Raw genomic sequence first — 72,089 nt, 5'->3', positions numbered from 1 at the left:
GCGAATTCTTCAAAAGGAATTTTAGTGAGTAGGTTGTTAGCCCGCTGCACCGAGCCGTCCCTAATTTAGTAATGTAAGACTAGAGGGAAGGTAGCTAGTCATCACCACCCACCGACAACTCTTGGGCTACTCTTTTACCAACGGATAGTGGGATTAACCGTCACATTATAACGCCCCCACGGCTGGGAGGGCGAGCATGTTTGGCGCGACGCGGGCGCGAACCCGCGAATTACGTGTCGCACGCCTTACGCGCTTGACCATGCCGCGCCATTTTATATATACATCCTTGTTTGTTTGTTTGTTTGGGAATTCAAACTAAAGTTGAAATTTAAAGCTACTTGTTTTTGGAGGGCTACTCGAGGGCTATCTGTGCTAGCCGTCCCTAATTTAGCAGTGGAAGACTAGAGGGAAGGCAGCTAGTCATCACCACCCACCGCCAACTCTTGGGCTACTCTTTTACCAACGAATAGTGGGATTGACCGTCACATTATACACCCCACGGCTGGGAGGGCGAGCATGTTTAGCGCGACGCGGGCGTGAACCCGCGACCCTCGGATTACGAGTCGCACGCCTTACGCGCTAGGCCATGCCGGGCCGTATATATACATCCTATAATAACTTATTTATAAGTTATTATTATTATATGTACCATCACATTGAGTCGTATTTTTATAGGTTAACCTACATGACTGTGTGTTTCTCATTATTGAAATATCAAACTAAAGTTGAAATTTAAAATTTTAATAAGATTTACTTAAAAATTAAAAACTACTATTGTTACTTGTATTGTTTGATTAGTCATTTAACTTTTTGCTTTTTGAAGAGCATTGTTGGATGGTGACTCAGTTATTTGTTTTTTCCATTTGAAGACAACCTCATTAAACTTTGTAACTCACATCTCACAACGCGTGTCAGGGGATATTAATGTTAAAACATTTTTATGTCATATGAAAAAAAAAAGAATATGAACTCCTCGGAAAAGAAAACCCTGCTTAACAAAGAAACTGATGTTCATGCCATTTTATTAACTAAATAATATTAATTTATTTAAAATCATATGAATGTACAAGTTTTGTCCCACACGTTCATAAATATACCACGTTATAATTATTTTTCTCTGTGTTTGGTATATGCTCAATAGAATGTTCCTTCCATGAACTGCGTAACGCTTCTCAGCTGCTCAATCATTCTTCAGATAGAATATAAATGTTTGGAAACAAAATACCAAACGCGGTATTACAAGTATCATTATTATAACAAAATATTTATCATCCGTACTTGTTACGCCATCTGTTGATAGGTACACAATTTTATCAAATATTAAGAAAAAAAGATGTTGACACGTTATTGAAAAAGTTTCTTATTGGAAACTTTTCCTCCGCCAGGTTGAACATTTTTCTCTAAAATAACTTAGAAGTTGTTAAGGTTTTGAGTAAATCAACATAATCAGTTATCTGCACTCTGTCCAGTGCAGGAAACAGACTCTGGAATTTAGGGACTTAAAGAAATTATTTTGCTTAAATGATAAATGTCCCCTAAGCAATAGTACTTTTGGCAATTTTTTTTAAATGAAAATAAAGTAAAATATAAGAAATCTGTATTCAAACATAAAAGTTATCGCAGTCTTTACATCATGCTACATTTATTGTTTAATGATATACAGCAAATCTTATTGTAACTTATTACAATTTATAATAATTTAAGAAAGAAAGTTTTTTCGTCACAGCATCCTCTCTCTCTTAGGATGTTTAAATCGACTTAATAACTGGATATTAAAATTATTATGTTTGTATATTTCAAATAAATTACGATACACCATTAATTAAGTAATTTTTAATTTGGGGGTAATTAAATTGAAACATGATTTTTTTCGAGCGTTTGTAATTTTTTTTACAGCCTATAGATGGCAGTCAAGTAACAAGTGGCGAAAATCATAATAAAATACAAAGGTAATTGTTTTATGTTAGTTTATATTTTTGCTAAACTGACAATAGTTAATAAATAAACACTTTTAAACAATGTATTGATAACAATAACGAAAGTACTAAACCATCCTTTTACAAAGAAAAACGCTTGAAAAAATAATATTCATTTGTATTGCTTTCTCCGGCGGCTCAGCGGGAAGTTTAAAGGCTTAATGTTGTAGTATAATATGCATATCCCTGGAAAGGAAAATAGCACAACAACAATAGAAAGACTACAAACCTCTATTAAAATAACATTCAAAGAGGGAAGAAGAGTTTCAACCAACAGCTGACCTGTACAACACCTGAACTGTACAACATTTGACCTGTGCAACACCTGACCTGTACAACATCTTAATTCCGATGACGATCTGAGCTTGGTAAAAATCTTGACTGTGAACTATCTGGACTCTGTCCACTAATAAAAGGGAACAAATTTTAGACTAATAAATCTGCAAATATTCAGTTGACCCATCATGGAGCTTGAGAACTTGTAACGCTGAATGTGAGAGCTAGATATTTTTAAAACAACAAAAGCTTGAAAAATCACAATCTCGTGAGCAAAGTTATTTGGTTTGTTTTTTGAATTTCGCGCAAAGCTACACGAGGGCTCTCTGCGCTAGCCATCCATAATTTAGCAGTATAAGATTAAAGGGAAAGCAGCTAATCATCACCACCCACAGCAAACTTGTGAGCTACTCCTTTAACCAACGAATAATGGAATTGACCGTCAGATTATAACACTCCCACAGCTGAAAGGTCAACCATATTTGGCGTGACAGGGATTCAAACCAGTGACCACCTGGCCATGGTGGCCCGAGCGAGGTTATACTTATGAACTTTAAGTTACATTTGAACTGTTTATCAAAGCCTACTGATACTCAAAAGCTAAAATGTTTTACGTAAGGAAAACAGCATAACTTTCTAAGTATCCTGTACACAAACTAGATATACTGCTCAAAATAATTAAAGGAAAAGTATAAATTTCAGTATATTTTTGTCATAACTAAATGTATGTATGAAAAACATATCCTTTCCTTTACAAGTGTATTGTTTAAGCTTGCGAGTGAAGTTTGAAGCAACTCAAACGAAACCCACCTCACTCAAGGAGAATACAACTGAACGTACCCTATATAAAGCTGTTACGTGAAACTATGCATTCCTCATTAATTAAACACCAACATGGATCTTTTGCGGCTCGTTTTGTCAGTGTGTACCTTCATCTTGTGGACCCAAGCAGTCAGGCGTCATCTGACAGAGAACGAGGAGGCCAGGGCGGTCCAGATGCTGGAGGATGGCCAGACCCAAAGGAGGGTGGCACAGTGCGTCGGTGTGTCACCAAGCGTCATCAATCGGCTTTGGCGACGCTACCAGGAGACGAATTCTTATGACAGGAGATCAGGTCAAGGCCGTCATCGCTGCACAACAGCCAGAGAGTACCGTTACATCGTGACTACCGTTTTGCGGGACAGGTTAGCTACGGCTCGGTCTCTGCGAAATGACTTTCAGCATTCCACTGGAACCAGTGTGTCGACCACAACAGTTCGCAATCGTCTGCACGAAGGACGCCTTAGGGTCAGACGGCCTACAAGATGAGTTATTCTGACAGCGCGGCACCGTGCAGCCAGGTTGGAGTTTGTTCGTCAGCACCTGGACTGGAAACTTCGCCAATGGGCTACCGTGCTGTAGACCAACGACAACAGGCTCTTTGTGTTTCATGATGATGGACGTGTGAGAGTGTGGAGACGCCGATAAGAGCGATTTTCCGCCTGTAACATTGTGCAAGTCGATGCTTATGGAGGAGGTTCTGTAATGGTCTGAGTAGGCATATGCTTTGGTAGCCGCATAGACATACTTATACTTGACAGGGGTGCTCTGAACGCATGACGATACAAAGACGAAGTTCTGGAACCCATTGTGAGGTTTTGCTGTTGCTGTCGGCGATGGGTTATTCTTATGCAGGTTAATGCTCAAGCCCACGTCGCCAGACTGTGTATGGGCTTCTTTGACGAGGAAGAAATAAAGACTTTTGAGTGGCCCGCCAGATCTCCAGATTTAAATCTGATTGAACATCGTTGGGATATGTTGTCGATGCGTGATGGTGAACGCCAGCACCCTCCTCAGAATGTGCAGGAACTTAGACAAGCCCTGGTAGACGATTGGGCTGCCTGCCATACCCCAAGATAACATCGATAGATCGATTCAAAGTGTGTCAAATCGGTGTTAGGAGTGTGTCACAGCCCGTGGAGGTCACACTATATATTGAATGTTTCAAACATTTCTTGAATAAACGCATGTAAACTGTTTAAAGTATTGTTTCATACGGGATATCAGTTTTGGTGATATTGGTCATTTTTAAAAAATTTATTTTTCCATGGTTTACCGTTTATCACACATTAAAAAAAGGTACAGATGGAACTGAAATGAGGCAAATTACCTAAAAATAAAAACACTATCACATTTGGAATACTGAGATAAATAATATAGGAAAATGTACTTGTTCCTTTAATTTTTTAGCAGCATATTATCCAGGAATACGAGGACGCGGGTTGGTCCTGTAATACAGATTCCTGAGCCTAACGAGTTGAGTTCGAATTCGTTCGATACTAGATCTTATATCACGCTCTTTACACTGTGGATGAGTGATAAGAGTGACAGTTAATCTGAGCGTATACGGTATACGGTTCGAAATAGAGTGTTGCTAAAACAGTCAGTCCACGGATTTACAAAGCTAAAATCAGGGGTTCTATTCCCCTCTCTGGACTCTGCAGATATCCTCTTGTGGCTTAGCTGTAAGAAAACAAACACACACGTACACTGACTGGCTTCCTATATTTTCGTCAGCAGAACAGAAATAAACATATATATAATAATTAATTACGGGCTCGGCATGGCTAAGTGTGTTAAGGCGTTCAACTCGTAAGGCGAGGGTCGCGGGTTTGAATCCCGGTCGCACCAAAACATACTCGCCCTTTCAGCCGTGGGGGCGTTATAATGTGACGGTCAATCCCACTCTTCATTGGTGAAAGAGTAGCCCAAGAGTTGGCGGGTGGGTGGTGATGACTATCTACCTCCCCTCTAGTCTTATCCTGCTAAATTAGGGACGGCTAGCTCAGACAGCCCTCAAGTAGCTTTGCGCGAAATTCAAAAAACAAAACTAATAAATTACGACATTAAGTTCTCATTGTAGTATCCTCTGAAGGTGCTTATTTTTACTATAGCAGGATGCTATAGTATCATTTTGTAGCAACATTTACGCATACGCTGCATAAAAGAGTTATATAGTAATTTAAATATATAAATATTTAACTAAGACAAGGCAATAAAAAACACTCCTGCAAAATAATTCACGAATCACAGATAAACCACAAATAATACATTTAATTGTTTTATTAAACTGAACATTATCGGGGTAATTTAAAGTAGGACAGTCACAATAGGCTGTTGTGAACTGATTGTTAGTTTTTCAAATGATGTTGTCACATTGTGAAGCCTAATCAAACCTGTTGTCACAATCGTTCGGATAGCAAGAGAAGTCAAACAATCATTCACAACAGGAGCAGAAGACTGTTATCTGAAAGCTATGACGACTAGTGCGAGACTGGCTCAAATGTTTGCAGATGCAAATGGATCTCACTTCACAACAGAAAAATAGAAGGTAAGCCAAATGTGCTTTCTCTACTCGTAGCAAAATGCAAAACATTCCGCTTGTGTACCAGAATGGAGAAGTGCTTTTTCTACACATGAATTTTGTTTCACCATACAGCTAGATACCAGATGTATGCTCCTTTCAAAAAAAAAAAAGCAATATGGTAATTAGGGCTGTGGTGGAAGCATGGTATGAGTAGGAATATATATATATATATATAACAACCTTTACATCTAGCCCAGCTGTGTATAGAATACACTTTTATTAAATAGGTCTGTATAGAATACACTTTTATTTTTCCAATAATAAAATATTAATAGCAACACGATTTGCCTTATAACAAAAATATCGAAGTTTAAATAGTAAATAGTAACATGATGAATCCTAATCCCTTGGTATAGATACAAGGTTAAGTTGACAATGACTCAGCGGTATGTCTGCGGAGTTACAACGCTAAACTCCAGGTTTCGATACCCGTGGTGGGCAGAGCACCGATAGTCCATTGCGTAGCTTTGTGCTTGATTCAAAACAACAACGACAAAGAGTAGCAATATCTTTACATAATAGGGATATTGGTAAGATATTTAATATTAACAAAATAATTATAACTAATTATAAGAAATAGAGGTATATAAAGTTTGATTCTATTTGAAATATAGAACCAAAAAATGGAGATATAGAAAAGTATTGTATTTTCCATGACTTTTTGACACAGTTTATGGAAACAAGTTTCTTATTTTTTCAATCAGTTAGATAAATTTGCCTTCACTGCAAGTAAAAAATTATGCAGTTGAAATTCCTTACAAAGACGCCTTTGTTTTAACTATTATACCGCACATCAAAGAAGAATACCTCAATTTTTACCAAACATCTAGTTCCGTAATCTGCATCTTTTTCACTGCCACGTGCACAAAAATAAAACCGCACTCTACACTAACTTCTCAGTGAGTACCTTTTAACAGTGAAAGTCAAATGAAGATTAGCGGTAGGTAATATTAACTGGCTGCTTTCCCTCTAGTCTGGGATCGGCATGGCCAGGTGGTTAAGGCACTCGACTCGTAATCCGAGGGAAGGTCGCGGGTTCGAATCCCCGTCACACCAAACATGCTCACTCTTTCAGCCGTGGGAGCGTTATAATGTGATGGTCAATCCAACTATTCGTTGATAAAAGAGTAACCCAAGTGTGGGCGATAGGTGGTGATGACTAGCTGCCTTCCTTCTAGTCTTACACTGCTAAATTAGGGACGGCTAGCGCAGATAGTCCTTGTGTAGCTTTGCGCGAAATTTAAAACAAAAACCAAGCCCTCTAGTCTACTACTTGGAAATAAGATCGGTTAGCATAGTTACCCTCGAGTAAGTAAGTAGTCTTGCGTGATTTTATGTCTAATGTTTTTTACAACAATATTGTGTAACCAAGAAACGGAATGCTTTTCAACTGAGATGACGAAAATATTGTTTCATTTTTCAACCTCTCCTCTGCAATATTTTGTTTTACACCTGTCTTACTTTTTAACTTTCTTCGATACACGTACACAATCTACAACAATGTTGATTAGTAAAGCTGCAGCTACAGATGTGGTCACAAACAAGCTCCGCCCACCAAGTCATGATGAATTTCTAGCAGCTGCAGGATGGAGATTTTTAAATTGGTTATAGGCCCAGCATTGACGTGTGGTTAAGACAGTCGACTCGTAATCCGAAGTTCGCGGGTTCGAATCCCAGTCACACCAAACATGCTCGCCCTTTCAGCCGTGGGAGCGTTACAATGTGATAATAAATCCCACTATTCGTTGGTAAAAGAGTAGCCCAAGAATTGACGGTGATAACTAGCTGCCTTCCTATAGTCTTACACTGCTAAATTATGGATGGCTAGCGCAGATAGGCCTCGTGTAGTCTCGCGCGAAATTCAAAACAAGCAAAACCAAACTGATTATAAAATCAGCTTTGTTTCAAAACATTTTCAGTGATACGTAAATAATAAAGCAAAAGTACACATAATTTGTTTCTAATTTCACGCAAAGCTACACAAGGGCTATCTGTGTTAGCCGTCCCTAATTTAGCAGTGTAAGACTAGAGGGAAGGCAGCTAGTCATCACCACCCACCGCCAACTCTTGGGCTACTCTTTTACCAACGAATAATCGGATTGATCGTCACATTATAACATTTCCATGGCTGAAAGGGGCGAGTATGTTTGGTGCGACGGGGATTCGAATCTGCGACCCTCAGATTACGAATCGAACGCTTTAACCCACCTGGCCAGGCCGGGTCATACACATTCTCATAACTATATTCTAATCGTTTTTATGAATCGCCTTAATGTCACACATTATGGAAATCACGTTTTACAACTATGAATGATCCGTTGATGCCACACATTATATATATGGAGTTATAAATATTCATGTTGTTACACACTTAGGTATCTGGCCTAAATCTGCGTTAGACCAAATAGTGATAATTCCTTCCATTCTGTATTACACTATTAGAAAAATTCTTTGAATAAAATAGGAAATTTATCAAATTCATTGGATTACATTATCATCAAGCTTCACTTCTACTGAGCACCTCGGCGAGACTACAGATAACCCTGGAAACATATCTTTTAGAGAAATGGTTAAAGAAGAATCACAGCCTTGTCAACACTATGATTTGAAACGTGCAACATCCGACATCAGACAGCCTTGCTGTGTTTGGTGAAGTATAGCACAGGTAAAGTGTAAACTTTTCAAAAAAATGAAATAAGTGCAGTGATGATGCAAACACCATCCCTGTTATTTATTATCAAGTTCTACATATAATGATGTTCCAAGCGTAATATTTATTGTTTGTCTATTATTAGCTGGTTTAACGCTGTACTTTAGTTAAAGAAACACCAGACTTCTGTAGAAAAGCGAACTTCAAGGGGTAATGATAACATCGTTTACACTGGAATTGTGATTTATTTGTTTTTAGAATTACTACTAGTGTAATGGATTTACTGGTACATATTCATTTTAATATTAATGTTTGTTGCAGTTTAATATATATTTATAAATGTATGTAACTTATATTATTAAATATGTATTGAGATAGTACCGCTCATCTCTAAATTTGTTGAATATTCTCGAGTATAAGAATCAACATGTTTTACGAAAACGCTAACGTATCTTCGAATATTGTTGCCAACTTAACTTTCGAGAACCTCACCCTAAATGTTTATAAACCGACGCGCCAAGATACAGATTAATACGGTTAGTATACTATAAACTTAGGAATCTTTAGCTGTAAGAAACATTTATCAATCGGAAAACTACAGATACCTGCTTAGGAATGTTTATAATTTCAAACATTAAAAACCGTTTAACTTTCATAAATTAACTTCTGATGTTAATGTTTCTACGAGGGCATTAGATATTTTCATAGGAAAAAAAATTCAAGTATGGAGAAGCTAGCTGTCTTCCGATTAACATAAAATTAATTTGGTCATTGTCAACCGTCGATAAAATTTTCAGTTCCATAGCAGCGAGAAGACTATGTATTGGTTGTAAGTTTGTTAAACTTTTGTATATAAATGATTATTTATCATAACTGTTTTTTTTTTTTATAAATTGTATTGTTGTTTGCATATTAAAACATATTTGTGTTAAGAAAGAAAATCGTGTATCAATCTTCTCGGCAAATATTATATATATGATACATATCGATATTCAATTAATTTCTGAATTAAAATTAAAATTTCAGGCTATTTCAAATAGTAATGTGCAACATAATAAATCGAATACTCATGCAGAATAAATTATACTATCTGACAATTATAAACTGGGAGCTCGTGTCCAAGATCTGAATCAAAGACAAAATTCGTTCTAAAATAAAATTTAAATATTAATTTAATTTATATTTATCAGTGCCAACAAAATATGATCGTGTCTGACTATCAAGATTGTTTTAAATCACCCTCCTGCGAACAACTAGAAAGGAATTATTCGAAATTGTCAAAATTCTAGAATTAGAATATTATTAAACCAGTGAGAAAAAAAAAACTAAAAACGTGTGTTATTGAAATATTAGTCGATGATTATTTGTTGTCTGAGGAAGCGTAAGGGGAATATTCTAGTGTCTCCACTAGCCACTCAGAATTGAGTGATAAAGATAAGTTAAAAATCCAGTCAAAACTCAAATAAATCAATTTTGAACAAGCCTGTATCGAAGCAGAAAGAGAAAATAAACATCTCGAGGCGGAACAAGCTCGTATCAAAGCCGAAAGAGAACGACATGATATAAAACCCGAGAAAAGAAAGTAAACATTAATAGGCGAAACAAATTTGTATCGAAACTGAAAGAGAAAGTGAAGGGACGAGCTCTTATTGACCAATGCAAAATGACAACTTTGAACTCAATCAATATATTAATGCTTGTGTTCGAATTTCGTTCCAAGCTGCATGAGGACTATCTGCGCTAGCCATCCCTGATATAGGATTGTAAGTTGTGTTTCCTCATGTGTTGCGACTCGGGCTCAACCTTGACAATAAGCCAAAAGCAAATGGTGTACACTTATTCAGAGGATGAAATAATAGATTTATCCTACTGGCAATTCCCTGGTAAGTGACAATGATGGGCGTGATGGATCTGGCGCACCTGGTAAAGTTCCATTTTCGAAAAGTAAACTGATTGCTGAGCAAGAAAAATATCTGCAGATCACTTCATTATTTGAATATGCACTCCCAAAACATGAACTGAAGAAAGTTCCAAATGATTAGTTTTTCAAAACCTGTGTGCTCGTGAAAAAATTGGAACCACCAGATGTATCAGCTTTAGAGGACTGGGCTGTAGTTATCAATTCGTTGTTCAAAAAGAATATTGTTCTGAAATATTGAAAGTTACCCATGAATTCCTTGTAGGAAGTCACTCAGGTGTCAACAAGACATGTGACAAAATTATGAGACATTTCTTTTGGCCAAAATTAGGTACTATGTTTTTTAGTTTTGCGAAACTTTTCATACATGTAAATTAATTGGAAATTTAACCAGAAAATTCCTGTTTGTAGCTTTCAAAAAACCTCTCATTCGTCTCATTATTGGTTGTGTTGAGCCAAAAAGATAACCTTTGTGATTAAGCACTTTCAAGTGCTATGTAATTTTATAATTATAAGGTTACTTGTATTGACTGCGTTATAATACTGTCATGATTATCGAAGTTGTATAATTCTTTGACAGTATGTTATGTTTAGTGATTATTCGTAATGTATATGTAATGTTTTAGTGAAATATTTTTAAAACCAATTTTTAATCCTCCAAGCAAGGGGTTGTAATGTATTTACTAATGTATATTTATTTTAATAACGGTGCTTGTTTCAGTTTACTATATATTTAGAAATACATGTGACTTGTATTGTTTGATGTGTATTGTGAAAGCCTCTCCTATTCTCTAAATCTGTTAACGATTCTCTAGTGTAAGAATCAACAACATATTTTATGAAAGCATTAGCATATTTTCAAATATTATTGCCAACTGAACTTTCGAGAATCTCACCCTGAATGCTTATAAATCGACGCGCAAAGATACAGTTTAATACAGTTGGTATACTATAAACTTAGGAAACTATAACTGCGATAAGTGTTTAATAATCGGAAAACTACAGGTATGGACCAGGAACGTTTACAGATTTCGAACATTAAAAACTGTTTAACTTCTGTAAATTAACTTCGGATGTTAGTGTTTCTACGAGGACATTAGATATTTACATTGGAAAAAAAACACACGCATGAAGAAACTACCTGGCTTCTCGTAAAATAATGTGTACCAGTGTGTCAAGATAGAATGATTTCGCGCATTGTGAACCGTCGATAAAATTTTCAGTTCCAGACCAGAAAGAAGACTCAGTATTGATTGTAAGTTGGTAAGACTTTTGTGTATATATCATTATTTGTAATAATCGTTATTATAAACTGTATTGTTATTTGTATATTAAAATATATTTGTGTTAAGTGTTTGCGTTTTCTTAAAGCAAAGCCACATCGAGCTATCTGCTGTTTCCAACGCGGCGAAACGAACCCCTAATTTCAGCGTTGTAAATCCGTAGACTTACCGCCGTCTCAGCGGGGGTCATTTGTGTTAAGAAAGAAAATTATGTGTATCAGTGTTGTTGACAAATATCGTAAAGTTAATAAATATCGTTGTTGTTGTTTTGAATTAAGCACAAAGCTACACAATGGGCTATTTGTTCTCTGCCCACTAGGGGTATCGAAACCAGGTTTTTAGCTTTGTTAATACATATCGACATAACTTCTAAATTAAAATTTCAGGCTATTTCCAATTGTAATACGTGACGTAGTAAATCGACGAATTGTTATTTTGAATTAAGCACGAAGCTACACAAAGGGCTGTCTCTGATCAGCCCATCATGGTATCGAGACCTGGGGGGTGGGGCAAATTAGAGAATAGTCTGATATAACTTGTTAATAATAATACTTATTATATCGGATTCTCCGTTTCAAACTGTATCACTTCAACGAAACTGGTTGACACCATTGTTTTGGTTTTTGAGTTATGTAATAAAACTAACCAGAAGAAAAAACAACAACAAAATAAACAAACTTTTTGTTATGATTTACAGACATTACTGGAACTTGTGAGTCAATCATTACATAGATATTGTTATAAAAGAAACACTGTACAGTGTTGTAAAGTTCTAATGACCTAATAAGGAGATATTTAAAGTTTCATTTCGATGAGAAATCTGAACCATTTCTAAATATTTAGAGCTACTATCTGTCTGATAATGAAGTCAAATATAAGCCTCTTTTGCTGAAGTTTCATATACAGGCATAGGGTGAATAATTAATCATTACCAATCGCAGTGAACGGCTGATAAGAGAAAAAAAAGTTCTCTGAAGGAATAAATGACATTACTTTGAAATGGTGATTTTGTTTTGCTTTGGGTGATTTATACGTATATAAATAATATAAGAAATTGGAAGGTAATAAAGTAAGAAATTATACTTTTGGAAATAAAGCATGTGAAAAATCGTTAGTTTTGTTTTTCATTTTATTGGTGACGTTCCAAACTAATGCATGACGTTCTGGAGTGTCCGGCATGGCCAGGTGGGTTAAGGCGTTCGACTTGTAATCTGAAGGTCGCGGATTCGAATCCCTGTCACACCAAACATGCTCGCCCTTTCAGTCGTGGGGGCGTTATAATGTGACGATCAAACCCACTATTCGTTGGTAAAAGAGTAGCCCAAGAGTTGGCGGTGGGTGGTGGTGACTAGCTGCCTTACATCTAGTGTCAAACTGCTAAGTTAAGGACGACTAGCGCAGATAGCCCTCGAGTAGCTTTGCGCGATTTAAAAAAAAACAACAACAAACAAACAAGACGTTCTGGAAGTGATACTGTACACGTGACAACTATGTTACACAAGACAGAAATAATGCACGTTAACAATATAATACTGACAATATATCAAAGCTCAACCAAAGCTATTGGTTATATCAGAGAAAGTAAAAAATTAGTTACTATAAGATATATAAAACACAAAATCAAAGTTATTATGAATAACTTATAAAACGTTAAAAGAAATGACAGAATATTTAGAAAGATTAGAATAAATGAAGAAGAAATGTTTTTTTTTAAACTTATAAATAAATCGAACTGTTAGTTAATACTAAAACATCACAACCCCACTGTGCACGTTTGATAGCTAGCGGACTCCGCTCGCAAACTTTCAGACCTTTATAATGTAATGGTCAATCCCACTTTTTGTTTGTAGAATAGTAGTTGAAGAGTTAGTAACGGTGTTGTTCACTAGCTGTCTTCTCTCTAGTCTATCATTTCAAAACTACAGACAGTTATTGCAGTCTTGAGTAGCTTTGCTCCAAATTCCACACACACACACACACAAAATAGAAAATTCTCAATACCCGTGATTCTTGGAATTCTTTTTGGCAGGATTAGAGCAACTTAATATATAAACCCTTGAGCGTGATCAGACATATCAATCAAAACAATTTGACCTTCTGTGTACAAAACTGGAGTTAGGACTAAAACCGATCAAGAGTTAGGAGTTAAAAGTTTGTACTTGAATAAAAAATAAAACCAAACCCAGAAGTACACTACGAAACTCTGTGCCACAGCTAAAAAAAATGTACTACTAAAGTAACTAATTTATTTCATTTTCAACTCTGATTCATATATTGCTATTTGAACAGTATGCCATAATGCATATTACTTTCAAATACTTAACTGAAATGCTACGAAAGTATTAAACGAGCACACTGGTGAAAATTTGGTGGCAATTGTTACGAAGTATATTGTAAAGTAAATAGTGGTTTGCGAGGGTGGAATAGCTGTTAACAGAATAGACTGAGTTAGGGCCCTCAACAGATGTTCTGTTATCAATATCTGTTCGTTCCAATTTTAGCATCACATGATAACTGTAGTTTATTGGGAAGTTGACTATGAAAAGTTAATTTTTAATGTTAATGTCTCGTTTATAAAACAAAAAAGTTAAAGGTTCATTAGAGTTGATCGTATTGTTCTTTATGATTATGAGAAAGTTGTCAAGAATTATACGAGTGTTTGGCATGTTGAACAGATTGCACGTGAGTGTAAAGGGCATGCACGTGTGTTCAGTAGCAGTAGAAGCGTGCCGACTGAAATGAGGTTACTCACGTGTCGTTTAAATTTTACTATGGTGAAAGAAGTGTACTGCGCAGTCACATTTTGAGAAAATATTGAAGCATCTTAATAGATTCATTATTATTATCTTGATCGTTACTGCAAAGTCTATGTAATCTAGTATGTTGTCATATGAAGATACTTCTATCAACGTATGGAGGATGGCCTTAGTAGAAATGTAAGTAATTGTCTCTGTCCGTCGCTCTTATTGTACCAACATTGTAAGATGACCACCATTTAGTCAGCAAAATATTTACGTCTGAAATGAAGTGTTTTGCCAGGAAACGGAAGACGTGTATTTGAAAGATGTTAAGTGGATTTAACAAACTGAAACTAAAAATCGAGTTTATCATTACTGCTATTACGTTACATATTGTAATTTATCTCGAATGAGTCTCTGATTACTTATGTTACGTAGTGACTTGAATGTAGAAGTTAATTAAATGTCAATATGTATTAAATATATGATATTTGCCTAGAAGATTGATACGGACAATTTTCTTTCTTAATACAAATATACACTAGACGGCCAAAAGTATGTGGACACCCTTTCTAATTAGTGGATTTGGCTATTTCAGCCACACCCATTGCTAACAGGTGCATAAAATCAAACATACAGCCAAAGACAAACACTGGCAGTAGAATGGATCGTACTGAAAAGCTCAGTGACATTCAACGTAGCATTGCCACAGGATGTCATCTATCCAACAAGTCAGTTCATCAAATTTCTGCCCTGCTAGAGCTGCCCAGGTCAACTGTAAGTGCTGTTATTGTGAAGTGAAAACGTCTAGGAGCAACAACAGCTCAGCCACGAAACGGTAGGCCGCGCAAGCTCACAGAACGGGACCGCTGAGTGCTGAAGCGCGTTAAAATCGTCCGTCCACAGTTGCAACACTCACTATCGAGTTCCAAACTGTCTCTGGAAGCAACGTCAGCACAAGAACTGTTCGTAGGGAACTTGGCTGGAGTCGTGTAAAGCACACCGCCATTGGACTCTGGAGCAGTGGAAATACGTTCTCTGGAGTGATGAATCACGCTTCACTATTTGGCAGTCTGAAGGACGAATCTATATTTGGCGGATGTCGGGAGAATGCTACTTGCCTGAATGCACAGTGTCAACTGTAAAGTTTTGCAGAGGAGGAATAATGGTCTGAGGCTGTTTTTCATGATTTGGACAAGGATTTTTAGTTCAAGTGAAAGGAAATCTTAATGCTACAGCATACAATGACATTCTAGAGAACTGTTTGCTTCCAACTTTGTGGCAATAGTTTAGGGAAGGTCCTTTTTTCAGCATGACAATGCCCCCGTGCACAAAGTGAGGTCCATAAAGATATGGTTTGCCAAGGCTGGTGTGGAAGAACTTGTCTGGCCTACACAGAGCCCTGACCTCAACCCCATCGAACACCTTTGGGATGAATTTGAACACCGACTGCGAACCAGGCCTTCTCACTCGACATCATTGCCCGACCTTACTAATGCTCTTGTGGCTGAATAGGAGCAAATCTCTGCAGCCATATTCCAAAATCTAGTGAAAAGCCTTCCCAGAAGAGTGGAGGTTGTTATAGCAGGAAAGAAAGGATCAACTCCATATTAATACCAATGGTTTTGGAATGAGATGTTCAACAAGCACATATGGGTGTGATGGTTGGGTGTCGACATACTTTTGACCATGAAGTGTATGTTAATATATACAAAATACAATTTATATTTAAATTTATTACAAATAATAATTTATATACAAGAGTTTTACAGACTTACAGACAATAATTGTCTTATGTCCAGCCTAGAACTGAATATTTTACTAATTTTTTTATTTAGGCCCACGACGAGCAAATTTATTTTAAGTTGATACTGCCAAACGTCGCTTAAGCTGCCTAGCTTGGTCGGCCTCACAACGGTTATAAGCTCACTTCTTACCGAAGAAGATATTTAATATCCTCATAGAAGTAAAAACGTTCGAGGAAATTTACGGAAGTTGAACGATTTATAATGTTCGATATCTATAACGTTCCTGGTCCAATTCTCTAGTTTTCAAATTAATAAGCGTTAATCACAATTGCAGCTCCCAAGGCTTATAGTATACTGACCGTAGCTGATCAACGATACTTTTTTCTGTTTATTGATTAGCTGCTTTTATACGAATCACACGAGACTCTTAGAACTTTCGGTAATGTTCGAACACGCTAGTGTTTTCGTAAAACAAATATTACTGATTCGTGTTCTCAAGAATCTTCTACAAATTTAAAGAACAGGCGTGTCTTGCACAATACGCATCCATGAAACAAGCGTAGTTATTGAAATAAAAGTAAAACGGTAAATCTGTCACTCTGTGTGCAGCTCCATCAAAACACCATCAATATATCTATAACAAGGTTGGGAGATCACTTGTGTAGAAAACATGCAATCTAAAAACGTAGTTAGCCTAAAAGGTACTCATTTTGATTCTATGGGTATATCCTTCACTTGTTTATATAATTTGTTCTTCGAGAAAACATGTTTGGTGATAGTTTTCAGTATGTGGTCAATCTAGTGCTATAGAGCTTTAAGTTCCATCTTCCTTAGAATGGAATTGTACAGTAATGTTACGTCAAATTAGAATGAATCGGGTTAACTATAAATAAAATTATTAGGGAAGGTGCACGGTAAACTTTAGGCCTAACAGAATTGTCTGGCTTATGCATCTCATGAAGTAAATAGAATACATAATTTATACTTTTTTCAATTAAATTCTTAGCTTCATGACAAATAGAAGTTTGTCGTCTTTTTATCAATAGTTCAGTCGTTGTACAGATAGTGTTCTCACAAAACGTATAGAGCAATTTATTTTGGCTATACAAGATCAAGACGGAAGAAGTAATTTACAATACACATTGTTGTAATGGTTGGTGGCTTCTTATTTATTCTTCATAGAGAAAACGAAAATTCCAGTCCATGTAACAATAACACAAACGTCATTTCTTTGAATTTCACGAATAACGTAATCAACGTTCAACGACAGGCTTGAATAGACAAATAAAGTACTTCTAACAAAGATCCTACTTACTTACAATTCAGTGACATTTCTTGGTTGAAACTGAAATTTGATAATCACAGAATTTACAATGCAGACAAATTAACTAAATCATGAACTTATCGGTTGTTAACTGACAAACAAACCCAATAATTTAATCTAGCACAACTTTCTCTTTTATAAATGGTTTCAGTTGTTTCCTAAACTTTGGCCTGAAGTCCACACTCATGTTAGGCTAAACTTCTTTCTCGTTAAACAGAAATAGAAATTTCTGGTGACATCTACATAAAACAGACACACGCTACAACAATATTTAAACCAAGTAATTTTAAATACAAATTTTTGAATTAACTTAGATTTATTGTAAAAAAACAAAAAAACAAGATTCTTTACAAATTGTACGGATTCGACATGGCCAGGTGGTTAAGGCACTCGACTCGTAATCTGAGGGTCGCGGGTCGAATCCCCATCACACAAAACACGCTCGTCCTTTCAGCTGTGGGTGCGTTATAATGTTATGGTCAATCCCACTATTCATTCGTAAAGAGTAGCCCAAGAGTTCGTAGAGGGTGGTGATTACTAGCTGCTCTTCCTCTAGTCTTACACTGCTAAATTAGGAACGGCTAGCGCAGATAGCCCTCGTGTAACTTTGCGCGAAATTCAAAACAAACAAACAAATTGTACTAGCCTAATGTGGTAGTCTTTAATCTAGCATGCTAGTTTTATTAACACCCTGGCTAAAGGCATTTGGTCTAAAGTAAAAAAAATATATAGTGGTATTTCAAATAAGAATAAATTTGCAGTTTCAAGTAAACATATTTGTACTGTATCTAATGCCCAGACGTTGCCCGGTAGATAGCGTGCCTGGATTTTTAATCCAAAGATTTATGTTTCACGTCAATAGAATTCACTCACAGCTTTTAATTTTGGGTGCGCTATATGAGAGACAGTCCAGTTCAACTATTACTATTACCTTACATAACAGAAACCTAAACGTTGACGGAAGATGTTCAATAGATACCTGCCTTCTAGTCTATTCTTTCAAAATTAATTTCAGTTATGCACAAATAGGCTTTGTGCAGCTATAATCGAAAATTAAAAAACAAACAAAAATATACATTTTGTGATTTTTACGCATGTTTTCACAAGAAGACAAAAAATTGCAAAACTAATTTTTTCGCTAAATGTGCACGAAATAAACCGTTTTAAGAAAAACTTTAGATTTTTTAATGACATAATCTGAAACTTTGTACTTTTATTAAACTTTTCACAGTTAAGCGATCTAATATCACAAGCTGTATTCACTTAGTTGTCTCAGAGGCCCGGCATGGCCAAGCGTGTTAAGGCATGCTACTCGTAATCTGAGGGTCGCGGTTTCGCATCCCCGTCGCGCCAAACATGCTCGCCCTTTCAGCCGTGGGGATGTTATAATGTGCAGTAAATCCACTAATCGTTGATAAAAGAGCAGCCAAGAGTTGGTGGTGATGACTAGCTGCCTTCCCTCTGGTCTTACACTACTAAATTAGGGACGGCTAGCACAGGTAGCCCTCGAGTAGCTTTGTGCGAAATTCAAACAAACAAAAATAAACTAGTTGTCTCAGTTCTCTTTTAAATTTTTCGAATATTTTACTTCGTGTAATCGGTATTTGTTATAAAGAAAAACAAGAAAATGACAGACATAAGGTACAATTGTTAAAGTAAAGAGTTACAAAGAGACGTAAATAACATGCGAATTCAAGAAAATAAATAGGTGTACTTGGTCTTTCGTGATGATTCAATATTTAAGTTAGTGAAGAAATGGTTAAGGAGGTTATTTATTTTTAATTTAATTTGTTACATTTGTAAAGTACGATGAACCACGTGCTTGGAAATTTTATACATTTCAGTAAAACTGTGGCAACACACATGAAGCATTAGAAACTCATGTGGACAACAGCTACCTGTTTGAAAAAATAACATAAATGTAGCAATAGGAGATATTCTAGGCTTTTATTTTTTGAGCGTGTGTGTGTTTTTCTGAACGGCTATTCAGAAAAAGCTCTTCAAAGTCATTTTATCAATTTGGTAGCCAGTGTATTTTGTTTCTGTTTCGCACAAGGCGAACTATTGTTTAGAAGCTGTTAACGATCTAGCCTTTGTATGCTCAACAAAGTAACTCATTACTGGCTGATGTGGTGAACGTTTATGAAGTGTGGTTGTTATATAACAATGAGTTATCTGTTTGAAATAACGTACACTGATAATGTGAAGAAAAAACTGTCACGTGGTTATACCTCTTCAACATTAGCGTGGTAATACGTAAGTTACGTAAACCATCCGTGTTGCACGGAGGTTAAGAGTATACCGTTGTATGCATTTTATATTTATTGTTTTGATCACAAAAGTCCATCACCACCAAAACAACTGCTACCATTTCAAAACCGTTTAGGCATTTATGTCTGGGTCTAATGACCACTCGAAAACAAATTTCTTGGGAAAGTATATAGTTTATTGTATGTCTGATCACAAAGTATCGTGAAAAGTGTTCTTTCTGACACAGGTAACGGTATATAAAACTTTTAGACTAACACAAAATGTTCATCAAGGGAAGAAATATTTCCCACAAAATTAACTTTAAACTGTGTAATTTCTACGGGGTGGAGAAAGATTGTTTGTTTGTTTTTTGAATTTCGCACAAACTACTCGAGGGCTATCTGTGATAGCCGTCCTTAATTTAGCAGTGTAAGACTAGAAGGAAGGCAGCTAGTCATCACCACCCACCGCCAAATCTTGGGCTACTCTTTTACCAACGAATAGTGGGATTGACCGTCACATTATAACGCCCCCACGGCTGAAAGAGCGAGCATGTTTGGCGCGAACGGGGATGCAAACCCGCGACCCTCAGATTAGGAGTCGCACGCCTTAACACGCTTGGCCATGCCGGGCCAAGGAAGGGGTAAGAAAACTTTGTTGTTTAAAAGCAGTAGATATACAGAGATAAGAAATAAACTGCAACGAAAACAAGTTCAATCAACAGCGTGTCCAGTACGAGTTTTAATTTTTATAATCGTAATAATACGTAAGAACTGACTTAATATATAACACTTGTACGTTTTATATTCTACGGTCATATCCTAATTACTTCTCTTTCTCTCAAAGATGGTTTATATATATTTTTGAGGAGAACGTATGGTAACAAATCTAATACGTTTTTCGTATGTTATGAAAGTTTAGTCTTAACGTCTCATTGATGAGCCTTTGAAAACACATAACGCCCGAGTTCGTAAAAGTACCATTACTTAAATTTTATTTTTGAAACTGGCGTAATATACCATCAAAAGATAGGATACTTGCACACACCCCTTCAGTGGCACAGCAGCATGTCAACCGACGTACAACGCTAAAGACCTGATTTCGATACTCATGGTGGCCACGAGCATAGCATTGTGCTTAACTTGAAACAAACAAACATAGGATATTTATAAAATCCTCCGAGAAATTCCTTTGATGAAAAATACGTTGTTAATTAACATTAATTTTTTTTACATAAAGTCATGTGATATTATCATTGCACGTGCAAATCTGAACGAATTTTATTTATTTTGTTTTTTATCTTTTTGAATTATTGTTTAAGTACAAGCTTGTTAAAGTTAATAATTCACATGATCAAAGTTTTCTGTGCTTCACGTTCGACCATGAAGACTGGTTTCTTAAGAAAAATTTAAGGAAAAATAGTTCACCGATGACTATATTAGAAGCAGAAATTGTAGCAAAAAGGCTACAACATTATTCATTCCTAATGAGTTTAAACTACAATTTTCTGAATATAATGATGATGACAGAAACAAGGTTCTTTATGATAAACTAGAGTGGCTTATCCTGCTAAACAGCTTTTCAAATTTTGTCTTAAATGTTATTATACCAAAAACCTACTAAGTTTTTTAACACATCTAGCATCGTATTAAAATGTCTTAAGTTTTATCATACCATATCTTTACTAAGTTTCCATACCTACCAAGTAAGTACCATAACAAACTACGACTTAGGTACTATCAAACCACAAAGAAGTTGTCATACTTGACCAAACAACTTATTAAATCATCAAACTATAGTTTAATTGCTGTCATCGAATTTACCAAGTTTAGGCTTACATGTTAGCAAGATAATGAAAAAAACAACCAACGAAGACGGACTTCGCAAAGGTTTGTGCTATTCACTAATAAAAATATACTTACACGTATTTTAAACTTTTTTGACGTGTTACTGTACATGCTAATGTCAGTAATTCTCTCTATACATTAAAAAGGATTATACAAATGTTGTTTTATTCTGCAATGCACAACTTTAAGTACGACTGCGTTATTACACCATTTACAATTACTTCCTTATAGTGTACTCAATTCTAAAGCTAAGCACATTTTTGTTACTCTGAGGTTGACATCGGTGTTTTAATAATCGGAAAATCGGATTCGTTTTATCCATCTCTTACATTATATCTGTGTAACCAATTTTTTCTCACGTGCTATTTTTTCTAACAAAATTAAGTACAAATTTATAACTTATGAATTTCACATATTTTAGTTAGGCTCAGTATGGAAAGTTTGCTAGGATTATAAAAAGGCGTCATGTTAGTGATTGTAGTTTATTTGACTGTTACAAGTATCCGAGGGCCTAACGAAATGTCTTCATGAATAAACAACAACAAAAAAAACGCTCAATTAGTTTAACTGCTAAACGTGAACAAAAATGTGTCTGTGTAAAAAACTCTGAAATATGCTGTTTTTCAAATAAATAGTTTAAGAAATGTCACCTTTGTATTTGAATATTTGCTGAATGTAACGAAAAATAACCGAATAACTAAAAGAAAAATACTCAATATTTTGTTATATCTTTCACGTTTTTGTGATAAATGTAAATGTGTTATCTCATAGAAAAATTATGCTGATCTTTTGAATTTTTATTCAGATACAAGCCACCAAGAGTTAACAAATGGCAAGATGAAAAGTGGTTATGATCCTGAAAACTTAATTTTTGAGAAAGTTTTAAAGTGAAATTGGACTCATCATACTAGTTCGATAAACTATGATCCAAGTGTTACATAAAATGGGAAAAAATTAATTGAATTAAACCACATATGAAAATAAATTATGAGTGATTGAGTGAGTCTTCGAATTTATAACGCTTAATCCGAGTTACAATACTTGTGGTGGAAATGATCCAAACAGACCGTTTTGCATTGTGTAGTTTTTCCTTAACTACGAGCAAAAAAAAATAAATAAATTTAAACTGTTTCATTAACAGTTTAGTTTGTTTTTTGGAATTTCGCGCAAAGCTACAGGAGGACTATCTGCGCTCGCTATCCTCAATTCAGAAGTTTAAGACTAGAGGGAAGGCAGCTAGTCATCACCACCTACCGCCAACTCTTGGGCTATTCTTTTACCAACCAATAGTGAGATTGACCTTAACATTATAACGCTCCCTCGGCTGACGGAGATTCGAATCCGATACTCTCAGATTACGAGTCGAACGCCTTAACCCACCTGGCCATGTTGGGCCAATTATGAGTGAAATTGGTTCAACTGTAAAAAATTGGATGAAAAACAGAATGAAACTCTATCCGCAATTTGTATTTACCGAGATAATTTGTCTGTGTGAATGTGTAAGTAATGCGTATGTATAAGTGAGTGTGTGTGTTTTCTTATAGCAAAGCTACATCGGGTTATCTGCTTAATCCACTTAGAAGAATCGAACATAATTAATACGAAAAAAATAAATCTACTCCACGTTTACAATTACGTTTCAGATACCGATATTTAGCTAAGTCAATCGTGGCATAATTATTTAATTTTTTTTTACATAACGTATTATAATTCTGAATAGCCTGAAACTGATTTAAATGACAATTTAGTTTTGTAACTTAAATAAATGTGGATATGTATCCAATTTATGATACTTGTTTACAAGACTGATATAAAGTTTTTAATACTGTGTATTTTAATATACAGCAATGACACAATTTACAGTAACAATTATGACAAACAATGATTTATGTAAAATAGTTTCGCAAACAACATTGAGTCTTTTTTTCTGGTCTGGAACTTCCTTGATATCTTAGCGATGGTTCACAATGAGAGAATAAATTTAACTTAAACAACGATATTAAGATAGATATACGATAGTAACTACGTCACAATTTATTTTAGCATAAAGCAACACAATGGGGTATTTGTGTCGCCGAGATCGAACCCTTGGTTTAAGCTTTACAAACACCCAAGGTTTTCTCTTAGCCACTAAAAGAGTACGAAAACAGTCCCTGAGTAAAAGTGGAGATAATGTTGTCCCTCATCCTTCATATGTTTAACGATAATTCATTCGTGAGTTTTTCAGGTGTCTTTTTAGGGATTTTTATTTTTTGAAGAGAACTTAGTGTAGCTGGAACTCGGACCAATAATTCTGCACCTTAAGTAATTAAGTACTGGGTCTAAGGTAACGTTACCCTCAGTTTTGACTTGATATATTATTATGGGTGAAAACTAATAACATTCTTCAGAAATGCCAATACATTTTAAAAGTTCAGGTACTGGTTATTATGTTTGAGTTGACTCTTTATGTAGTCAATTATATTCCATCACAACAACAACAGCAAAATCATAGATAAGTAAGACATGATGGTAGGTGGTTGTTCAGCAAAATCATGGATAAGTAAGACTTAAAGAGAGACTTGACGGTAGGTGGTTTTTCAGCAAAATCATGAATAAGTAAGACTTAAAGAGAAACATTGTGGTAGGTAGTTTTTCAGCAAAATCATGGATAAGTAAGACTTAAAGAGAGACATGATGGTAGGTAGTTTTTCAGCAAAATCATGGATAAGTAAGACTTAAAGAGAGATATGATGGTAGGTGGTTTTTCAGCAAAATCATGGATAAATAAGACTTAAAGAGAGACATGATGGTAGGTGGTTTTTCAGAAAAATCATGGATAAATAAGACTTAAAGAGAGACATGATGGTAGGTGGTTTTTCAGCAAAATCATGGATAAGTAAGACTTAAAGAGAGACATGATAGTAGGTAGTTTTTCAGCAAAATCATGGATAAGTAAGACTTAAAGAGAGACATGATAGTAGGTAGTTTTTCAGCAAAATCATGGATAAGTAAGACTTAAAGAGAGACATGATAGTAGGTAGTTTTTCAGCAAAATCATGGATAAGTAAGACTTAAAGAGAGACATGATGGTAGGTAGTTTTTCAGCAAAATTATGGATAAGTAAGACTTAAAGAGAGACATGATGGTAGGTGGTTTTTCAGCAAAATCATGGATAAGTAAGTCTTAAAGATAGACATTATGGTAGGTAGTTTTTCAGCAAAATCATGGATAAGTAAGTCTTAAAGATGGACATTATGGTACTGTAGGTGGTTTTTCAGCAAGGGTATCATTATCAAAACCCATTGTTTTGTAATCATCTGTTCAAAGTAATATCATTTGTTATCAGCATAGTATACACAATACATTCATAATATAATAATTTAGTCTGATTTTTATTTATTGGACACGTTTGTTAAGATGAACAGAAAACAGAATATGATCCAGTTGATTCTTTTGGTCTAAGTGATTAAGATTCAACTATTTTCATTTGTCCATACAAAAATGATTATTACAATAAATGTCATATGGCAATCAAAAACCAACCATCTGCTCTTCTAAAACTACGAACAGAAGAAACGTTTTAAATGGTGGTTAGAACACAGACTATTGAATCAGAAATATTATGTTATTCCATGTTTAGTACTGGTATAGTGGTAAACATATGGAGAAGATCACACAGACATGTGAACCTTCTTGTAATGTTAGAACAGTGATGTAGAATATGTAATGGCAAAGGAAATGTTTTTCATGGCACGGGAGGATTCTTTAACTCCATTTGTGGTGTGAATTACATCCATAGTGTACATGAAGGTTGTTACTGATTTACTTCAACACATAATGCCTGATTTCGACATTAATGACAAATATTTTTCCAAGAGATAAAAAAAAGTCGTAGGAATGGTGCTGTCCCATATATTTCCAAGAGTAAGGCAGTGGTTTCATTCATCTTCGTTGGTCTAAAAATCATTGAACTTCAGTCCATTAGAGAAATTTTTGAATGCACTTAAATATTACGTTTTCAAACATTTCCCTCATCGGACAGTTTTAAACCAGTTTATTGTGCATACATACCCTTTGATAGATCACGTTATAACACAAGATACTATCAAACATCTTAAATTTCTAACACACTAAATCCAAGCTGCTATTATGGCAAGAAATGGCTCAGCCCAAAACTATATGGAGGTCTTAATAAAATGGTCAATTCAGCGTACAGTTATAGTTGGAAATCTACTTCAGTTGTACTCATCTTCTGCTTTTATGACTCTTACAGTTGATGCCACAAAGTAGGAGTGGTCCTAGGCTATTAGTGTATTAATAGATGAATTATTTTAGGAGCAAAAGTTACTCATGAAGTTTTAATCCAAGTGGTAAATAGAATAAGTCAATGTTCTAAATTTGTTGCTATTGGCTAGAAAGATCATACTTCAGCAACTGAGAGCTAAATATGTAAGAATAATCCGCTAGATGTCACTTTCGAATTATCTTGATGTTGGTCATTCGTTTGAAATGTGACAATAGGTGCTTACAGTACTAATCTTATGCTTCTCTTAAATCCTTTCTTCTCCAAAAAGGCATTTTTAGTTCAGCTCAGCCATTGGTTTCTTTGTTTATCTCCGATATTCGTGGTCAGCTACATAAGTCCGTCCTTAATCCAATCACCATTTCTTAAGGTATCCTAACCGAATAGTGGGATTTGAATATCTTTGTTATGACAAACTCGTGGCACAAAGTTATTATTTTTTTAAGCAAGAGGCCACAACTCGTAAATCATCAGTTCTACAGTCTAGCCACTTCGTGACGCTGGTACCCAACCCAAAGAGTTTTCTGTTTAACTTCAAAAAATACGTATACTTCTATACAAAGTTCAAATATTGTCCTTGAATAGTAAACACGTAAACAGTAAACCCGTTCAAACCAATCAGCCGTTACAAATATCTTACTTAGTTGTGTACTCTAAACTAGTATAAGTAAATATTAAAATACAATTGATCTATTCAAATGAAAGTGTTCGTTGTTCCAGCACACATACTTCAATATTATACCTAATAAGTTCTCCCAATTACAAATATGGCAGGAAGCAACATTCTTAAAACATCTCTGTACGAGTTGTTTTTCTTGTAAACAGTTCATATTCTTTCAGCACTTCATAAGTGTTTCAAGTTCTGTCTGCGTTTTCATCAGCTGTTATACTTTGGTATTACATATTGAAACTAACTTGTTCACGTTTTTATATTCTAGAAGTAAACGTGTACATCATCAGGAAATGTATTTTATACATATACGTGTGTGAGTTTATGTGAGCAAAATATACTGCATTATAATATACCGTAATGTAAAAACATAATCCAAATAAAGTGAATGATATTTAAACTTACTTTTAATAACACTATATATGTATGTGTTCTTACGTATTGAAATTTAAAATAGTCTGAAATTTTAACATTCATTTAAGTTCTAAATTAATGTTAAAATTTCAGACTATTTTAAATTTTGATCGTCATATCAAGTGAACTGCACTGATGGATTGTTAATTAGTTCTCTATTATTGTCTGGTCTCACGCCGTTTACAAACTGGCTTTTCACTGACGAAGATATATAATGTCCTCGTAGAAATACTAACGTCTAAAGTTAATTCTGTGAAGTTAAATAGTTTATATTGTTCGAAAGCTGTAAACGTTCCTAATCAAATGTCTGTAGTTTTCTGATTGAGAGGCTTTTATCACACTTATAGCTTCCAAGGTTTATGGTATACTAACTGTAGAAAACCGATAATATTGTTTGTTTTGTTCGTAATTGAATTTTGTGCAAAGTTACACGAGGGCTATTTGCTCTAGCCTCCCTAAGTTAGCAGTGTAAGACAAGAGAGAAGGCAGCTCGTCATCACCACTCACAGCCAGCTGCTGGACTACTTATTTATCAACAAATAGTTAGATTGACCGTCACATTATAACGACCCCACGGCTAAGAAGCCAAGCTTGTTTGGTGTTATTACGGACCCGAGACCCTCATATTACCCTATAAACTGGGTTTTGATACCCATGATGAACAAAGCACTGATAGCCTATTGTTCAGCTTTGTGCTTAACTTCAAACAAATAAACAATTCATTACATGTTTTACTTTTTCTTGTAGGTAAGTCGATGCACTGTAGTTAACGTGCCGGGTTGTGGGTCCCAAAGTCCAAAATCTGAATCCGCGATATGTTGATGAATACACTCCGCACTTTTAAATGTCAGTTCTGCTATTCTTTTAAGAGGAGCCATAACGCGAAGAGCGGTTTCGAATCGTTGACTTCCATCTGGTCATCAGTTCCAAATTAGAGTTGACTATATTTGAAACTTGAGATCTTTAACCTGGTCGTTTAATTTTTGTGTCACAAAAGAAGAAAGGTTGAAAGTAGTAAATAGAGTCCTCTTCTTGAATCGGTTTCGTATTTCTTAGACCACTTCACGAGCTGCATAAACAAAATGTAAATATTAGTAGAATTAATTCACTTTAAATGTTGAAACAACTTTCAAATCATGCCATTCGAAATACGGGCTTTCTATTTGCTCTAAAAGTTAATTATTTGTTTAAACATATGTTATTATTTATTAATTCTTACAATTACTGATGGGGTCCAACCCTGTTGGCTTTTGAAACACAATTCTTAAACTATATTGGGCACCAAATTACTTTTGAGTTCACTTAGCATGGCTAGATGGTTTAAACGTACAACTCGTAATCTGAAAGTTGCGGGTTCGAATCCCCGTCACACCAAACATGTTCGCCTTTTCAGCCGTGGAAGCGTTATAATGTGACGGTCAATCCCACTATTCGCTGGTAAAAGAGTAGCCCAAGAGCTTTTCAGCCGTGGGAGCGTTATAACGTCACGATCAATCCCACTATTCGTTAGTGAAAGAGTAGCCCGAGAGTTGGCGGTGGGTGGTAATGACTAGTTGCCTTCCTCTAGTCTTACACTGCTAAGTTCGGGATAGCGTGGGCAGACAGCCCCCATGTAGCTCTGCGTGAACTTCCATAAACAAACAAACAGTATTTTTGAGTCAACAATTTGTTGGTTACAGAACCCATAATAACATATGATCCATATAAAACAAATATATCGTTAATATTGTATTCATTAATGTCTGAAGGGTCTCCTGCGTGTTTTACATAAAAATTATTAATTTTACTTAAAATCTGATAATTTCGTCACGCTTAATTTTGTAACGGCATAATATTACACAATATAACGCAATACGTGAACCCCACCGGTATAATATAATTTATAAAATTCATAAAAAATACCATATAATAGAGTATTTTTAGTTAACATAATCACGTGAATAAAACGTTTTCTATGACTTTCGAAATAATGATTTGAAGAGTTTTTTTTTAGTTCTGTCCTAGAATAGTTTTCGAGAATGGTAAACACAAGGCCATTCATAATAAAGCGGATAGAACCACCCAATATTAGGACTGAAATGGTTCTCTAAATAAATTCCTCATGATTATTCGACAAGGAACCAAATGAAGAACGACAACTTAGGCTTATTGGATGAATGTGTGTATGTGTGTTTTTCTTATAGCAAAGCCATATCGAGCTATCTGCTGAGTCCACCGAGGGGAATCGAACCCCTGATTTTAGCGTTGTAAATCCGTAGAATTACCGTTGTACTAGTGGGGGGGGCTTTAGTAAATGATGAAACATTCATGTGTCGCTAAATCCATTAAAACTTTCTTCATGAATATTTTTCTCTTTGAGAAATAATTTTGATTAACGATTTGTTTTTTATCCAGTAAAGTTCTCACTACTTCATATTGCGTAGTTGTATGCTATTAGTGGGTTCTTATTGAACCATACAAATCTTATGCTACCAGTTGGGTTCTTACTGAACCACACATTTTATGCTACCAAGTGGGTTCTTATTGAAACATACAAATCTTATGCTACCAGTTGGGTTCTTACTGAACCACACATTTTATGCTACCAAGTGGGTTCTTATTGAAACATACAAATTTTATGCTTCCAGTTAGGTTTTTATCCAACTGTACTAAATAATTTTATGTTACCAGTAGGGTTTTTCTTGAACCATATTAATTTAATGTTACCTGTAGGGTTATTATTGAACCATACTAATTTTTTGCTTCCAAAAGGGTTCTTATTGAATCATACTGAGTAATTTTATGTTTTTCGTGTTATAACACTCGGTGTAAGGAACTAACCAAAACAATTAGATGAATCTTTCATTTTCTACGTAAATACATAACAGTTTCTTAGATTAACTACAATATTGATTACATATTTTGGTTAATGTTATTATTATATTATGTAACTTATTTGTTTTTAAGGGCCATGTATCCAACAAAATTAAAGGCGTACAAACAATTTTTTGAATAAGTATTTTAGAAATATATGTTTAAACATGTGCTTTAATATAGCATCCACCATAAAAATTAGTGTTACCTTCAGAGAACTTGTTTAACCACAAACAGACTTTTATTTTATATTATACAACGAGCTTTCCCCTCTATTAATGATAAGACATTTTGGTGTAATAAACCTAATATTACAAACGATAAATATAGAAATAATAAGTGTTGTTAACGTGCACATCAATATGTCTAAAAACAATCGACTGTCTGTATGTATAATATTCTCAGTAATTATGTTATCATTTCCAAGCACATTTTCCATATGTCTTCACATCTATAAACCTATGACAGCAGATATGTGGTTCTAGCACGTGACGTTTAGCTCTAATAGCCAATTGCTAGACCAACGAAGCCGTGCGTGCCACAGAAAACCAGCCACTCACTGCTGCCACAGTGCGAGTCTCCAACGTCTGACAGTAACGATGTTCTGTCACGCAGCGTTAGCTTAAAACCCACCTTATGTAAAAGCTGTAAAGCTAAGAGATTAAAAATGCTTTCCAGAATTTCGACCTCAATCTAACAAGGCTGTTTTATTGTCCGTAAGTGTTAAGGACTTCAAACATTTTTCACAATTTTAAGGTAAATTCTCATGTTCTAGTAGCATCTCTTAACTTATTCAATTTTGTATCAAACTATTGATCCTCTTGTTATTTCAAGTTTCCAGTTCTTTCATTAGGTTTTAAAATTTGTATCCCATAACATTTTCAGCCGATAATATCAAACATGTCAGATCTCACAACCTTAGCGAACGGGACACGTGATGTAGAACAATCAGACTCGATAGATGTAGGTTTAAAAAACTCTACATACTCTGATTCTGTCGAACAATGGAAGGAGGTCTTAACTCCGGAATTTTTTGAGCTTGTTCCAGACTTCTGGCTTCACTTTCCACCACCTTCAAAAGAAGCTCACCAAACGTTAGGAGTTCTCTACACCTTGATAATGGTGCCTGGGGTTCTGGGAAATGCCTTGATAATCTGGCTCGTTTGTTCGTAAGTAGGCTGTTGTATTTTAAATGTTCTGTATGGTGTTTCGACCGTTTCCACAGTCAAAATTATGTAAGTTTAACAGGTTATTCTGATAGTCTGTGCTGTGGACTGCATCATTCACTCGTTAATAACAATGATCTACTTCAAAATTTCTACTTTATCTTGTACATTTTTTTCTCAATCAGATGGGGACATATTTAGCACCAGCAAAAGAAAATGATGGCGTTCAGTTCTACCTTTCTTAGTGGTTTTAATATTTAAATACTAAGTAATAAAGTGAACATTATTAGATTGCTGTGCAAGAGATTCTTACGAGTTTATCGTTGCTTGTTTGGATATTGTTTTAAGTCACTTGAATAACAATATTTTTACTTTTTTTATTCATCTGAAGAAGAATAGTGGACTATCCGAAAGCACTCGAGTTTTGGGATTCTTTTAAAATCCATTACAACTTTTATGTGTGATCTTATGTGCTAACTTCTTAACCAGAATAGTTTTGCTCTATTATAACGTATGCTCGCTGTCATTTTACATATATTAAAGTTCCATAATGTCATTATTAAATAGATATTTTTACTTATTAACTGCAAAAGTGTTTTAAAAATCTTTACTTTTTTACTACAAGTAATTGCACAATGCAATTTCATAAACGTTAAAGAAAAGAAAAAATGGGATTTATAAAAGCAGATTTCCTGTTACAACATTACATCTTTTATACAAGACAAAATACCAGTTTCCAAAGTAAATATCCAAATCATATTGGATCCCATTATAAAATATTCTTCTTATATAAGAATATATAATATTGGTTTGTCTATTTCTTGATTTCCACAAATGCATCAAAATCAAAATTTTAATTACACTGGTCCAAGTATGCCTTATATAGGGCACAGATATATATGGCCCATTTTATTGCTTTACGCGTAACTACAAAAACAACTTGTGACGCTAAAAATCGAGTTTTGATATTCGTGGTGACCTTAACACAAACAGCCCCTTCCTTAGCTTTGTGCTTAACAATAAACTAACAAACAAAGTCTAACTCAAAATTAAACTTAAAAAATAATTTGCATTTTAAGCACTTTCAAGTTTTTGGCCGATCCACCAACGTCTGTTTTTAATCTGTGATTCGTTTGAAGAAAAAAAAAAACTTGGAAAATATTTCCACATCTTCAGTGTTGGGGTCTGTCAACCCTACGATTAAATAATCACTTCTTTAGATTCTTCACTAGTTCTAGTGTATTACTAATTATGATTATTTCCATAAGTCTATAAATACTTTTTCGTAGCAAACACTTCATAGTTATCCATAACTATTTTTTCTGTCTATTGAAAGTCATAAATTGTCCACCTTCACGTCTGTTACAAATGGTGTTTTTTTTATTCGAAGTTTTGAATTCGAAACAGCGAATTCACTCAGTCTTAAAACATCAATTTGGAAATTTTGTTTCTCGAAATTGGCATCCAGTAAAAGTACCTTTCATGTGACCTAACTTATGATAATGGAAGTAGCTCATAGTGGCTTAGAAAACCTGTACATCAATCTCGTAAAATATATCGCAACACGTTCAGAAATCTCAATGTCATAGTGCAACTTAACAAAACTTGTCGAAAACATTTAATTTGAGAATATTTTCTCATATCAATAGAAACTGACAAAGAACGTACCGGTTCAACAACACATCCTAATTTGGACAACTCCCCATGAAGCACAGATTTTTCACTTCTTTTTTTATGGAGCTTTTAAAATTGTTAATTTCAGTAGGGCAACTACAACTAACTTAATGTCCAGATATCTTCCGCGAAATGTGAGTTATTCTGTCCATACTGTATCCATACTTTACCCTATCCGAGGTGACTTCTACTGCGGGAAGACTAGCAGTAATGGCCTATAAGTAAGCAACAATAAGAAAATAGTTACTGAAAATAATAGTTAATTTTCCCAGTTCCCAGTTTCTCACAGTCATAATAACATTATTCACATTAAACGAGAAGACGTGTTTGCTTCACACGAGCTGATATCAGTGCGGGTGCACCTGTCTATGAAATGCAGAATACGTGAGTTTCTGAATGTTTGCTCCAGCCATGACTGATAGTCTTCAACTAATTATACACAAAGCTAACTAAACTTAAAAGCTCTCCAAAACAACATATTTAAGTAATAATGCAAAAAAGATAGTTTGTGATTATAATATCAAAACAGAGGTGGCCTGACATGGCCAGGTGGGTTAAAGCGTTCGACTCGTAATCTGATAGTCGCGGGTTCGATTCCCCGTCGCACCAAACATGCTCGCTCTTTCAGCCATAGGGGCGTTATAATGTAAATGTGAATCCTACTGTTTGTTTAGTAAAATAGTTGCTCAAGAGTTAGCGATGGGTGGTGATTACAAGTTGCCTTTCCTCTAGTCTTACACTCATAAATTAGGGACGGCTAGCGCAGATAACCCTCGTGTAGCTTTGCGCGAAATTCAAAACAAAACAGAGGTATCATCTCAAATAGCCCCTCAGTGGTTCAGCGGTATGTCTGCGGACTTACCCGTGATGAACTGAGCAGAGACAGCTCTTTGTGTAGCTTTGTGCTTAATTCAAAATAACAATTCTCCAATTTACTACGTTACGTATTACAATTGGAAATAGCCTGAAATTTTAATTTAGAAGTTATGTCGATATGTATTAACAAAGCTAAAAACCGGGTTTGATACCCCTAGTGGGCAGAGCACAGATAGCCCATTGTGTAGCTTTGTGCTTAATTCAAAACAACAACGTCATCTCAAATAAGCCAAGAAATATCAGTATTCACCTTAGAACCAAAAATCGGCAAAATCTGTCGGTGCACCATCATAGGTTTAAAGATATATAATGTAGTATTTTCTACTTTATGCCTTTCTTCTTGAAAAATTCTGTAATATTTCTCTGTTTCATTGTAGACGTCGTATCTCTATAGAATGTTAAAGACCTCTGCTATACGTTTTAAAAGTGGTGGCCTGTTTAATGCTCTAACGGTCTAACCAAAGGAAAGCCTACATCCGGCGCGTAATCGTAGAACGTAACGAAAAACGTGGATCTCTGATGAACGCATTCTTTTCGCTTCACTTTTCCGAAGAATCTTGGAAATATCTTCCACCCAAAAGGAGGATTTTTTAATACTTCCATTCCAACACAAAGTTCTCTAAATAGAAACAATAAAAAATAACTTAACAATTGTAAAGTAAACTGCGAAGCATCCTAGTAATTATTAAATACGACCAGAAGCAAGTTTTAAATGTTCGCATAAAGCAACAAACTGTCTGTTCGCGTTAGTTGTCCCTAGTTTTGACTTGGTAGACTAAAGTGAAAAAAATTAGTCATCTAAACCCACCGCCTACTCTAATAAAATCATCGACATTACTGTTACAATTGTTACGTACCTACGGCCCCAAAAGGGCGGGGCGTGATTTTCCAGCAATGAAACTCGAACCATGGATACTTAGTCCGGTACACTAACATTTGCCCGCGTTCAACCCAGTGAATTCTCACTAGCGACTTATTAAACAGCAAGTATCTAATTAAATAAGCTTAAGTTTATAAAATAAGATTTGTATTTGTTATTATAACTTAACTGAACTTTTTGCAAGCATTACATTTTTTTTTCAAAATGTCTATTGAGACGAGTAATCGTTTCGCAAAAAAAAAAAAAACAGAGAAACTGATTTTATTTTAAACTAATGAACTGTTGTGGTATTTTCTTTTATTTGAAAAAAAAAAGTCAGACAATAAGCAAGGTAAACATGGTTCCTTCTTCTTAGTGGGCCGGCATGGCCAGGTGATCAAGGCACTCGACTCGTAATCCGAGGTTCGCGGATTCGAATCCCCGTCACACCAATCATGCTCACCCTTTCAGCCGTGGGATTGTTCTAATGGTACGGTCAATCCCACTATTCGTTGTTAAAGCGTAGCCCAAGAGTTGGCGGTGAGTGATGAAGACTAGATGTCTTTCCTATAGTTTTATACTGCAAAATTAGGGACGGCCTGCGCAGATAACCCTGGTGTAGCTTTGCGCGAAATTCAAAACAAACCAAAGCATTATACTGAATACGAATTTGTGCCTTTATCAACACTCCATGTTATAATAGAAAATTCGTAACGAAACGAAAACAAAATAAAAACAATACCCATTACCCCAGTGCTTCAGTGGCAACTAAATTCAGGGACACTGTGTCGAAATAAAATGTATTTAAAAAAAAATGCAAAACTCGAGCGTGTTCTAATAGTTAATTATTTTTGTTCAGTAGTGTTTGGAAAGCCGATCACGTTAAAGTATTGAAACGTGTACTGTGAGTTGTAACTTATTTCATTTACGCGTATAATAAATTGTATTTGAAATTCAATGTTAGTAACAAAATACTTTAAACCTTGAATGTTCTGCATATATACATAATTGAGCGTAGACTTACGTTTTCGCTTCTTCTTAAAAACATAGGCACGTGATCTTATTAGTAACTCACCTCGGGTTTGGAATATACATTTACTACAAAAGCATTTTGAAGGATCTTCAGAAGATCAGATGTCGTATATAATGATTGTTGAGAAGCTTAGGGGGGGTCTTTTACAATTTGTTTTCTGTAAGAGTTTTGTATTTATACGATTATATTTAAGGTCGTTATGAAAAGTAAATTTCTCTTCTGATCACGTACTGTTGATTTCAGTATAACATTTCCATTGATCCCGGTATAAAAGTATCAGTAGCGATTTTATGGAATTAGTACTAACCTTTTCATTAGGTCCTTATTTAAGCATATTCTTTATTAAGAACTGGAACACGTCGTTCAACATTTGATCAAACTTCAAAACATATTGATTTCTTTAAACGTAATGAAATTATATTAGAATTTATCCCGAATGGGTCCCTCCCCCAATTTTTTTACGTAATACATTACCTGAAATTAAATTAAATGATAATTTAGTTTTATAAGTTAAATAAATGTGGGTATGTATCCAGTTTTTGATACTTGCCAACAAGATTGATACATAGTTTTCTTTTTTAATACAAATATATTTTAATATACAGATAATAACACAATTTACAATAACGGTTATTACAAATAATGATCTATATGCAAAAGCTTTACAAAGTTACAAACAACATTAAGTCTTCTATCTGGTTTCAATCTTTCTCGATACTTTATCGAGGTTTCACGAAGAGCGAATTAATTTCGAGTTGATGTAGGTACAATTGACCTGACAGGAAGCTAGCTAGTTTTTCGTTCTTTGTCGGCCACACCTCGAGTTTCTCACAACTAAAGTTATATAATGTTTTTGTAAAAATACTAATGCCCGTTGAAGCTACATGGTGTGTAATGTTCTATAAACATTTCTGATCAAATATCTGAAACTCTCGATTAATAAGTGTTTATATGAATCACAGTTATAGCTTTTGAAGTTTATAGCAACCCCACTGTGGCAGACCAATAATATGTATATATACACTGTCTCTTTGTGTTGCATTGATTATATTTAGAGGTGTGATGATATTTTTTCGAAATTTCAGTTTACGCAACAGTATTGACGATACGCCAGTGTTTACCTACATATATTACCACGTTTATTCTCAACAAAGTTTATACTCAGTACATTCATCGTTTCAAGCTAATGAGAAAAAACACAGATCAGAAATATTTGTAGTCGCTTGGGTTAAGGTTTGTTTGATTTTTGAATTTGCCCAAAGCTACACGAGGGTTTTCTGTGATTATCTGAAAATGTAAGCATGTTTAGTGTACAAGGGATTTGAACCCGCGAAACTTATATTATGAAGTGAGCATCCTAACCACCTGGTCATGCCGAACCAGTTTAAGATTGTAATTAATAAACTGGACATATTATCACTGTGTGTATCACTAAAAATAAGTTACGTCCTTTAAAAGAAGCTACAAAAGTAGCTATATATTTTCTTAAAATATATAGTTTTGAAATATTGAGTAAAACCTCAATGTAAATCTTTTTAACTCAGTTTTATTTTACCTTTTTCAGATTTCTCATATATCTTAATTCTTCTGTGCTACTCTAGGTTTTTTCTTTCTATTTTTTCGAGAGATAAATTCAATTTTTTTTATTGTAATGCACACGATTTTTTACGTTCTAAAATAAATATACTTCACTGTAACAATCCCAATTTTCAAGATATTATTTCTAATTTTTAAGAAGTCAGCATTTACCTGGTCTGGTACTGTGCGAAGTTATTTCTAATTAACACTGATTTTAGTTAATAAAATTAAGTAGCTTGGCTTTGTTATTTAAAAATAAGATACTAGTATCATGAAATGTGCACTCCAAAGATGAGACATAAAATGTTGATTAAGTGGTCGCACCAACACTAGCTCAAAGTAAACTTGTACCGAGTATTGTTACAATTATATTGTTTCGTCCAATGCTTTAGCACCTTGTTCATAACACAGCAGGAGAATATATTAATTCTGTATTGTTTTCAACACACGACTTACAGGAAATTCTGAAAGTACACTTGAGTTAGTGATAATTCGACTTGTAATGTATAATAATTCTGTTACGTCGAAGAGTTGCAAAGAATATGGATCGCAATCGTCAATACACGACTTAAGGGAACTCCTATGATAAGTAATAAATGCTAATAACAATAGATTTCGAATGATTAACGACGCAAAAAAGCCACAAAAACATACACAAATATGTATGTAGAACGAATTCTCCCCTCAAGAAAAAGATAAACACGAAAACATACACAGATCTCTGTGTGTCTATGTCAGGATTATTACTTTTAACTACTTGTTTAAAGCACAACGATAAAACGGTTTACTCAAGTATAGAACGTTAAAGGAAAATATTTTCACTTGATGTAATTTTTCTTATTATGAAGTAACTCTCTTCTTTTGTCCCTATTTATGGGACCCCCGCTAGTACAGCGGTAAGTCTAGGGACTTACAACGCTAAAATCAAGGGCTCGATTCCCCTCGGTGGGCTCAGCAGATAGCCCCATGGGGCTTTGCTATGCGAAAACACACACACACACACGCTATCTATGATAAACATTTGTCAAAATTGGTTACTGGATTAGTCACACATACTTTGTATCTGAGAACGGCTGGTTCGGGTATTAACGCTTTTATTAATAAGCAGAGAATAACGTTTTGACCTTCCTAGATTAGCCTGAAGATGATCTAGAAGGTCGAAACGTTGTTCTCTGCTTATCGATAAAAGTGTTAATACCCATACCAGCCGTTCTAAGATACATTTTTATTTCAAGTGGGTTTCTCGTAATCAAGAATTAGTGAATAATGGTTATTACAAATAATGATTTAAGTATAACAGTTTCATAAACTCGCTGACAATACCGAGTCTTACAACAGGTCTCGAACTAAATCTTTTTTACCGATGGTTCATGGTGAACGAAGTAATTCTAGGTTGATACACAGGTACAATTAACGTGACGAGAATGCTAACTCTATTCTTATCTGGTCTCATATAAGTTTCTCACAGCCAAAGTTATACATTGTCTTCGTGGAAACACAAAGTCCAACGTTACTTCTCTGAAGTTGAACTGTTCGCAATGTTCTAAATCTACTTGGTCAAATATCTGTAGTTTTATGATAAACGCTTATTACAATTATAGCTTCAGAGATTTACAGCATACTGAGTGTAGCGACCTAACAATATTATACTGTCTCCCAGCGTGTTGTGATTGTAATATTTTATACTCATTAAGAGATATTCTAGAAAATTCAGCTGACAATAATACTAACATTTACGTATATATTATATACACAAAATACATTAACATGAAACAAAATACGCTGCATATTTTTAAAAAGAAGCCTAGGGTACAAGTTACAACGTGAGATTACAAAATGTATCCGAGGTTTTGATGGTGACTGCAGAATTAGAACCCACATTGCAGTGAGGATACACTATCTATCAGTCTTAACCTCCAATTAGCTAGACTCACATAAAAAAAATTAGAAATTAGGAGAGCGAGATGTGGATGCTCAAGCCCACAACGTCCCACATCTATATTACCCTTCACTGCCTGCAGACAGTTGTGGGAAGATGACATCTCTCTCAAGTTAAAATAGGAATAAGAAAAAGATAAACATAATAAAAAATAAAATATTTTATTTTCATTTTCATAGAAAAAAGATATAATTATACAAAATCAAGCTCAAAATCAGTTCAACAAAATCTAGTGTTGTCATATCTCTGGCGTTGCCACGGTAACGAACAGAAAAGCAATCCGATAAAACAGTGTTGTAATATCACTGGCGTAATCAGGGTTTTGAGGTTGGTAAGAAAGCAGATTACGAAAGGAAACGTTTCAACTGTTAATATTAAAAGACTTTGCAAAAGAAAGGTGTACTATGAAAGAGTAATAATCGTTTGTCACTTCGTTAAAATACTTGTTTGTTATTAAACTTTCCGTTTTATTGAGTGTGAATATAAATAATGTAAATCTCGACCATAATTTTAACTAGTGTTTATATTATGCGTCAAGGCCCGGTATGGCCAGGTGTGTTAAGGCGTTTGATTCGTAATCTGAGGATCGTGGGTTTTTCGAATCCCCGTCGCACCAAACATGCTCGCCTTTTTAGCCATGGGGGCGTTATAAAGTGACAGTCAATCCTACTATTCGTTGGTAAAAGAGCAGCTCAAGAATTGGCGGTGGGTGGTCATCACTAGCTGGCTTCCTTCTAGTCTTACATTGCTAAATTAAGGACGGCTAGCGCAGATAGCCCTCATGTAGCTTTACGCGAAATTCAAAAAAGAAACTGTTATGCACTAAACTAACCCTGTCTGGTTGTGTGTCAGCTGGCTTTACACCCTTACCTTGGGATCGTCCAATTCAGAGAGTTAAACAAACAAACAAACGAAAAAATTACATATTACTTTCATTGTTTTATTAATATGAGGAGACACATTTTGTTGAAGGTAGGAGAGTTCCCATCCCTTCGTCGTTCGAGATTACTTTGATATAAAATTATACATACATTCAATATGTTTATCATAAAACATTAATGCGCATAAATAGTATTTGTCATGAAACAATAGCATAAACATATATATTATATCTTTCATAAAACAATAGGTTTAGGCTTAATGTAGTTTTAATATTATAATCTTTATTCACGTTTTTTGTTACTGATTTCTAAGGAAAGGAGTAAATAGTATTGTAAGCACATGGTGTTCATTGCTTTTATTGAATAGAAGATTTTGTTTTTAGTTAAACTGATTTACAAGGTTAAGGAAACCTGAATCTAGGTGTAACAATCTCAAACACTTGCAGTGAAAGAATAAAAAAGATATGTCTAGAGATGAAGAAAAATATGAAAACGTGGACATTTACTCATAAATCTAGGATGAATGATTTTTTTCTCTATATACATATGGCTATTCCAGTTACAACCGGTATTATTAAAACGCTCAAACGATCGATGAATTTAAGTACATTCTACATAATTTAAGACCCGGCATTGCCAGATGGTTAGGGCTCTCGACTCGTAATCTGAGGGTCGCGTGTTCGAATCCTCGTCAAACCAAACATATCGATCTCTCAGCCGTGGGGACGTTATAATGTGGCGATCAATCGTCAATCCCATTGTTCGTTGGTAAAAGAGTAGTTCAAGAGTTGTTGGCGGATGGTGATGACTAACTCCCCTCTAGTCTTACACTTCTAAATTAGAGACCGCTAGCGCAGATAGCCCTTATGTAGCTTTGCGAGAAATTAAAAATAAATAAATACAATTTTAAAACTTTATTCTGTTTGTTTGAAGTTAAGCATAAAACTACAGAGCGGGCTGGCTATCTGTACTCTACCAACCACAAATAATAAAACCCGGTTTCTAGCGTTGTAAGTCTGCAGACATATCGCTGTGCCACTAGAGGGCGTTTGTTTTTAATTTCGACTGCCCCAAAATAGACAGCTGTACCTATTTCAACGTATAATCTGGTCATTCTTAAAAGCATAAACTAAAGATCAGCGACAGAACAACTCCAATCGATTGTTATTCGTCTAATGCACAAATAATCTTAAAGTGCAGAATGCGACATGATACGAACCACAGGTCTTCAGGTTGACACTTGGCACGTTAACCACGAAGCCACGTCCGGTTTATAAGAAATATGCAAAATTATTTTTATTCATGTAATACTACAAACTGGACACGTCCGCTCATCATCACTCCCCAAAAAATAATGTAATTTAAATTTTCGTGTTTTAGGTCCTGTGTCCCCACCTAGTTTTTTTTTTAGATCGGAATAAAAATAATCAAATTTAGGATAAACGAATATAGGAGAAATGATAGAAATAACAACAATTCAAACATTAAACTAGCTGAACATTGAAGTCATACCGGTCATATCATTCAGTGGGGAAAATGCTGATATTTTGGCTCAACCGAATAATTAAATATTTATGAATATCACAGAATCTGTAGAAATAATTATCATGTCTTGAATGAGAATGAAAGGTTGGTAAATCAGAAGGTATGCAGTTGGTGTGATATTCGTCAATTTCGGTGTGTAAATTAAGTAATAGTATTGAGTCACGTAACTAATAATTTTGGTATGTATGGTTTGTTTTATTATTATTATTATTACTATTATTGCCCCCCAGTAGTTCAGCGGTATATCTGTGGACTTACAATGCCAGAAACCGGATTTAAATACCCGTGGTGGGCAGAACACAGATAGCCCATTGTGTAGCTTTGTGCTGAATTCAAAACAACATTACTGTTATTTTATACTACTGAAGATAACGTCGAAACACGTACAGTATTTTTTTTTTATAATCGTAACTGGTCTCAGAATGAATGTGTGTTTTTTGTGTTTTTCGTATAGCAAAGCCACGAAGGGCTATCTGCTCAGCCCACCGAGGGGAATCCAACCCCTGATTTTAGCGTTGTAAATCCGGAGACATACCGCTGTACTAGCGGGTGGCGTCTCAGAATAAAGCTTTTAATTTGTATATTATGATAATTTATTTTCAGTTGATATAGCTTAAAACTGCGCTTCCATTGTAAGTCAACGTGTTTTATCACACAAATGTTAGTCTCTCGATCCTGTAATTTAGAATGAGAGGTTACATTAATGTCGATATATATCAAATTTATGATATTTGTCAATACACACATTTTTCTTTCCTAATTCAAATATATTTTAATATACAAATAATAACGCAGTTTACGCTAACGGTTGTTATAAATGATGATCTATATACAAAAGTTTCACAATCTTACGAACAACGTTCAATCTTCTATTTGGTCCGTAACTTCCCTGATATCTTATCGGCGTTTTACGATGACTGAATTAATTTCGAGTTAATTTACAAACAAATGACTTAACAGGAAGCTAACTAGTTCTGTATTCTTCTTTCTTCGCCGGGCACACATCCAGATTTTCCCCCGATATTTTAGTTAAAATATTAATGTCCAATGCAAATCCTCTGATGTTAAATGGTTTGTAATGTTCGAAATTTACAAACATTCCTGGTTAAGTATCTAAAGTTTCCAATTAATAAGCGTTGATCACGGTTGTAGATTCAGAAGTTTATAATATACCAACTATAGCAAACCTATAATATATACTCTTTCGAGGCATGTCGCGTTGGTTATGTGCATAGGCGTGAGAAGAGTTTCTAGAAATTTGAGCCTGTACAGCAATATAAACGATACGCTAGCGTTTACGTACACACATATATTGTTAGCTCCGACACTCGAGAATTTTCTACAACTTTAGTTAATGTTTGTTTGTTTTGTTTTGTTGAATTTCTCGCAAAGCTACTCGAGAGCTATCTGCGCTAGCCGTCCCTAATTTAGCAGTGTATGACTAGAGGGAAAGCAGCTGGTCATCACCACCCACCGCCAACTCTTGGGCAACTCTTTTACCAACGAATAATAGGATTGACCGTCACATTATAACGCCCCCACGGCTGAGAGGGCGAGCATGTTTGGTGCAACCGGGATTCTCCTCAACAATAACGTCATTCTTAGATGAAACGATGATTGGCTCGCAAACCATTTTGGGTTCGACAATTATTTCCAAACAATAGTGATATACCCTTAATTGTCAGAGTAGTTCTCACTCCAACCACAATTAGTCCAGAAATTGGTCTGATGTTAAATAAATGTTATTAATAAGAACATTAACAACGTCACCATCAATACCCTGACCAATAACAGACTCAACAGTAGCAGAACTTGAATTTAAAGGCAATATGCCTGCTAATAAGAATGACTGAGTTACTCCAGTATCACGTAGAACACCTATGGGCATGTGATTGTCATTTGTCAAAGACGTAGAACCAACAGACAAAAATGGTCTAAATTCTTCCCACATCAGCCTTTATATAAGTGGCTGAATCGACAACATCGGATGATCTGGTGAAACTAAGTCCAAATGTGGACACGAACAGGGGATTATCTGGTGAAACTAAGTCCATATGTGGACACGAACAGGGGATGATCTGGTGAAACTAAGTCCATATGTGGACACGAACAGGGGATGATCTGGTGAAACTAAGTCCATATGTGGACACGAACGCATTGGGTGTTGCCTCCTTTTCTTTTTCAAACACCACCAATAGAACATAACATGACATGTTTTTTTTTTTTTAAATGGCATAGTCTTCGAAGGTTCTGTTGAAATTTTATCCTGACTGTCAGAATATTTTGAACTAGTTGGATTTTTAGAATAATCCTCAATTTTAGTGAAATAAATAGATACAGGTGTGTGTTTTTTCTTAGACGTCAGAACTTTATTTTTAATAAAAGTGTTATTTTATGTTGAAGTGTAATAAACATTTGCTTCCTATTGCGTTAAAACAAAATACGTAGTAGCAGCTTGATGTTCATAACAAAACATTACGTGGCAGTAGTTCGCTGTTTATATCAATAATATTTGTAGACGATATATCTTTATCTTACATCTGTTTATCAACATTTTGTAAACATATATATATATATATTTCTCTTATCTATGTTTTTCATTTTAGTAGAAAAACTGGTATATTGGATGGTAGTATCCAAACTGTAGGATGAGCGTGGATCAGTGGTTATCGTCTGGGGCTGAAGACAGTAAGGTTCAAGGTTAACGATGTGATGTCTTTTAACACACTCATTACCTTTAACTTCGGATATATTATGAACGAAACATCCAGTGTCGTTAGTCGGATCGAAAATCTAGACAAATCCTGGTTACTAGTTCAAAATTAGGGACGGTCTTGCCCGAACATTAGAGGTTTCTGACCAGGCTGTTTAATACTGGTACGCATAAGGTACAATTAAGTTTAAAAGAAATAATTCCCAACGGTAGCATTACATACTTTATTTGCACTTCTGCCAGCTAGGGTCCCATCACATCATTATAAAACCAAAAGATATATTCTGAATTATATTAATTTTTTCAATGTGTATCTCCTCTCCAAAAGCCCTTTGTTTTAAACTGCAGAAACACCTTACAACAGTCGGTTGTAGAACAAACTTTAAAAGTTTAGAATAGCAGAGAGCAGTAACATCAAAGTTTTCTGAAAAACAAATGGCACGAAAAGAAATACGTATTTCGCGATAGAAATTAATCATATCAATAAAATATTAAGAAATACTACAACGTAAAAAACACGTAATTTTTGGTGATTTTATTTCTAAGAACAACTGTTACAACGAACCTTTATTATCTTTCACAAAATTGACTGTGTGCTCTTTTCATCGCCCCCCAGTGGCTCAGCGGTATGTCTGCGGACTCACAACGCTAAAAACCGAGTTTCGATACCCGTGGTTGGCAGAGCACAGATAGCCCGTTGTGTAGTTTTGTGCTTAATTCAAAACAACAACTCTTTTTTGTTAACTTTTGTCAAGCATGTTTTATATTTGTGTAATACTGCACATCTGTTTCAACTATGAAACATGGCCAGGTGGTTAGGGTGCTCGACTCGTAATTTGAGGGTCGCGGGTTCAAATTACCGTCACACAAAACATGTTCGCCCTTTCATCCGTGGTGGTGTTACATTATGATTATCAATCTCACTATTCGTTGCTAAAAGAGTAGTCCAATAATTGGCGGTGGGTGGTGGTGACTAGCTGCTTTCCCTATACTCTAACACTGTTAAATCAGGGACGGCTAACGCAGATACCTTCCTTGTAGCTTTGCGAGAAATTCAAAAACAGGTAAACGTTCAGTCAGTCATCGAGCGTCCCAAAGTCGAAAACCAACGAATAGCCCAAACTAAGATTTGTTACTTTTGTTTATCATCATCTTTCTTCTAGCAATAATTATAATTTTGTCGTAAATCGGTAGAGCAAAATAGTCCTCACAATCTTGACTACCTATTTATTATTATTATTATATAAAAGCTTTAAAATACACTCAAAAAGTAGTAACCCATTTCGGCATCTTATTAAAAAATAAACAAGTATTCGGAAATAAATTTATCGCTAAATAAAAAGGTGAGAAACAAACCAAATAAGACAGGACTAGAAGTGGACATATCACTTGACCCGGGTAAAGATCATATAGCAGACCAAGCTGTCTCAGCTTTAAACGGCGAAAAAGATCCCTACATTACTGTCTTCTTCACTAAGGAAATAAAGAGAACTAAAATTTCCAATTTTAAATATTTTACTCTATTGTCAAATAGATATACAAGCAGTATTCTAAAGTTAACTAAAGGAAAAATATATTGATGAAAGCTGATATTCTATTCAAACTCTAAGCTTTAGAGAGACAAATTGAAGAAGCCAGTAATGTAACGATTTTAATCTCCATGTAAAGTTGAGACGGTTTAGTCTGCTATGTGATCTTTAGCCGGGTCAAGTGATATGTCCACTTCCATCCCTATCTTGTTTGTTTTCTTTTTTCAAATTAAATAGTTAGCCTAGCTACATAGCTTTTTATTTAGCGGTATTTTCTTCCTAGATACTTTTGTCGGTTAGTAATTCTGTGGTTGAATATTCGCAATAACGAATATTGGAACGCATACGATTTATGGCTATTGTTAGAGATTTTGTGAAAAATATTATTCAACAGCATGTATTTATCTAGCCATCACTGAGGATATAGGTTATACAAAACATAATGTCAGGCTTTAGTGACATAGTGTTGAAGATATTTTTATCTGTCTATATATATTTTTGCTTGTAATGTTGTGACACATAACATATCATAGTTCACCCTGTTCCTCATAGTAACATTGAAGATATAGATACTGTCATGTATTTCTCTAATTTTGATTAGAAGGTAATTATCCTAAAAGAGCACTGTCAAACATGAGATAAAACATAGATGTCTATCAGTGGTATGCAAAGGGCGAATGATCTTAACTATTTCAAAAACTAATGCTTTTGTTTCGCCCCAAGTTCCCAGTTTAATCTTTATTTCGTGTGTTGTTTGTTTCGAACACTCACGAAGCAGTAACTGTAGGTTACTTATGCCAGTCTTTTCTAATTTTGAGCTGATAGATTAAAGGGAATTCTCTAGTTAACTCGAGGCTCTCGAGCTACTCTAACTGAATAGCGTAATTTCAGTGTTATTCTCCTAATGTGCCAGCAACCTCAAAGTATGCGACATGATTCGAACTGCAGGTCTTCAAATTAACGCTACATCCGATCTGTAAGAAAGATGCAAATTACTTTAATTTATGTAATACTACATACTGGACACGTCAGATCATCTTCACACCTCAAATAAACACAAAATAATGTAATTTAAATTTGTGTGCGTTAGGCGTTGCGTTCCCATTTAGTCTTTCACATACGCATTTTTTTCTCTGAAAGGCATGCTTAAAAAATCTTTAAACTAAAAATGTGATTAAAATATTGTCAACGTTAACTATTCAAACACAGCTGTTGACGTGCTGTGTGCAACTGTGCACTTATTATATAATTATAATGTAACTTTGCGAAAAGCGGACGATTCATGTGTGCAGTTAAGGTCATAATATTCTTTCTCGTGTATCCGCTCTCTTCACGCGTTTATCTGAAAAAAACTTGCAAAAACAAAGTCACTGTTTGCAAATATTTATATCAGATGCTCGTCCTTTACTTCAAGGTTTAAGGGTAGAAGCGGGAAAAATTAAGTTTGTTTTATGAGAGACTTATATTGAATTAATGTTGTGTATCAGCACAACTTCAATCTCACAGCTAAATAAATTATTGTCGGTTATTAAATATTCCGGATTTTATTATTCAGGAAAACTATGTCTTTTCTGAGAAGAAAATTTATTTTTAACATTATAATATGTTGTATAAATTTATTCGATAATTTTAATGAATGAAGACTTGTAAAGTGTTTACTCTTCAATTGTGCTACATGCACGAGTTAACGAAACGTAAATATTTTGTAACTTTAAAGCATCACCTTTTGCCCCAGAATGGTTTCTTTTCTACTTTTCCTAGTGAGCAAAGTATGAATTTCAAACCAGAGAAGTAAGAAAAAACATTTCAAATCTCTGTGTTGTTAACCACGTATTTCTTCTGCTCAGAAGATGGATGATGCAAAGCAGTTTACGTTTAACCTTTTTGGGGGTGATACGCAGTTCTTTACATATAGATTATTCGGAAGTGGTGCGCAGTGGTTTTACGTTTAGGTTCTTTTAATTTGGTTTCGGCTTGATGTATCTGAAAATGAGACTCTAACTTCCTGAAAACGCCCGGCATGGCCAGGTGGGTTAAGGCGCCCTACTCTTAATCTGACGATCGCGGATTCGAATCCCCATCGCACCAAACATGCTCGTACTTTCAGCCGTGGGGGCATTATTATGTGACGATCAATCCCACTATTCGTTGGTAAAAAAGTAGCCCAAGAGTTGGCGGTCGGTGGTGATGACTAGCTGCCTTCCCTCTAGTCTTACACTACTAACTTAGAGACGGCTAGCGCAGATAGCCATCGTGTAGCTTTGCGCGAAATTCAAAACAAACCAAAACTCTTTACCTCCGTTGAATAACCCTTTAATTATTTCAGTACGGTGATTTGATGATTATGTAGGAAAGGCGTAAAGATATTTTGCTTGTGGAAAATTAGTTGGCTTTCTTGATCTGTTTGGTTTCCAAAGAAACTAAATTGTTAACAAAAGTGATTGCATTATTTTATATAACTTATGAAGTTTTATAATGTTTAGAACTGCTGGCCTAATGAACTATTATACACTTTCATTTTTTTAACAAATAAAATCTGAGGGACTAAATAAATAATATGGTGTAAATATTGTAATAGGCTTAACACTAATGCCTTATGACAATTATAATTAATTATAATCACGTTTCACCAGCTTATAGCAAAATTGTACACCGTAAAAACTGTCATATAAATCTTATTGTATTCGTTAAAATGGTTGTTAGTGTATTTGGTGGAGTAGTTGATGACAGTTGTGTGGAAAATAATTTAGCTTAGAGTTATTAAAGGTCACAGAAATCTTGTCTACAAATCAACTATTACTTCACTCTAGCAGATGGTCTACCAGCTATGTTTTTACACTAGCATGTGGTCTAGAAGCATAGGTTGCAGCAAATATATAAGAAACAAAGTTATTGCGTCAAATGCCAGTTACAGGACCAACCTTCAAAAATTGTAAATAAACGCGAATCATGGGTGAGAATAACACAAATCAGATTACATATTTTCAGGTTTGGCTGCATACGAATAATGTAGATGAAATTAGAGTTGTATTATTTTTGTTTTGGCTCAACAAAGGTTTTCTATTGTGTCAGGCATAATGACATTATAAATAAACATACAATGTATGTTTTCATAATTACAATCATTCCTCTGTTGTTTTTTCAGGCCATAGTAACGTATTTAATTATCTTATCTGCATGTATCAAATTTCTTACTCAAGCAGTTATTTCTCTTAGGTTTGTAGTAAATAGTATGTACTGTAACTCATTTCTCTTTGCTGTCAAACTAGAGCTTGGCTTATGACATGTTTTTTTTCCCATTAGTAATCTGTAAGTTTATATATAGCCTAGTTGAAATATCCAAGATTTACACTGAAACTTTGCTCAGCACTTTAAATTGTGCATGCTTATCAGAGTGACAGTCAGTTCCGTAGCTCGGTTCATATCGAGTGCTGCTGAGAGTAAGAGTCGAGTGCCTAAACCACCTGGCCATGCCGGACCGAAAGTTTTGGTTGTTGTTGTTTAGTTCATTTATATCAAATATAAAACTACACAGGTTAGAATATTAATACTTCAAATTTAATATCTAATGCACATTGGAAATAACATTTATTATATTTTGCCCCCCACTGGCACATCGGTGTGTTTCGATACCCATAATGGGTAGAAAAAAGACGGCACTTTGCGTTGCTCTGTGCTGAACTACAAACGAACTATACTTTCATTTGCAGTGTTAAACTACTGTAATGCAAATAAGAGTTAAAACGACTGGGTAGATAACATTTAAAACTTTTTTTTTAGCGACACATACGGGAAAAGAAATTAAATTCAAGACGTAAAAGTTAAAACAATTTAATTAAAACCTAATTATTAAAATATCTAGCAAGTTTTTCAATACAGCTTGGTATTTTTTTCGATAGCAAATATCTGTTGTGAATCACGTAGGTGATTAAATACTATTACCATAGTAACATGTGGCATTCAGCTGCTACGTTTGTAGTGATACCTGTGTTCATGTGGCTTCTATCCATGACTCATTCTAAATGGATTGACGTTCATATTAATATTGGCAGGTCTTATAGACATTTGTTAATCGTTTGTGTTTCAAACTTAATTCTCTTTCGGCACGTTCGAAACCATTGTAGCTGTGTGACTTAGACAAGAAGAAACGTTTATGCAATAGCACGACTTTATGGTTCGTTACTAATGGCCCAGCATGGCCAGGTAGTTAAGGCACTCGACTCGTAATCTGAGGGCCGCGGGTTTGAATCCCCCTCACACAAAATATGCTCGCCCTTTCAGCAATGGGTAAGTTATAAAGTTCTGGTCAATCCCACTATTCGTTTGTAAAAAGAGTAGCCCAAGCGTTGGCGGTGGGTGGCGATGACTAGCTGCCTTCTCTCTAATTTTGCAGTGCAAATGGCTAGCGCAGATGATCCTAGTGTAGCTTTGCGCGCAATAAAAAAAACAATAGTTAATAATGTATAGTTTTAACGCTCAAAATCGTGATTTTAGTTGTACTTTTAAATAATTGATAACGTGTTGTTGAGTTGGGAGCTTATTTTAATGATTCAAATGTACTTCGAACTCCAAACATGTAAGTTATGTGTTTACATTACACTAGAAAGTTCATTTATTTGTTTGTTTCTAGTTTAGCACAAAGATATAAAATGGGCTATCTGAGATGTGTCAACCACATGTATGGAAACCCGGTTTTGACGATATAAGCATCCAGGCTTAGTCACCGGAGATAGTACAATTATTAATTTTTTTACTATTGGAAACAAAAACAATCACAGTCATCTAACGATACCTATGTAAACATAAATATAAACATTAGTTAATTATGCTATATAAAATTATAAATTTTATTAAGAATGTAAAATTTATATAAGGAGTGCTGAGTGCGTGATATTAAATATGCACATCCCCAATTTACGTGACAGCCCCAGCCGATATGAAGTCGTGGTGATATGGTATGTATCAGAACTACACTTTAACATTGTTTGGCGTTCGTACGTAGAGTAATGCCACCGAAAATCCATCGCTTTTCGGAAGGGTATGTAACCCCCTTTTGTATGTAAACTGTTGAAACACTTAGATCATGCAGACGTGTTCATAATTTGAATTTAGAATAATCAAGACGAGGATATGTCTTATGCTCAATTTCATTATAATACAAAGAAATATGGATCAACTTGGGGTAACAGAGCCACCTCCAAAAAGGTCTGTATCAAAAAATAGTCCACCAGTGTTAAGCAAAGTGCGACATATTGTAGCAGGTGAGAACCATTGAACAAATAAGTCATCAGCAAAAGTTTTTCAAGTGCCCCAGGAGCTTCATCTGGAAAAGCAACACACGTCATTTATACACAATACGCTATCATAACATATTTGTTTAAGGGTCGCATAAGAACATAAAACGAATGTGCATGGCATTTTCAACGAAAGCTTACCGTTCAAGTTCACTATAAATTATTGTGCTATCGGACAAATGAAATACATCAGTACACTAACTGATACTTTTAATCGTAGATCATTCTTATATATAACAAATATCTGTTAATTCAAAGCAAATAAATGATCTTAAAATATGAACCACAGCATGACTGTTATTTGACATCTTATAATCAATGATACAAACTGAATGTAACACAGTATATCAATTACATTTTCTAAACAATGCATGTATTTTGGTTTGTTTTAACTTTTAAACCCAGTATTCCGTATTTTTCTTAACTATAATTACATTATAAATATGGTATTTTTTACTCTCTTTTTTTCCAGAACCAAAACTCTAAGGACACCATCGAATTTCCTCGTTGTTAATCTCGCTATCAGTGATTTCTTCATGCTAGCAAAAATGCCAATATTTATATACAACAGCTTCCACCAAAAGCCAGCACTTGGAGTTTGGGGTAAGTCATTGAAACATGCTTCCTAATACATATGTATAATATATGTATCAGTATGTGCTGTTGAACAGTTATGAACACTTAAGTTTTCGTGACGTACGTTCTTGGTTACTGGAAAAAGAAAGACCTGATAATTTTGCAATTACATTAAGCCATAATAATATACTCTTCAAAACAAGAAACGCAAAAGGGATATTTTTTTATTTTAAAGAGAAATATATGTAATAACGTTACAAGCTTAGAGTATGTAATGTTACACGTGTTAAGGCACTGATTGTCAGACCAAAATGACAATAAAAGTTGTGCACTTTGAAAACGGAGGAAAACATCGGATTTTTCGCCAAAAAGCATTCGTGTCCAATAAATTTGTTTGAGAGATCTGCATGTTCTGCACGTGCAACATGTGCAAAATCCCTATAAAAGTGACGGGTTCTCGGTTTCCATAGCTCAGTGTTAAGCGACCGACACGCAATACAGTTACGTCAAGACTGACAGAAGCACAACGCAACAACGCCATTGGTCGCTTGGAAGCAGGCGAATCTCGATCAGATGTTGCCAGAGCTGTGAATGTCCACCCAAGCACCATCACAAGGCTAAGGAATCGTCACCAACAACATGGATCAACTCGTGACCGTCCACGATCTGGCAGACCTCGTGTGACCACGCCCGCACAAGATCGCTACATCCGGTTACGTCATCTTCGGGATAGGACCACCACTGCGACGTCTACTGCCTCAACCATACCAGGGCTGCGTAGGATTTCCGATCAGACCGTACGCAACTGTCTACGAGATTCTTTGGCCCCATGTGCAACCCATCATGGTGAACGTCAACGACGTTTTTCAACATGACAACTCACCACTGTCTTCTTGAGACACCACAACATCAACGTTCTTCTCTGGCCCTCCAGATCACCAGATTTAAACCCCATCGAACATCTTTGGGACGAGTTGGACCGACGTCTGCGACGGCGACAACCTCAACCGCAGACTCTACTTCAGCTTGCAGCAGCTTTGCAGACTGAGTGGACATCCATTCCACAGGATGTGATTCGTCATCTCATCGCTTCCATGAGCAGGAGATGCCAAGCAGTTATTGATGCTCACGGGGGCATATTCGTTATTGACGTTGAGTGACGTTAAACTTCACCTAGTGAGCGTGGACTTCGCCTTTGCAGACTTTAGATGTTCAGCAGTGAATGTGCAAAGTTTCACACATGTCATACAGAATTACCCGGAATAAACTTGTTAACAATTTGTCTCAAATTTTGCCTTTTGCGTTCCTTTTTTTGAAGAGTTTATGTTATAAATATGTCGAAATAACCAGAGTTTTAGATCTCGCCGATAACGATACTCCCTGGTGTTAAGTATAGATTTTCATGGTTAATAAATGTTAATATAATAATATGGAAACGATGTTATAAAGTATATCGATTTCAAAATTCAATGAATTACAGTAACAAACTTTGTTCCAAGCATTTGTCTGAAAATTTATAATCACGGCAACAGACCACATCAAATATACCAAACTCAACAAAAGTAGTTAAAGCTTCCTTTTAACCAATATCAATTAAAAATCTGTTAGAAAAATAATAACAAATATTCTATAGATCAACTTATTAAATACATAAAATGGAAACTGAATAAGTAGTCACTAGGTGTCATCATGTGACTTACAGTTAGATTCCCAAACGATAAAGATTAATCAACTGACTTTGCCATATGAGATTGACTGAGTTTACCAATTTTTATGCTAGAAACCTCCGTATATATATATATATTAACACTCAACTGGCCTCTATGTAGCACAACAACTAATAATTTATGAGATAATTATACAACACGACGAAATTTTAATTTTCTCAATGAAACGTCTGATGCATAACATAAAAGTTTTCAGCTGAGAAAAATGTCAGTTGTTGTTTTCAACATTATCATGAAGTAATACTGACCAATTTCACTGAAAAAGTTAAGAGAAACTCAAACAAACTCTTGCAAACGTGGTTTGTACTTAATAGGTTTTCCATCTGACCATTTTTTGTTGCAGGGTATATTTTCAAATAAGTCCTATGAAAGGAAAGTGAGTGACAGGAAATATTTCAAGTTTTGTAATAATAAAATTAAATTGGACTCAATTAAAACTAACGTATTGGTGTCATTTTAGTACTAAGTATGTTTCAAATATCATGGGTTTAAGATTTTTTTCATAGTTTTGTAGCTAATTACCACCTTGGACTATCTGTGCTGTGCTCACCATGGGTATCGAAATCCGGTTTTTAGCATTATAATCTTTCAGACGTATCGCTGAGCCATCGGGATGATTACATGTATCTGCGCTAGCCGTTCCCTAACTTAGCAAACATAGACCAGACGGAGGACGGCTAGTTAACAGTGCCTCTTATCAACTCTTTGGCAACTGCTTTACTACTATACAGTTGGATTGACCGTAACATTATTTCGTCCCGATGGTTGAAATGGCGAGCATATTCGGTGCCGATACTTGGAGTACGTTGGTATGTAAAACAAAAGACGAGGCCTAGTTGACTAATGAACGAATATTTGTTGTGGAATTATTACACCATATTTCACAAATTTTGTTCCTGGATAGTATGTGTTATTTCTCAAGTGCTTATGTTGTAAAAGTACAGAAATGGCCATTATTCCCTTCAGGCTTTGCTTTTGTGACATGGATAATGAAATTTAGAGATTAACCTATTTTCTATGTATTAGGTTGAGGAATAATTCGTGAGCGTTTTTAAATAATTTCATTCAAGCATTACATGCAAGACTATACAATACTTCAATGCATGAACACATTACACCCAAAACATTTATTATGATACTTTATTTCATGTAATACCTAGGTATATAGTATGCATTGTTGTAAACGAAATTGCAAGAAACTAAATGCGAAAAGCAGATGGTGTCGAAAATGCTCGATTTTATCCACTTGACATTCCATTTAATGAGCTGAAAATGAAAGCAAAAATTAAAGACATATGAAAATCAAACACACTATCTATTAGAGCAAAAAATTATCTACCAAATGACATGAAATATTTTGCGAAAGCGTTTCATTTATAATATATATTTTTTAACTTGAAGAAACGCTCACGAATTATTCCTCAACCCAATAAAAACGGGCAAATTTGTACATTTTCATTTGCATAAGGTCTGAATAAAACAACGTATGAATCAATATTTATATGTATTTATACTCAAGTTATACAAAAATGAATAAAAGTGTTTAGAAGTGAGTACTTTTTCGAGATTTGCGACTGTAATGTAAATAACTTTCACGTATCAGTCCCCAAATATGGTCTCCCATAATGTTTTCATCATACGTTCTCAGGTCACAAAGGTAAAGTTTGAAGAGAAAATAGGTCTTTTCCATTTACTTTAGGCATAAGCAATTGGGAAATAACACTTTCTGCTCAGAAACAAGAAAAAGTAAAGATTTTGTTAAATAATGTTATATGTATCTGTGTTAACCGTTCCCTAACTTAGCAGACATAGACCAGACGGAGGGCAGCTGGTCAACAGTGCCTATTATTAGCTCTTTGGCTACTCATTTACTAACATATAGTGAGGTTAACCGTCACATTATTTTGTCCCGATGGTTTAAATGGCGAGCATATTCGGTGCCAATATTTGCGGGTTGTTGGTAAGTAAAGCAAACGATGAGAACTACCTGACTAATGAATGAATATTTGCTGTGCAAGTATTGTCAATGCTCTTAAGTGTAGCTACCAGTTTAGCCTCTAATTTTGATTTCATTTCTTTAAGTAGCACAGTAATTCCTTTTTGGTTGTATCTTTTTTTTTACACTTAAGATGTTTTTGATTTTATATTACGAGTTTTTGTCAACATACACAAACAAACGACAGCATGTAAGAAAATGACAATCGATAGTAACCCGCTTTTGGTATAGGATTGCAACTTTGTTATTCGGAACAGATCTACACTTTACAGAACCAATCAAGTTTTCAAATCTAAAAGGTAATAGTGTTTCCTCTCTTAAACAGTGTTAATACCATAGTTTCCTTTATAGTAACGCCATGAAATTTAGATTAACAGTTTCTTCTTACAACTCTTATGCAGTCGGTACAGCCGTATCAAACACCAATATTTAAACTATATGTTTAAGCTAATATCATGTGACATTAAACGTTCTTTACTTAGGATAATTTTATGAAGTTTAGTGTATTTGTGCTGAAAAGCTGGCAATGAATAATAACCTCTACCCATATGATTCTTTTAAAAAAGTGAGCTAGAAACTGCTAATCTATCATGATAGTTTGTTTGGCCTTACCATTACTTATGTAGCTACAACCTTTTACTTTTACTGCTCTACATCAGCCGTCTTTAATCCAAATGACAAAAAATCTCGAAACAGTCAATGTTTATTATTAGCTGAAGCAGTGGTACAATTTCTTGGTGACGAGAAATCCAGTTAATATAAAAATGTACCTCAGAAGGGCTGGTATGGGTATCAAAACTTCTATTGTTAACGAGAGAACAACGTTTCAACCATCTGAGGTCATCTTCAGGTTAACAATAGCCATTCTGAGATTCAGTGGTAAAATTGTCATACCGATAGCACACGTGATATTTTGCGTAGGCTTACACAAATATTTTCGTCAAATTTGAGCGGATTTTATTTAATAACTTTGCACAAGTGGCTTATACAAAATAAGATTTCAAATTGTAGGTTATAATGACCTATCATGTGCCAAATTTTTAAAACAATCATAAAAGATAAGTGTCTTTTATATCGAATACAATTTCCCCACTTTGATGCGAAGAAGAAAAGAAAAAATAAGAAGAAATTCAATCAGTATTGGAATTTAATATCTCTAGTATTTCTTAAAGAATTGTCTGAAAATTAGTGCGTGTAGAATCAGTCCATTAAAATACACCCACTCGAAATATGTGACCGTTTGCGTTACTGCAGTTCAAGATACAGAAGGGGGTAAATAACCTACAGTGTGCCTTCAGCAGTGTATTTTTAGCCCCACTACCTTGTGTTTTAATATCTTTCTATTCTTAATTTATTTTCCATCATCTCATCTTAATTTAACGTGTCTAAAAATAACATTCTACAACCAAGATCTGTTTGTCTTGTGGAATTTAATTTAACAAATACGTGAAGCTATCATATCTGGAGGCCTATCTTCTAACACCGAAGAAAATGGAAAACAGGTATTTTTTTTATAACGTAACGTTCTAATGAGAGAAGCGTTGTTTTTTTTTAAAAAAACTTAGATATATATGTATCCAAAATAATAAATTCCTCAGGCATGCGTTCAACATTAATATAATAAAGAAGGCCATAAGTGTTCATGACTCCTCTAAAATATGTCTTTATTTTAACAGTACGTTTGGTAGTGACATAGCATATTAGCCCAACGTCCATAGCGTAGTTTGCTTTCAAAACTACAGTGCTCTAAGACAAAAGTTTAGATCCATGTAAAAAGGAAGGAAACGAATGTTAAATTGCTTGAAACGCAACGATTAATTTTAACTGATTATATTAAACACCAAATATCATATTTAAATACTTGAATCATTTATATTGAAATAAGCTGGGCGTGGCCTTCTGTTAGTATGTCTAAACTATAAATCTGATAGTTTATAACTTGCAGCCCGTTTCCGTATAAACGCCACTTGCACTTATGTTAAACCTTTCCGAGGTAATGATTTAAAAAAAGGAATGCAGGAGATTTAGAATTTCCAAGACGAGAATATCCTATGTACCAAATGATATTAAAAGTAAAAAGAATTTTGAACAATCTGGGGTACCACGACCATTAAGAGAAAGACTCGCAACATGTCACACCTCACAAAAATTAATTTATTCGTGCAAAGCTATAAAAAGCTTTGAACTATTGTCCTTAATTTTGAGTTGAAATACAATGAGATTTTAGAGTCACTCTTATAATGTACCAGACGACGAAATAGCGGAACGTGATTTTGCAACAGCAAAATATAAACCATGGATGTCTGGCATGGCCAGGTGATTAAGGCACTCGACTCGTAATACGAATTTTGCGGGTGTGAATCCCCGTCACACCAGACATGCCTGCCCTTTCAGCTGTGGGGGCATAATAAAGTTACGATCAATCCCACTATTCGTTGGTAAAAGAGTAGCTCAAGAATTGGCGGTGGGTGGTGATAACTAGCTGCCTTCCCTCTAGCCTTACACGGCTAAATAAGGGACTGGTAGTTCAGATAGCCCTCGTGTAGCTTTGCGCAAAATTCATAAATAAACAAACAAACATTATCTGTGGCTTAAAGAAATCTCAGTTTTATTCATAAATGGCGCATATAATTTAGTTATTTTACCGCAAAATATTCTCTTTTCTCTCAATCTTCATAATATTTATGCACTCACAAGTTACAGAAATATCTGATATGAAGAAAAACATCAGATGTCTGGTACCTATCTTTAATTTGACCATACATCAACTTTCAAATTGTATGAAAACGGTTGAGAAATTTTATATCTCATACAAGCAGTGTCTTTTAAGCCAATGTTAGTTTTGCTGTTCGTAGATTTAATGGAAAAGAATGCAACCTCCTTTTTTATTTTCACTAATGTTTTGTTTTAAAATATGGATTTTTTTTATAATTTCTACTCTTTCTTTTTGATAGGTTGCCAGTTGTACGGTTTTGTGGGTGGTATGACTGGAACTTCAGCTATCATGACCATTGCTGCAATGGCTTTTGAACGATATTATTCCATTTCTCGTTCTCTAGATCTCAGTGGAAGGATGACTCGAGCACGAGCGTCAGCAATTGTGATATGTGTGTGGATATACGCATTCATTTTCAGTGTCTTGCCTTTATTTCACGTGAACAGATATGTTCCCGAAGGCTATTTAAGTAGTTGTAGTTTTGATTACTTAGCAACAGATCTAACGAGTCGACTCTTTGTACTAATATTTTTTATCGCTGCATGGTGTGTTCCTCTAGCGATGATTTGGGTGAGTTATTGTGGAATAATCTTCACTGTCCGAAGAAATAAGCTCCTTTTTCGTAATCCAGGATTTCAAATAAACCATAAAAGGTTATACATTCAGAAACATCGAAATACAGAAATCAAATTAGCGAAAATAGCTTTCACTTTGATTTCTTTGTGGGTGATATCATGGACACCTTACGCTATGGTTGCATTGTTCGGCATCTCCTTCAACCACGAGTTACTTACACCCACCACTTCAATGGTACCCGCCTTGTTCTGCAAAACAGCTTCTGTTGTAGACCCATTTCTTTACGGCTTAAGCCACCCACGCTTCAAATCCGAATTAAAGAAAAAAATTATATGTCTGCATGTTTTGAATGAATCCGTCAAACCGAAAAAATCATTTAATATTCCCTCGCCATCACACATATCAAATGAAAGTAGCTTTTCCCTCCAGTATCCTTCGTTGAAACAAAAACTGGAAGAACCACTTGACCACCAACCATCAACCATAAGCAGATGTCATGAAGAAATATTTTTAACTGATTCTCAAAGTTTACCATCGAATATACTTTACACAGGTATAGAACACCAGAAACACAAATGCTTTCACTCGGTCTCATGTTATCTCAATGAATCTCGTGAGAAGCCACTTGAAATGGATGTACTTTCGTAACCTCTCTATACCGACGCCTACAAATGGAAAGTATATAATTTTGAATCTTGTTTAGTGACACAATTACAGCGATTCCACAAGAAATGTCACAGAAAAACATTAAGTTTGTTCTATTATCATGTTCAAAATCAGAAAACAAAATTACAAAAGTTTAACTTTTGTCGAACTCTGACCTCTATAAGTTATTATTAAAATTTAAATAACAATTAACAGGAACGAAATGTATATATAAACACTGACTTTTCGTTTCTTTCGTAAAAGAAGAAAACGTGTATGTTAAGAAAGCTAGACCGATATTATAATTCAGATTCTCATTATAATTCATTCTTTATGAAACTAAGAATCCTTAACAATAATGAAAACAGTGTTCTTATAAAAAAAATATAAATTACAAAAGTGTATTGAACTTACCATTAGCGGCATAAGTACCCTATTTTATCTGTTAATGTGATTTTTCTTTCCAAATTTGTGAGTTTCAGAGGACAACATTCATTTGTTTGAAAAGTAACTTTTTTTCTATATTTTGAGACCACTTGACTCGAAGACCTACACGTGGAACTGTGCTAACAATATCAGTCAGAGAACTAATTATTCAATACCAAACTCATGTGTTGAAAAAATATGTTTTCTTTATTTAAATACCATGTGACTTGATGAACTACACTAGAACTGTGCTACAATATTAGTCAAAGAACTATAGTACACTGGTGGAACAGCGGTAAGTATCTATATTTACAACGCTATAATCAGGTTTCGATTCCTGATAACCCGGCGTGTCTGTGCTATAAGAAAACACAGAGAACTAAATTATCCATAAGAAAAGAAAAGACTCATTTGTTGGAAAATAATATTTTGTTTATTTCGAGGTTATGCGACTTGAAGAACTGCACGTGAAACTGTACTTTCAATATTGATCAAAGGATTAGACTATCCATGGAAAAAGATTTAACTGGTGGCAAAATAAGTTGTTGTTTTTTACTTCAAAACTGTATGACTTGAAGAAGTACACGTGTAATTGTGCTAACAATTGTAGTTTGAGGAATACATTATTAAAGAAAGGTGAATAATAATCCACACCTAAAGCTATTGTTTACTTCTGTTAACCATTATGTTTATAATTTGACTGAACTTTGTTTAGAGCGATGACCTATTTCTTAGAGAATAAATATCTTTGATGTTTCATGTCCACAAGGAAAGGCATATGAGATAGTGTTAGGTGTATCTAAAGACCTCATTTATAAAGAGTGGATATACATGCTATATATTACAAGAAAAAGTAGCAGTGGTAATCGGTTTGTTTTGCAGTGTGAATGTTCATAAATATATCCGTTACACGTTATAACACTATCGGTCTATTAAATTGGCCAAACGTGGCCTTTATTTAATCCAAGAAACAAACTCTGAGGCAGCAGAAAGAGATTGTTAAAATAATCGACACGCCTGAAGATAAACCAGTCCAGAACAAGGTTAACTTAGTTTGAATTACAGATTAACATTATAACCAGTAGGAGGGATTAATGGTGAGCTTTGATTGAATGACAGCATAATGCTAAATGATTTGATATAATTGATAATGATGAACTTATAATACTTTAGTTTGAGTTACTGAACAATATAACCTGTAGCTCTTTACCATTCTGCGCACATTATCACACCTTCGAAGATGGAACTCAGCTACAGAGTAAAATTGGCTAGTGCAAGAGCTTTGTGTGGCTCTAGGAAGCAAATAAAGAAGTTGACTGTTTTATAACGCGTTTACACCTCAAAAATTCAAAGTGTGTTCTGTGGCATCAAGTCTCAAAGTCCAGAATCTTCGATTCCCAAACCGATTTACTAATCCACTGGGAACATTTCTCTTAAGCCTAAAAGTAACTAGGCTTGCCGCGAAAGTGATAGCTTTTGACCAATTTATTCCATATGATTTCGAACGTTTCTGATTACCTTCAGTATTTCAGTTGTATGAATAAACCAAAGGCAATTTACATTTTTAAAAGCTACTCAGCGTCTCAGAGGTAATGTTTGAATTTTAAAATGGAAGAATCAACAGCATCGTCTGAGTTTCAAAAGCCACTGGTTACCAGGATATTAGAAATCGCTTGATACCGCGATAAAAATATTTATTAACAGAAACGTTCCGTATCTAATAATACTCTTTTAAAAAAATGGTAAGACACCACGTTAAATGCACTTACTATTTTTTAATTCTTCAGAAGCACTTTCTACAATCTCAAGAAATGCATTGTCTGTCTTCCTGATCTTAAAAATATTTTTAACCATAAAATATATTAACCCTCATAACAGTTTACACATTAACTTTACGTTCTAATTCATTGGTGTCTCCAGCATATCAACCACATTATTCAGATATTTATTTAAATGAGATACATACATATCGGAAATACTTCAAAATAACATTTCCTTCTCTTTATTTGGTACCTTTGTTTAATACAAGAACTGTGCATTTTTCATTGTGAAAACGTAATTTGTCGTGTTATAATACAGAGAAACAATGATGTGTAAAAGTAGGCTTAGTGATGAGACTATCGACATCACCCCATCTTTATTGTGTAATTTTAAAGAAACAAAAAGGAACTTACATAATTAAAATTCACTGAATGTGTACAATATATATATCCAAAATTATATGAATGATGTTTGTTGTTGTAATAGCATGACGTTCTGTTTCACTAACGACTGGAAAAATGTTTAAAATAACGTAATTTTACTTCAGTGTTTAGGTAGTGTGCGGTGTGTATAACATTTTGCATGAGGTATATTATACCGGAAAGTCCACGGTAAGAGAAGAATGCGAAAATAAAAACTAGAACTAAGGAAAATATGTGACGAAAATGAAGAGAAAACTGCCATTAAACTGAAAGAGAATTACGAGTGAAGCATGTCGTGGGAGCAGAGAAAGAAGCTAAAAGTCATGAAAAAGTTAAGCAGATAACACACGTTTAGAGAAAAGCGAAAGCTAAGACTAAATGGATTAGTCTTGGAAACACTATGAGAGACGAGTAAGTAACAAGCTAAAATGGAAAAATAAGACTTTCATGACAACAGAAAAAGAAACGTTTGATGGGGATTTGTGATAATGAAAGATGAAGTAATATTCTTTAGCAGAAAAAGTGGATTAAACTGAATTAAGGGTCTGAAGGAAAAGAAAAAGTGAAATAGAAAAATAAACTAATTTTAAAAAAGAACGGAATGAATAAACAGATGTGTTGGAAATTATAAGTGGTGAATTTAAAATATTGTGATAGTGTTATATAAACATAATAAAACATTAATAAAGATTTTATTTATGCTTGTGACTTAAAAATGTATTTTCGTCTCGTTAATTCAAATTCTATATTTGTGTAGCTTGATTTCTATCTTAACCAGTATAGAATAATTTCGTGTAAAACAGAAGTAAAAAACTAAAATAATTTCGCTTTATTAATGTTTTGTATTTCACCGAAATTCTAATTGAAAATTAGCTCGTGAAGATGCATAAGTTTAGTTTATTTCAAGTATATAATCGTTATGTACGAGCTTTTCGCTTCGGATCTTTTAATATTATATTATTGTGTTCTATGAAGTCTTATTCGAAATATTTGTTTTAAAGGAAGAGCGGTAATTTTTGTAAGTATTACATAGTTAACACAGAAGTGATTCTAACCATACATTTCAATCAATTTAAATGAAATTAATTTAAAATTGTAGTTGCTAAGAAATAACTTTAACTCTATTTGACCAAAAATTTAAAAACAATGTGCAAGTGAAATAAGTTATACTTAAGGAAAGATACTAATATTTCATTAAAACGTCATGGCAAATATAGGACGAGCAAACCGATTGTACTTACCATCTTTCATCACTATGATCTAAGATGAGTTAACAATCTGTACTTACAATCTTTCATTACTGTGATCTAAGATGAGTTATCAATTTGTACTTACCATCTTTCATCACTGTGATCTAGGATGAGTTAACAATTTGTACTTACCATCTTTCATCACTATGATCTAGGATGAGTTAACAATCTGTACTTACCATCTTTCATTACTGTGATCTAAGATGAGTTAACAATTTGTATTTACCATCTTTCATCACTGTGATCTAGGATAAGTTAACAATTTGTGCTCACCATCTTTCATCACTGTGATATAAGATGAGTTAACAATCTGTATCTACCATCTTTCATCACTATGATCTAAGACGAGCTAACAATTTGTATTTACCATCTTTCATCAGTGTGATCTAAGATGAGCTAATAATTTGTACTCACCATCTTTCATCACATTATGTGTTACACTAATGTGTAAGTATATGATTTGTTTACACACTTAAAAAGATTGAGCTACATATATCATATCTTAATTAAATATCCGTCTACTGATTTAAAAGAGTAGATAAAAATAGCATGCCAAAAAGACGATTTACACTTTTAAACAGTAATGTTTTATAATGTTTATCTGAGATAGATTCTATTCATGTAAAATATATTAAAACTTTCAGAATGGTTTAACTATTTGTGAAAATGTTTCCTGTAGGTGTGTTTTAAAATGATTGTCTTCCTGGAGAATGAGATATTAATTTTTTCTTTTGGTTAATATATTATAGAACAATTTTTCATTTTTTGTTTCGACATTAATCAATTTTCGGTAATATGTGAACCATTCTCTATATAATTTACAGAAATATTAGGATAGTTTCTTTATAATTGAAGATTTATACCTGTGATATGTCTAAACTAGTGAACATATTTTTCATGGTTATAATCACAATATTTTAATATATGTTGCAACCTAATTTAACATAAAATATTCCAGTATATCAAATTCTGATTAAATTATAAGATACAAGAATACACAAAAATATTTAAACGTTAAAAATAATAATTCTGAATAAAAACGTCATAATTGCGTTTTCCACGTTGTTGGACCAGTAAAATGTCACGACATTAAATAATTTGTTTTTCAGTGACTCAATTGATACCGAAGAATACAAAATAAAACAAAACATAGAACTGTTCAATCATAATTTTTTTGTAACCACACTCACGACAAACACGCAAATTTCATTCTTCGAACGTATCTTCTGACTAATAAGACAACGAGTGTTTTACAACTCAGAAGTTATCAACATGCTGCAGTAGGAAACTTATCGTCCTATGTTTTCTCAAGGGTTTTTGTGTGTGGCATTCTGAATATGTAAAATGGTTGTTACTAGTCTTTAATACACACAGGCACAGCATGGCCAGGGGTTAAGGCACTCATAATCTGAGGGTCGCGGGTTCAACTCTCCGTCACACCAAGCATGCTTGTCCTTTCAGCTGTAGAGGCGTTATAATGTAACTGTCAATCCCACTATTCGTTGGTAAAAGAGTAGCCCAAGAGTTGGCGGTTGGTGGTGATGACTAGCTGCCTTCCCTCTAATCTTACACTGCTAAATTAGAGACGGCTAGTCCAGATAGCCCTCGTGTAACTTTGTCCGAAATTCGGTAGTAACAAACCAGTTAATACATACAAAACACTACAATGTTAACTACACCAAATAACAAGAAATGTGTGAAAAATATATATTGTAAATTTAAATACAGTTATTTTTGCTTTACGTATTATTATATCATTTCTTACATATAACTTGTTTCCACTAAAAATTTATCTTTTTTGACTTTTCATTAAAACTGCTGTGATTAGAAGGGAATACTTACGCTATCCCATTTAAAATGTAAAAGACAGCTGAAAAAATTGAACTGAACTCAAAACTGAAGTTTTGAGGTAATAGAAATTTATCACACAAAAGTAAAATTGTAATGTTATTAATAACACTATGTAACACAAGTTTTGTTCCTGATAGTATGTGCTATTTCTTAATTGTTTATGTTGTAAAAGTACATAAAATGGACATTATTCCCTTTAAACTTTTCTTTTGTGACCTGGATAATGAAATTTAAAAATTGACCTATTTTCTATGTGAAAAGGGACAAATTTGTACATTTTCATTTATATAAGGTCTGAATACAGCAACATGTGAATAAAGACGTACGTGTATTTATACTAAAGTTATACAAAAATGAACAAAAATGTTTAGAAGTGAGTAGTTTTTTGAGATTTGCGACTGTAATGTAAATCACTTTCATGTATCAGTCTCCAAATACAGTCTCCCATCATGTTTTCGCTATACGCTCCTAGGTCACAAAAGCAAAGTTTGAAGAGAAAAATACGCCCTTTCCATTTAGTTTAGGCATAAACAATTGAGAAATAACACTTTCTGCCCAGGAACAATAAAAATTAAAAATTTTGTGATATAGTTAAATCAAACACTGCTATAAAACCGTTGCTAGTAATCAACAATATAAAGAAACAAATACTGCACGAACCGGAAATTTTGAGAAAACGGTTTGGAAAAAAGTAAATTTCAAGTTCAAAGGAAAAATTAAAATATTTTATCCAAATTTATTAACCAAAGACTCTAAATAAGAACGATTAATATTAGTAGATATGCGAAAACTAAAGTTACCTTTGTATTAACATTTTAATAATACATAATAAAATAGCTTTATTTAAATGCATTCGGAAACGTTATTTTTTTTACTAATTAATGACTCATGAAAAGTAATTAATAAACCTTAGTTTACAGAATGTAAACAGCGGAGATGAACCAGGTATCTGTTATTTCCTTCAGCACTATTATGTTGCTCTAAGCTTACATGAGTCGTGTATAGATTAAACAATACAGTTGGTAGGCAAGAGAAATTTAAAATATTGTAATGTTTTGATCCTTGATGTGAGATACTAAACATATAGTAGTTGTAAGTTGAGTTGTAGAAAAACCAAAGCTGTAAAGGTGTTTACAAATTAGAATTTTCTTTATATTTCTCTTTCTCAGATGTGAAAAACAAATTCTTACTTTATCTTATTTCAGTGAAAACTCATTTGTTCCAACAGCCACCTCTAGAATGTTGTCCAATAAATAATTAAATACGCTTACATATAACTGTGTCTGTTTCTGAAATAAATAAAAATGTTATCCTTTTATAATAACTAATTTTTTGTTTTATCTTCCGTTTTGCTGGTTGAGTTTTCAGTTAATTATTCACCGAAACGTTTCCTGTTTAAAAATTTTGTTAATTATTCTTCCAGATGTGGCCCGGCATGGCCAGGTGGTTAAGGCACTCGACTTGTAATCCGAGGGTCGTCAAATCCCTGTCACACCAATCACGCTCGTACTTTCAGCCGTGGGGACGTTATAAAGTTACGATTAATCCCACTATTCAAAGATAAAATAGTAGCCCAAGAGTTGGCGGTGGGTAGTGGCTGCTTTCCGTCTAGTCTTACACTGCTAAATTAGGGATAACCAAGAGTTGGCGGTGGGTAGTGGCTGCTTTCCGTCTAGTCTTACACTGCTAAATTAGGGATAACTAGCGCAGATAGCCATCGTGTAACTTTGCGCGAAATTCAAACCAAACTTTTAGACGTTTGCTTCTCTGTCAGATTTATTTTATCTGTAAAACCTGTAGATTAAATATCACAATTATAAATACCGCTTTCGTGACTGAGGATTTCTTTTCTAGAATCCTAGCTTTTATTTATTGCTCCTTCTAAGCTTCTGAAACCTAATTAAAACTTTGCCCGCATATAAAATATTCTTGAAAAGCATAAAATATTATATGGTGTAAAGTAGATGGTATCTGTTGGTGTGTAGTTGAAGCCGATGGAACATGTGATGCACCTGAAGTATCATCCCAATATATTTATCTAGCATTGTGCGCACTAGCACACCAAAATAGTATAAAGTTAGCAACAACCATGAAAATAGAGATCCAGACTCCCTGAAACCTCAAATATTGGTATATTTCAAGAACCCAGATTTCTACAAATCAACAGAGATATAGATTATCCTTAGCAGAAGTTTAAATAACAAGAATTAAGTAAGAAGCACCAATGAAAAATTTAAAAGATTCCTGGCTTCTCAAAGTGCTTCATGAAAAGAACAGTACAGTAGAAGCCCTCAGATGTCGCAATACGATATTTGACAATGCAGAACTGACTGTGGGCACAACTCCATTATCATGTTGCTGCTTTGTTGGAAAAGAATGGCAATTCTGTATCCACATAAATGCAGCGCCCAAACAAAAGACTCAAGAGCAATGGGATTAATCAGACGCTAGTTGAAGTGTTTTCCTGTTTATGGAGTCTGTCTTCACCTCCTCTGACAAACGATGATGAAACATAGGAAATAAATCTTCCAACTTTTAACATATCAGAGCAAGAAAGCATAGAATGTTTCTTCAAATGTTTTATACAAGTTGTTGCTTGGAATGATTAGATTAGCAAATAGCCAGATGAATGACTGTTGCTCGACGTGAACAGTTTGTCGCTTGATGCAAATGAGTTTTTGAATTGAAACTAAGTTATAGCTTAACTATGATATAAATTCAACCTTGTGGAGAACCAATCAATTCATAGGGCTGGGTTCATAACTCAAAAAGATGGATCCATTCGTTCGTTTGTTTTTAAATTTCGCACAAAGCTACTCGAGGGCTATCTGTGCTAGCCGTCCCTAATTTAGCAGTGTAAGACTAGAGGGAAGGCAGCTAGTCATCACCACCCACCGCCAACTCTTGGGCTACTCTTTTACCAACGAATAGTGGGATTGACCGTCACATTATAACGCCCCCACGGCTGGGAGGGCGAGCATGTTTGGCGCGATGGGGATGCGAACCCGCGACCCTCAGATTACGAATCGCACGCCTTAACACGCTTGGCCATGCCGGGCCCAAGATGGATCCAGTAACAACTTGGATATGTATGTTAATGAATTATAATGTCTTCATGGGAAGACATACCTGTAAGTTTTTGGGTCGGTCAATGAGTGAGAACAGCTTTGACTTCTGTAACATAACGTTCTTAAAAAAAGGGGCTTGATGCTAATACAGTTTAAAGTGGTCATGCTCAACTGGTTGCAATTAAGTGCATCTTAATCATTTGAGGTTCTGTTCTTCTGTTTTTAAAAATATTATATAAAGCACCAGTAGGTACATACCTCACTACCAACATTAACGATGATGAGGTGACACATAAGGATTTCATTCACTAAAACATTTTTTTTCTTTAGATACTGATTGACCTGGAAGTAACAGCTTGCTTTCTCGACAATTATTAAACGTTACTGAAACTATCTGTATTGGAAAAATATTCACTTCTGATACAGGTTGTATGTCACTTAATTGACATTGACATCCAAAAATCCAAAAGGTTTGATTATAAAAGAGGTCACCATGTTGCAAGAGTAGAATTTCATGGCAGAAAGCCAACTGTGTGTGGAGTTAAAAAATGTAATCATTACCTTGCTAGCAAATAAGAATATGTCCATTCGCTGATTGTCTGGATTAAGTGTAGTAGTTAAAATCATTGCAAAAGCACGAGCAATGAGTGATGATGATTTTATTACAGGATTGAAACGTTAGATGAATAATCACTAGACTCACGTGTTCTTGTGAAGGTGAAGTGTGACTATTTTAGATTTAACAAATAGAGACAGATGAAAATAACATTTTCTACATGTATGGGCAATTACAAATGTGAAATGGACAATATGGCACAAGACTTCTGGACACACCAATTGGTGATGGCATATTGTGCATTTGGACGACAACTGACTGAGGGTTTTCTAAACCTCCTGATGCTTAAACAATGCATGTACATCTCTCTGTATTTTGTAATGGATTCCACAAGAATCTATTAAGAGGATTACGTTCGTGGTAGTTAACGTATATATGTTCACATGTCAAAAAAAAATAAAGCAGCCATAGAACATGGGAAAATTTATTACAAGACGGCGTCAACATGAAACTTCGACAAAAAAGGTAGAATGTGGCTTTGAAACATGCCATCTGTGCGAAAACATAAGTGTTCAGGCTGGAGTTGTTTATATCTTATAACATGTTTAGTTAGGTAACTTGTGGGCTGTAGCAACCACGCGTGAAACAAATTCACTTTGAACATGTTGGTAAGCTAAACCTTATGTTACAAACATACCTCTTATAAGCTGGTTTTACCATGAATCTGAGGTGCGTAAGCGTAATGAATCTAAAGAGAGCAAAGATCCTGTATTATACAATCGCAACCAAAGCAATGAGAAGGTAAAGTCTAGTAGTTTTTATCTGGCAGTCGTCGATAGTCAGGTAAGTAAGAGCCTGGGACAGAAACTATAGAAAAATCAAACAGGTATGGAGGATGTTGCCAAATTAAACGGAAGTATTGACAAGAAAAGAACATTATGGTAGTGTGCCATAATGAGAACATTAGTTGCCATAGGTATCGCGTCAAACCAATGAATTTATAAACTAGTTAAACACTTTATACATCACACACATACGAGTGCATACAATATTTATCATGCTGGTATACATTCGCTTACAACAATATATTTACATCTTGTGTGTCTGCAACAATTAAAATACAGTCACGAAAAGTATAGACAATAAAAAAATTTAAGTAAAGTATAATAATTTAATCCCTGTCACACCAAACATGCTCGCACTTTCAGCTGTAGGGGCGTTATTACGTGACGGTCAATCCCACTATTCGTTGGTAGAAGAGTAGCCCAAGAGTTGGCGGTGGGTGGTGATGACTAACTGCTTTCTCTCTAGTCTTACACTACTAAATTAGGGACGGCTAATGCAGACAGCCCTCGATTAGCTTTGCGCGAAATCCAAAACCAAAATTAGAATTTTAGAAATGTGTTAGAAATAGTACAGAAATCAGCTTAAGTTAGAAAATGTTTCTTATGTTTGGCTTTGTACACAGAAATATTTTTGAATTTGATCCTCAATAAAATATGTTTAGGATTTACCATCAAATACGAATTTTAAATCTATATCATGACAAAGAACAGACTTACTTGACTTTTTATTATACTGTTGTTCTTGAAGAAATTGTAATTATAATATCCGTGAATTCAGCAGTTTTATCTTAATAAAGTAACATCATAATACATCATTTGACCTCAAAATGAAATTTGTGAACCCATTAGTTTATGTAATTCTGACATGGAATGTTCTTTAGTTTTGAAACAGAAACATTTAGAATCTTTGCAGATATTAATACACTTTTTTGTAATTGTTTTTTTTCTGTATATGTGGTTTGATGTGACGTTTTGTTAAGTATGGTGTAAGTAAGCAATTCAGATGTGGCATTAATCTGATTTATCTTTGGTCACACTCTGTAAAAGTAAGGAAGTATAGAAGGTTAGATTTGTGGTGTTACCAGTAAAGACTGTGTGTTTTAAATTATTAGCATAGGAAATATACATTTTCATATTATATTCAGTGCTCTGCTGCAATGACAGAGACGATGTTGTTCATGTGAGAGTTGGATTACGTTAGCTAGTTAATGCAATACTTGCCAGAACAAGAAGCCTACATGTGGAAAAATTGTGAGAAATCCTGAAAAAGATAAGTGGATTTGGATAGTCAAAAATGCATGACATACATAAATGGCCATACTGTATGCATGTTACGTGTTCTGAATGTTATTATCTTCGACCAGTTTTAAGGATCCATACTTAAGGATCCGGAGAGTGATGAAATTTAAATATGCCAAAACAAAATAAAGCTTTTAGATAGTGAACAAAACAATATGAGGATCATATAAATATCATAACAAAACAGTATGAGGATCATATAAATACTATAATTAAAGAACTAAAACAACTCCATAAACGAACAAAAAGTAATATAAGAAGGATATGTTGACAATGTTTGTTTAGTTTTTTACACTGTGCACATTGCGAGCAACGAATTCCGAACCTTAGTATTACAAGTCATCCGGCTAAATGTTATGGGTATCCTTGTACAATATCACTCAGTATTTATATTCAAGATACCCGTTCCTTTTACCGAAGATAATTAATTGTTGGTCACTTTGTAATTTAGCTCTACAAAGTCAAAATGATCTTTGCAAACTTTTGTTTTTGTGAATTTCGCGCAAAGCTACACAAGGGCTATCTGCGCTAGTTGTCCCTAATTTAGCAGTGTAAGACTAGAGGGAAAGCAGCTAGTCATCACCACCCACCACCAACTCTTGGGCTATTCTTTTATCAACGAATAGTGGGATTGACCGTCACCTTATAACGCCCCCACGGCTGAAAGGGCGAGCATGTTTGGCGCGACGGGGATGCGAACCCTCGACCCTCAGATTACGAGTCGCAGGCCTTAACACACTTGGTCATGCCGGGCCCTTTAAAAGAGAAATAAATTGTGTTAAAAAGTATTATTATATTATTATAAAGGGTCCATTAAAAATATAAAGAAAATACGAGCGGAAAGAAAAGAACGTAATTAGATAATTTTTCAACCATTTAAAATTAGCCCGACAATCATTCTAAAGATGCACTTTTCAAAACCGATAACTAAAATATTCAAATAATACGAAGTATATTAAAAGAGTATATTTGCATGCACTCCACTGATATGTTGCCATTCATATCTCTATTTTAGAAGTTCTGGACCTCTGATATCGATATATCTTTATCATCTGAATGCACGAATATTTTACGATCATTTTGCGGTGATATCACTCTGTGTACAAAATGCCAAACAATGACAAACAACTTCCAGTTCCATAGTCACGCTATCCAACTGTGGTTGTCATGGGGCTTGTTGAGTGGCGTTCTTAAAATCGTTTTAATGTAAGGTACTTAACCCTCTTTAAGAGCAAGTAATAAACTATAATTTATGGAAGGGGGGCATTAGCAGTTATAGAATGATGGGGTAGCTAAATGTTTAAACTTTATTGATAATACATATATATCTACCTTAGAAGACTCGGAATACATCGGAAGAGGATTTGGTATTTTCAGAGTGGTTTGTTATGCATTCTGCGGTGTGCATATTGTTATTTGTGTTTTGCTGTTTTGGCCTTCACAAATATCAGTCTTTCATTGTACTATTTGTATTGTTCTGTTACTTGGCCTTCACAAATATCAGTCTTTCATTGTACTATTTGTATTGTTCTGTTACACAAATATCAGTCTTTCATTGTACTATTTGTATTGTTCTGTTACTTGGCCTTCACAAATATCAGTCTTTCATTGTACTATTTGTATTGTTCTGTTACTTGGCCTTCACAAATA

General features: G+C 34.6%; 1 protein-coding gene across 1 annotated transcript; it reads left to right on the top strand.

Annotated features, from left to right (window-relative positions):
- Positions 1-30,222: 30,222 nt before the first annotated feature.
- Positions 30,223-59,147, top strand: LOC143234143 (opsin, ultraviolet-sensitive-like). Its single transcript, XM_076471265.1, has 3 exons — positions 30,223-30,807; positions 51,198-51,328; positions 57,979-59,147. The coding sequence occupies exons 1-3, from the start codon at positions 30,539-30,541 to the stop codon at positions 58,962-58,964; spliced, it is 1,386 nt and encodes a 461-aa protein (XP_076327380.1). The 5' UTR covers positions 30,223-30,538; the 3' UTR covers positions 58,965-59,147.
- The last annotated feature ends 12,942 nt before the right edge of the window (positions 59,148-72,089 follow it).

The sequence above is a fragment of the Tachypleus tridentatus genome, chromosome 12 (assembly GCF_004210375.1).
Source record: "Tachypleus tridentatus isolate NWPU-2018 chromosome 12, ASM421037v1, whole genome shotgun sequence".
NCBI classification, from domain to species: domain Eukaryota; kingdom Metazoa; phylum Arthropoda; class Merostomata; order Xiphosura; family Limulidae; genus Tachypleus; species Tachypleus tridentatus.
Note: the sequence above shows the minus strand (reverse complement) of the source record. Positions and strands in the feature narration are given on the sequence as shown.

Coding starts and splice junctions, on each gene's coding strand:
- LOC143234143 (XM_076471265.1), top strand. CDS start 30,539: ATGTCAGATCTCACAACCTTAGCGAACGGGACACGTGATGTAGAACAA. Junction 30,808..51,197: donor ATAATCTGGCTCGTTTGTTC/GTAAGTAGGCTG, acceptor CTTTTTTTCCAG/AACCAAAACTCTAAGGACAC. Junction 51,329..57,978: donor GCCAGCACTTGGAGTTTGGG/GTAAGTCATTGA, acceptor TCTTTTTGATAG/GTTGCCAGTTGTACGGTTTT.